The sequence below is a fragment of the Psittacula echo genome (assembly GCF_963264785.1).
Source record: "Psittacula echo genome assembly, chromosome: 4".
Lineage (NCBI taxonomy): Eukaryota > Metazoa > Chordata > Aves > Psittaciformes > Psittacidae > Psittacula > Psittacula echo.
The window spans coordinates 59,161,820-59,215,089 of NC_137738.1; the positions used below are offsets into that span (position 1 = coordinate 59,161,820).

Sequence of the window (53,270 nt, forward strand, 5' to 3'; positions counted from 1 at the left end):
TTTGCAAACTCAAACCAAAACCTTGCACCTTTCTAACACACAGGCACATACCAACATCTTCAGTTAGAAAGCAGAAATCCTATAGTGATCTATTTGCACCATAATTTCCTTTAAACTGTGAAATAAGAAAGTTCTCAGAAAGATGAGCTGTAACATGCAATTGTATTAGCAGCTATGCAGTCTGCATAACTAACTTAGCTGTGTTAGTGCCTCAGTAGTTGCGATCTGGACTTGATGATCTGTATGGGTCTCTTCCAACTTGAGATACTCTATTTTAAGATTCAGTAGGTAAGTGGCCAACTACATTTAGTAGTAATGCTATTGGTTCACTCTCAAAGTCAAAAAGCTATGTTTACTTTTAGGGAAGTTTGTTTTAAAATTCCCCTTCATTTCTGACATATGGTTGCTAAGGATCATCTTACTCAAAACACAGCATTATTTTTGACACCAGTGTGAAATGCAAGCGATGTTTATAAGGACTGTAGGACTGAGTTATAATTCTGCTATGGAACATGCTGTCATGTAAATCATCCCATTGAGCTCCCTGGAATTGAATTTACAAGAACAATTATTCATTACAGTTCACTACATGGTGCCCTATTATCCCTCCCACTTCAGTCAATAGCAGCGTAAGCCATGAATTAAACGAGGGCATGATTTCACAGTACTCTGTACTCTGAGGTAAAAACCTCAAAATTCAACTGTTTAAAAAAGGTTTGTTTTTTTTTTGTTGGGGTTGTTTTTTTTTTTTTTTTGAGGGGGGCTTTTCCCCCCATTTTTAATATTCAGGAGCGTGTTTGTTTAAAAGAGAGAACAGGGTTTGGTTTCATGACACTTAGACATAGGCATCTGCAAGTTCTGATCATGGAATGAACTAATATTTAATGATCTATTATTTGTTTGGAAGGCATAAATATCACAGCATTTCCTATCTCCACATGCATGTTCTCAAGTGTGTAGGAAACTGAACAGCAAATTGACAGAAGCCGTATTCTTCTGATGTTTTGATACTTTTTCCCGTTTCTGGAATTTAAATTTATTTCAGTCTGTTGTGTCTTGTTTTAGAAGAAGACATGTTTTATAAGCAAGCTACCGGCAGCTCAGACAACTTGAAGTTTTTAACTGGCCTGAATTTGTAAACCGAGATCAAGCACTGTATCCCATGTGAAAGCTTTACTTCAGTGCAAACCATTTAAGAAGCTGTAACATGGGATGGCTGCTTTCATAACTCACCTTCAAGAACTGGCCTATTCTGGCCAGTGAGACCTTCAAAAGAAGGCCCAGCGCTCTTCCGCAGTCTGATTGATAAGCTTTGGCTTCTGCTCAAATGGATGCAGAAACTCAGGAAGCAAAGGTGTGTGTGTATGTCTGCAGGTGTGGGTTGTCTGTCATGCATATGCCTTACAGCTTTGCATCAGTCTTCTCACTACACTGTCCCGCACAACATCCTTGTCTCTAAATTGGAGAGACATCAATTTGATAGGTGGACCACTCTGTGCATAAAGAACTGGCTGTGGATGGCCGCACACAAAGAGTTGTGGTCAATGGCTCAATGTCCAGCTGGAGACCAGTAATGAGTGGTGTCCCTCAGGGATCGGTGTTAGGACCAGTCTCGTTCAACATCTTTGTCGGTGACATGGACAGTGGGATTGAGTGCGCCCTCAGCAAGTTTGCCGATGACACCAGGCTGTGTGGTTCGGTTGATACGCTGGAGGGAAGGGATGCCATCCAGAGGGACCTTGCCATGCTTGTGAGGTGGGCTGATGCCAACCTTATGAAGTTTAACCATGCCAAGTGCAAGGTCCTACAGCTGGGTCGGAGCAATCCCAGGCAGAGCTACAGGTTGGGCAGAGAAGAGATTCAGAGCAGCCCTGCAGAGAAGGACTTGAGGGTGTTGGTTGATGAGAAACTTAACATGAGCTGGCTTCAGTGTGCACTCGCAGCCCAGAAAGCCAACCGTATCCTGGGCTGCATCAAGAGGAGCGTGACCAGCAGGTCGAAGGAGGTGATCCTGCCCCTCTACTCTGCTCTCGTCAGACCTCACTTGGAGTATTGTGTGCAGTTCTGGTGTCCTCAACAGAAAAAGGACATGGAACTGTTGGAACAAGTCCAAAGGAGGGCCATGAGGATGATCAGGGGACTGGAGCACCCCCTGTATGAAGAGAGGCTGAGAAAGTTGGGGCTGTTCAGCCTGGAGAAGAGAAGGCTGCTTGGAGACCTCATAGCAGCCTTCCAGTATCTGAAGGGGGCCTACAAGGATGCTGGAGGAGGACTCTTCATTAGGGACTGTAGTGATAGGACAAGGGGTAACAGGTTCAAACTTAAACAGGGGAAGTTTAGATTGGATATAAGGAGCAAGTTCTTTACTGTAAGGGTGGTGAGGCACTGGAATGGGTTGCCCAGGGAAGTTGTGAATGCTCCATCCTTGGTGGTGTTCAAGGCCAGGTTGGATGAGGCCTTGGGTGACATGGTTTAGTGTGAGGTGTCCCTGCCCATGGCAGGGGGGTTGGAACTAAATGATCTTAAGGTCCTTTCCAACCCTAACTATTCTATGATTCTACCCTAGAAAAAGATTATCTTAACTAACACATGGTGCTGCTTATGAACTTACAGTAACTGATGTGCCAGCAACTATGTATTCACACAAAATATATTTCACAGGTGATACCTGACTCCATTACACTGCACATGACAGCTAATCGAGCAAAATGGGTTGTGTGGGAAGATTTTGAAAATCAAATGGGTTTCTAATTTAGTCTTTGAGGTCCAATACTTTGCACATCATAAATCAGTGGTTTGGGGTTTTTTTCCCTAAATATATAAATCTTAAAATGTTGCTAAAAAAAATAAAAAATTAAACATCATTGCGAGTCAGACAATATTAGGTTACATATTGCAGATAATCTGATAGTTGTACCTGGACTCCTGTTTGTTGCAACTAAGAAGTTTCTCCAACTCTTCAAAGCAAGCAAAATACAGTACAGTGGGTAGAAGAGGAGGAAAGGAAGAAGTTGTACTTTTTCTATCCTGGATTGCATTTAAGACTGTAGAAGCCTATGAGCTGGTAAGTGAAATGATAACCAGTCACAGAACATGTTTCTCCCTGCTTAGCCTGTCTGGAAAGGATCCAGTTTGGCTTCTTGAGGCTGACTGGATTTTTTTTCTGAGTTTGAACTGAGCACCGGGAATCTCGCACTGGTACACTTCATTATTCCAGACTGACAAAGCAGTATTCTAGTGCATGCCTTCACATGGGCAGATGCCTTGTGTGGTACTTTGAAATCTTAGGATTTTAAGAAAAATTTATAAGGATAAACTGAGAGGATCAATATAACCTAGAAAAAGGTATGTGGAGAAAATAACAGTAATGCTATAAATTACATAAAGTAATTAGGTAAACCCTACACATTAGGAACTACATAATAGCAAAAATGTGGCTTGATGCTCTGGTTAATCCAGGATTGACAAATACCAATATATGGTTTGAATTTGCTCCTAAATGTGACTTCATGTATTGCACATGACTACATAGAGACCTCATAGCAGCCTTCTAGTATCTGAAGTGGGCCTACAAGGATGCTGGGGATGGACTATTCATCAGGGACTGTAGTGACAGGACAAGGGGTAACAGGTGAAAACTTAAACAGAGGAAGTTTAGATTGGATATAAGGAAGAAATTCTTTACTGTGAGTGTGGTGAGGCACAGGAATGGGTTGCCCAGGGAGGTTGTGAATGCTCCATCCTTGGCGGTGTTCAAGGCCAGGCTGGATGAGGCCTTGGGTGGCATGGTTTAGTGTGGGGTGTCCCTGCCCATGGGATGATCTTAAGGTCCTTTCCAACCCTAACGATTCTCTGATTCTATGATTTTATGATAGGTTTAAAATTAATAGCAGTTACCAAAAGCAGAACAAAGCATTTTATAAAGAATGTAAAATCTGTATCGCGATATAGCTCTCAGGCAGCTGCAGAAGCAACATTCTCTAGGGCCTGCTTTTTTTATTAAATATAACAGCAGCTCTAGTATAGTAAGTGCAGCACATAACAAAAAATAAAATTGAACAGTTAACTTGAAATTTGGCTAAACTTCATTTCCAGCCGTGCTTCTTTGTGGACATGGAGTATACTAACAGCAAACATTATACCCAATTTTTACCCTTATCTGGCCCAAATAGCAAAGGCCTGCCTGAACTGTAAGCAATATGCGAAATACCCCATGGACTGCAGCACCAGTAATTCAACAGACAAAGTTAAGCAGAAAGAAAAAGCACAAGTGTAACTTAACCTGAAATTAAACCTGTACTTGAAAGTCAAATGAACAAATTGCAAGGAAATGCCTGTCTCAGTAGCTTTCTAATGACAGCATTCTCTTTCAAGTGCTTGTCTGTAGGTACATTCACAGTGTGGCTGTACTAGCATTAAAAATGGGAGTACTCCTACTCTTGTGTTTAAGAACATGCACGTGATTCTCTTAATTCCTTTACACGTGAATCCTACTTGCTTAGCTACATGTAGCCCAGTCCAAGCAGTTCCTCAGTTCATTAACTTTTCTACTGAATTGTCATTACTGTGGTTGCACAGGAGCTTAACAGGGGCAGTGCTGGAGTAGCATATTCTTCTAGGCTTTGGCCACAGGCCCTGACAGGCTTCAGATGCTACATAATGTGTTTGGAAGCAGTTTTTCCCACCTCTAATGCAGTTTCAGCTGTACAGCTTGGGAGAACACCACACTCCTGGAGCAGCAGCGCAAGCCTTGTGCCTTTAGGTAGTGATGGCATTGCTTTAAACTATCACTAGGGAAAACTGTTTACAGCCTCCTAGCTGGGAAGCTTCAACATCTCTGTCAACACATAACCCCACACCACCAAAGCAGCAGTCAGACTGACAGCCAGCATGATCCTGGACTCACCCTGCACTCAGACAAGAGTACCAGAGCAGCTTAAATTTATCTCTTTGGCATTAATACATTCTAGTGGAGGGCTTAAGTTTTCACTGAGAGTCTCAAACTACACAAGTCTTAGATCACAGCAGCAGTTTGTGGAATGAGATGTGCTCCTTCTACAGGTGGCATAAAGTTAGAGACTGTTAAAGCTGGAGACCTCACAAACTCACAAGAGTGGAGGGCATTCATGTGACAGCAGCACATCTGTAGAAAGCACTTCCTACCTCTTTACAGCAGTTTTTATTTCATTGATTTATTTACAGAAACCAAGTGGAGATGTGGACTTGCAACCAGTTCCATCTCCTCCACTTGTTTATGAGAAATACTAACATCTGTCAGAGCTAATGACTACAGCAAGCCTTGCTTTCATGTTGCCATAATGGATAGAATTATGTGCATGCCATATTCTCATGTCAGTTATCAGCACCATTTATAGAAGAGAAGAATATTATTTAAGAGAAAAATATTACTGAAGAACACTCTTGAGGTAAAAAATGTGGAGATAAGTTCATAGGAAACCTGTAAACTCCAGGCAAAGCTAAAATAGAAAACCATTTAGACAAATCTTGAGTTTCTTGGCAGTCAGTCTAGAAAACAGTTCCTAAAGGGTAGGTTGCTGAGACTGTTAGACATGATCTCTTGATGCTACAAACTGGAATTACTTCTTTTCATAGAGGACTCAGTTGGGCATTTTCAAGAGTGTTACTTGAAATAAATAGGACTTAACTGTTTAATATCCAAAGTACAATTAGAGAAGTCTAGCATCACAAAATAGGTTCTGTTAAACTAATGAAACCTGTACCCAGACATGAGCAATTTAAAGGTATTAGGCCTTCAACAGCAACACAAGATTTCCATGTTTGTATGACACTGGGGATATCACCATTGCTAGAGCTTTGCAGAGATGGTTGAACTGCAGGTATTTTTCCTGCAAGACTGATCACATGGCACTGATAAAGTCTTGTTGGTTGCATTTGCTTAGCACTGACATTCCTAGCCACTAGCTTCTTGTCTACTGTCCAGATTAGATACTTGTGTCAACTTAATCTTAAGAGACAAACTTCACCTTGAACTCTCAAAGTCAGTCGAAACTTAAGTACCATACATATAGGCAAGAATTGTTACTTAAGACCAGTAGAAGAAAAGAGTTATTCTACTTAAGAATTTTAAGTGTTTAATATTGAAGAAAAAAATACAGGTTAGATGAAGACACCAAATCTCAAGTTTTTAGGTGTTCATTTAGGCAAACATTTTTAGCCTCAATAACAGCATCATTTTCATTTCGCTTCCTTTGACATCCTGTCTCATTTTAAACTACTGCTATGTTAACAGTTGAGATGCATCACCTACAAGGGCAAAGAAAATTTAAAGTAATTTAGGACAAGCACAAATTATTTCAGAATTAAACTATCTGGCAGCAAAAAAACACAAAGCGTGAAGAGTAGAATTGCTGGATCATCACTACAAACAATTTAAGCGAACTTTTATTGAAGCATTAAGTTGTGGTACAGATATTTTTAAATGATCAAAGTCTAACACCACAGAAATTATAAACACCATACTCCCCCCATCCTGATCACCCTATATAGTTCAATAATCCATTCAACAGCTTTCATTTTTATAGCTGAGGCTTATGCTTCTATCTGTAAATTGTGTACTTCAGTATTACTTGAAAAGGGATCTTCAGTCTTCTTAAAGGACCTCAAGCCAAAAAACACCAGGTCAGCTGGGACAACGTTAAAGAAAAACTAAACCCAAACAAAAAAACCCACTGAAATATTGGTCCTCAGTATTAACACCAAAAAGCATTAGTGCCATTTACAGCATGTAATGCATAACATTGGTAAAGAACATCAACAATAGATTTAAAAAAGAAAAAAAAAATCAAGCTGTTCCAACCACTTGATTTCTAACCAAGCAGACTTTAGTTTAGAAGCACTAGAAAAGGGCTTTATTTATAAATATGGAGGGGGGGAAAAAAAAAAACCAACCAACCCACCAAAACCCAAAAACCAACCATTGCGTCAAACCAGAAAGAGTCAAAACATCACTAGGACAAGAGGGGTAAAAAAATAATCTCAATTTTGTAGTTAACATGCTGGTCTCACAGCTGTTAAAATCCCAGTATTTGCAAACATAGCTGAAAGTGTGCCAGCTCTTTCAAGCCTGTATTTTAGTCAATACCATTAAAGTGACTTTGAATTACACTTATTCATGCTCTATGAATAGCATTCTACTTCACTTCTGTCCAGGTGTCCCAGACAGTTCTTGTTCTATGCCTTCACTTTAATGCCCTCAAGTCACCATAAGAGGAACCACCTTAGTAGTTAGGAGGAAAAAAACAGATGAAGTCACAACACTCAAATACAACGTAAGTCACATGCACAACAATGTCACAGGACTGTCACAAGACAGAGGCATTAGCTTTGCTTTGAACAACAAAATGAAGTGACACTGGACCAGTTTAGAAGCACTCTTTACAGTTAGAAGTAATAGGTCACAGGTTTTACCCAGAGTAATCCAAATCAATCAACACACCCAGACTGGCAAATCCCACTCCTTCATTAGATATACCCGCCAGCACCCAAGAGCACCAGCCTCTTAGTCTGACATAACTGGTGATTAGGAAAGAAAATGTCTGGTGCCAAAATGAGCTTGCACTTTGCAGAGCTGTCACACAACTACACCAAAGCACTTATGGCGTGACTCAGCATTTCCCCTATCAAGCCTTGGACCTTCTTCGAATTCTGCCATTGTGTAGTAGTGTGACACTCAGGGATGTGGACAGATAAAGAGGCATTAAGGTAAGATGAAATTTTACCAGCATTAGTACCGAGACCCAAGTTTCTAAAGGTAAAAGACCAATGCATTAGCCCAGTGTTCCAATACAGCTGAGCAAATTCCTTTAAGCTTTATTAGAGCATGAAAAGTCAGTCTGATTTAAAAATAAATCAGCCACCACTTGTAGTAGCAAAACTATTTGTAACTGTTTTAAGAACTTTTTCCAAACATGGACATGTTAGTGAGGAATCAGTTTCATTAGAAATCATAAAAGTTTGTCAAAAACTGTTTTAGACTGAAATCATAACATAAATGAAAAAGAGTGACGATTTAACAGAGAACTGTCCCCAGTGAGCAGGTGGAGGCTAAAGCCTAATGAGGACGAAAGCCTTGTCTGTGGGGAATTTTTGGTGATACCTGGAGAAAAACTATACTGTGTGCAATTCTACCTGAATCATTTTTACAAGTGTTGTAAAGTTTCATACAGTAAGATTTTTCTACATGCACTTCAATTTCACAGCAAGAGTGGCATAGAGTACCTAAACACAGAAGAGAGCATTCATGCAAGATATCTAACTCCTTGATATAATAATGCATACAATTCAAAATGGTTATACTATGATTACACCTAGGGCTTTCCACAGCTACAAGGTGGTGGGAGTGGAAAGCATGGCCCCCTGAATCATTAACTAGAAAGCAACCACCACCTTCTATATGGGATTTCTTTTTCCGCTTTTTCTTCATTCTTAATCAACTATGCTGTTGCTGGCGATTTTTTGTGAAACTGGTAAAAACAAAATTGTAATCACTGAATTGGGCAATCTGGTGATCAAGACGTTTAAACCCTTCAATCTTCTGAGCAGAAGAGAACACTGTACGACATTTAGAGCTCTAGAAAACAAAAGAGTGAAAAAGTCACTTTTGTAAACTTAGCATTTAGAGATAGCAAAGCTGTAAGAACCACATTTTACATGTGGTTCTCATGATACTCCAGGGAGATCTTACAGCAGCCTTCCAGTGCCTACAGAAAAGCCAGAGAGGGAATTTTTACAGAGGCATGTAGTGACAGGACAAAGGGGCAATGGTTTTAAAATGAAAGAGTGTAGATTTAGATTAGAGATAAGGAAGAAGTTCTTTACTGCATGGGTGCTGAGGCCCTGGAACAGGTTGCCCAGAGCAGCTGTGGTTGCCCATCCCTGGCAGTGATCAGGCCAGGCTGGACAGGGCTTTGAGCAAGCTGGTCTAGTGGAAGGTATCCCTGCTGATGGCAAGGGGTAGGAACTAAATGATCTTTAAGGTCTCTTCCAACCGTAACCAGCCTAGGATTCTGTGACTAGCTGGCAACATCACCATAGTACAACTGACAGCTGAAGCCAAATCCAGAAAAATATCAAAGCAAGAAATTATGCCTATACAGAACTGCACAGGAAGTCGTTAGAGTACTGAGATTGGGCTGCCCTATATTAATATTTTCTTAAGTTTCCTGGAGATCAGATTTAGTACATACCAAAGCAATACTGAAGAATATTTCTACTTTCCAAAGAAATTACCATGCAGAGATAAACTGTAAACTACTAATGCTCCAGTAAAACAAACAAACAAACAAACGCTACCCTTGCTTTGTTTGTATTTGTGCATTTCAGGGTCTGACCACCTAATGTAAAAAGCTCACCTGATTAACAAAGAGGGTTGTCACAAATTTTCCTGGCTTGAAAACCTCTACAACTTTTCTAATCAGATCATCATAAGAGGTCTGACTTATGTTTGTTTCAAAACTAACGTAAGAAAACTCTGGTTCCGGAGTGATGTGAATAGTCCAGTAAGTTCCCTGAAAAGAAAAAAAAAATATTACCAAATAGTAACTATTTATTTTAATATTAATTATCGCTAAGTGTGAAACTTACATCCGATTTCATCCCGTTCATTGAATACCCACAAGGATTGAACATTGTAGCATCAATAACAGAACCTGGTATCAGGTCACGAATTCCACTCATCTGAAATAGAAATTAAAATTACACCATTTAGTTTATCATACACCCTTACACTTGTCTAGATTTAAATCAAAGGCAGAATGAACAATTTAGGTAGCAGGACACCAGAATTCTCCCAGTAACAAGTCAGTTTGATAATGTGTACCACTGTAGATGAACTTGTTTTGCACCCTGTCACTTACCAAGTGACTGAGTGACAAGCTGCATGCAAGCTATCAGGTACACTGCCTCCTACTGAACCAAGCTGCATACCTCCAAGATGAGGGAACAGCTCAGGATTCTAAAATAGCATTGTTTAGTTGCTTCTTCAACTAAAACAGAAAATGGAGCTCCTGTTCAACCAGTATCCACAAAGTGAAGGCTGTTACCATTTACTCCAGAGTAACAATATATTTCTTTAGAATGAAGTACAATCCCAAGCACTTTGATTTTCCACATGGTAGCTGAACTACAACCAAATCTCAATAGCAAATACAGTATGAGAAACAAAGCCTAAGATGAAAAACCAGATCAAGTCAATGTACTTGTCAGAAAAACTTGTTTATGTCACAGGACCTTCCCATTGGAAAAACGAAGCAAAACCATCAAGTTACATTTAGACCTTAACCCTCCCTGGCCAAATGGCTCCAGGATTTAACCTTAACTCTGATACATAGATTCCCGTGGCATTCATTATCTTCAGTCTAAGTCTTACTCCTCCTAATCTCCATCCTTTAGCAGCAGTTACTCAATTGTGGTTTTATTTCTACTTCTCCGTTTTCCAGAAGACAAGCTTCCAATCATGCAAAGCACTGCAAACTGCTCAACAGATTAAAGCAGGGGCATTGAAAATGTGAAATTATACTCCTGAAAACATTCTAGATTTAAATCCCCAAAACAGCAATCTGACATTTTCTATGGCATCTCTTCTACCCCAAAATAAACCTTGTATTGAATGGTAAGTGAAATATTTTATTGCCACATTTCCCCCAGAATGCTTAGTTTTCAAGTGAACATACACGAGTGACATCATTTGCAGTAACACCATCTTTCATGTAGAACTGGTCCATAACTACTGGGTCAAGCTCACTCATCAGAATTTCCAGTGTCTGATCAGGCTGATTGGATATCCGACTCTCTGGGAAATCCAGGGTGTACAGGTACCTGCATAAAATACAGATCATGTATGTAATAAATACTAGCAGCACCAAGTTCTACTGTAAGGCCCAAAGATTTCAAAATCTCCACATACATACCAGCAATCAGAATTCATACGCCCCATGCAATAAGCTGCTCCATCTAGACAAGGAAAAAAAGTCTCCAGTTAATGCACAACAACTAATCCTTTATGGAAAAGGTTAGCTTAATTTCATATTTAAAGACAGAAATCTTCTGCAGAACACTTAACAGTGCATTGATACAGTCAGCCTTTCCATCAAATAACCAGGCATTTAACTTTAAGAATGTAAAGCCAATAATCAGGAAAACAGGCTCCCCTAGAAGGTGGCCTGGGCACCCTAGTTCAGAGTCTACTACCAGGAAATTCAGATGACAGCCTTGGCTTTGCATGGACAGAAGCCCTGGCACTCTTAAGCATCTATTTGATGAATTTATGATTACCATTTATTTTCAAAATAACTTGGGCAAGTACTATAGCATTCATGTTCCTTGAGAAAACTTCTCTGTCAGTTAAAATTCAGTGTTATTCTTGTAGGCTTTACATTGTATAAAATGTTTAAATTCAGTCTGACTTCCTACACTCCATTTGGAAGTCTTCAGACCTCAGTTAAGACAAGGCACTAACTGTCAAGTTTTGTAGGATTTACATTTTGATCTTGGCAAGTTAAGTGTCAGAAATGCAGAAAGTAAGTATTTACAGCTTTTTATTTTTATGCAGCCCAAGCTTGTGTTGGCTGCAGAACTGCAATGACTGAGGAGTGAATGGCCTGGCAGTCTGCATGTGTCACTTCCCACTTCACATCAACATTTCACACAAGCTGCACAATTTTGCTTAAGTTTCATGAACCTACTTGGGAAAATTTCATTAAGAAACTCTACTTCTTCCTGGAAATTCCTATGTGGGTACTCCTGGTGGGAAGGCTTCATGAAATTCTTACGTGAATAAAAGAAGCTCTGAAAAAAGAAGGGAAAAAAAAAAGTGCATCATCACAGCTACTGAACATACCCACCCACCTTGAATATAAAGATCTAGAAAAATGCAAGCACTTATCATAAGCTTTCACAGGTCCTAAGCTTTCATTGTCAAAACACTGCTACCGGTATTTCTATTTCAGAGGCATACGGTTATTCCTAGCTTAATTTCTAAGCCTCGGGAAACACCTCCAAATCTGTTTTCCACAAGAAAACATCCGTGACTTCAGCACTGACAATACAGACATGAAAGTCTTTCACCCTTAAGTAACCTTAACTCAGCACAATAGCACTTGTAAGTTAGCATCCTTTAAGAGGAAATAGAAGGCTGAATCCTACAGCAAAGTAAGCAATCTTAGATGTCAATTTTCCCATTATAGGAAGCATAAATGGCAAAGTAAGTTTCAGAATATTTAATAAAATCAGTGAATTTGGAATATTCATAAAAAGCTTTGCACATTCTAAGGAAGATGAAGCATTTTTGACACCTTACCTGAATTGAGTCAAACCCACTGTACTCCCTAGCAAGCTCCAACAGGGGAACCAGTGCTTGCAGTAAGAGGGTGGTACCACACGTCTTCAAAATGAAACGTCTCTTGGAGACAAACATGCTACTCTCACTGTAAAAAAAAGACGTGTTAAAAATATATTAAGTGCTCTACATAAAAGCCAGGAGACACTAGTTAGATCTTGCTTCTTATCCCAACCTGCATTACTGTAAGTGAACATTGAGCATACGGTACATAAACAAGCTTGGCAAATGGATCAAACCAAGACACTTCAGTTAACATCTGAGAGCTGTTCATGGTTTCCTGAAACAAATACCTGCAGCAAGTGTGATATTGCACAGCAACCACACTTCAAGAAGAGAGGTACTACATGTGTTACACATCCTCAGTCTATTCAAGGAATTACAGACATGCTGTGAAGCAGGTACACAACAGACATTCTATTTAATTTCTTAACCCAGACACAGAACAAACTTGAAATCTGACTTACTTGGATCAAATAAAGCCTATGAAAACATGAACTCAAAAAAGGCAAAAGCCTTTTCATAAACTGCCTGCACCTTCTCCCTCAAGGTGGTAAATCAGCACCTACCCACAAGAACAGGAAGCCTCATAATGAAAGTATAGCCATAGCTATAGGATATGCCTTATACGTAAGATTCAGAAGTTAACTATACATAAACCATAAGTCAGATACTTAACTACAGTCCCACTGAATTGGAGACAGGTATTGATACTACATCCAGAATATTTACATGTGTGTAACAAGTATCTTCTCACCAAATAACTGAACAATGGGAATACAAGTCCAGCTTAAACAGCATTCCAAAACTGAGTTTAAGAATTCGAAGGTTCTATTTCATCCAGCACACAGTTGCAAGGAGTTACATTTCAGAATTTTGTTTCAAATATCCAAAGCTTGCGGAACGCAGACTTCAGCACAGTTTCTTGGGCTAGCTTGCTTAGCCCAACCTTGCCCTCAAGACAGTCCTTCAGAGTATACAAAAGCTTCAGTTTTTGTAATCTGAAGTAAAGCAGAAAATGTCACTGTGTCTGTGAAGTTCATGTAGAAAAAGCATGAAAGTGCTTTGTAAGATGAAAAACACATGGCAAAAGTAGCATCCTTACAACTAAGTGCTGAACAGCACAAAAACTCCAGGATTTTGGAGAAGCTACATTTTCACAGATGTCCTTAGCTCAGCTGCAGGAGCTGTTCCCCTTGACTGTATTGTCTGGAGTTAAAGCCAATCCGCTGGTACAGTTTTTGCTGATCCAAAAGTGACACCTACATGCACTATTCTGCTGAAGTAATCCTAAACCTCTTAACTGGTGAGACTTATTTATCTCTGGACAAAATTCAGTGATCAGGTGCAGAAATACCATGGCTGTGTCCTTAATCTTTAGCTAAAGAAAAAAATACAAACAAAAAAAAGACAAAAACTTTGCTCACATGAGACCTCACTTGGAGGTCACACCATGTACAGTTCTGGTGTCCTCAACATAAGAAGGACATGGAGCTGTTTGAGCAAGTCCAGAGGAGGACCACAAGATTGATCAAGGGGCCTGAGCACTTCCTTTATGAAGACAGGCTGAGAAAGTTGGGGATGTTCAGCCTGGAGAAGAGAAGGCTGCATGGAGACCTCATAGCAGCCTTCCAGTATCTGAAGGGGGCCTACAAGGATGCTGGGGAGGGACTCTTCGTTAGGGAATGTAGTGACAGGACAAGGGGTAACAGGTTCAAACTTAAACAGGGGAAGTTTAGATTGGATATAAGGAAGAAATTCTTTACTGTGAGGGTGGTGAGGCACTTGAACAGGCTGCCCAGGGAAGTGGTAAATGCTCCATCCCTGGCAGTGTTCAAGGCCAGGTTGGACAGAGCCTTGGGTGACATGGTTTCGTGTGAGGTATCCCTACCCATGGCAGGGGGGCTTGGAACTAGATGATCTTAAGGTCCTTTCCAACCCTAACTATTCTATGATTATATGATAACTATGAAAACATTTCCACTACTGAACAGAAGCATGGCAGTACTATGCTTAGCAGACCCCTACAAACTGTAGTCACAAAGAGTGGGATCTTCGCCCAAGGCTGGATTCTCAGGCAAGTGGATCCCATACGATAGCTTGAACTTTTTACCTCTTGGAGACTGAAATAATAAACTAGTGGCTTACCTGAGTACATAAGCTTCCTGCTTGTCAGTTTTTGTCACACTTATGATCAAACAATGCACATTCTCCAGAAGTTTGTCCCACTCAATCCTGTAAAGAAATTATAGAAGAACACAAAAAACCCAGTTAAAACAAACTGAAGCTTTGTGGAACCCTGGGTAAAAAGTACAGCCCCAAACAAGACTGCAGCTCTTTTCTTGAGTTGCTGGATCTGAGAGCATGAAAGGCAAAGACTTTTTATACAGGAACTGTACCACAATACAGTAATATCCAATTCTTGGCTCAAGATCTGTTAGAGTAATCTGCTACACAAGGACAATTGTCCAACTGCAATCCCAAGCACCTAATTAGGCAAATCAGGATAACCTTAAATCCTGTATCCCATATGTACTAAGATAAAATTCATTGTTATAACTTAAGGCATGCTTTAGGTTGAATCTCCATGTACTTCAATCACAGTAGCCACTGGCAGCTACTACAGTAATAAACCAGCAAGTTAACATGTTTTATTTGCCCAGCTTGGAGTCAAGTTCATAGTTTTTTAGGGATGGTTTTCAATTAAATTGTCTCAATGACCTGAATTGATCTTTGATCAATCAGCACCACAGAATTCTTTCTCTGTAGAAAATATAGAAGACTTGTAGCAAATAGTTTGCAATATTACACTTACAGGGAAATAAACTGAACTGTTTTCATAGACTGCAAGTTGAAGCTACAATGCTAGATTTCAGTGTTGTGGTAGGAATTCAGTATTTCAATTCTTTACTGCAATTACTTGTTCTACAAGGAATTTTATTAAAAAAATAAATATCAAAATCAAAGGGCTCAAATTAAGCCCAAACACTTCCAAGTACTCATGAGGAATGACAGACTTGGGGGGGGGAATAAATTTGGTTGTCACTTCAGTCCTGTATCTACACCAGATCAGTAGAATCTAATATAGCAGAATTTGCTATAAAGCAGACAGGAACAGATACAACTTCCTCAAGCTGCAAAATTACAGACTGCCAACTGCTCTTCTTCTCCCATCCCTCCCTTCTCACAGCATACTCCACCCACAGGTTTGTGATGGCTCTTGTGCTCAGACCTGTCAAGAAATTTACTAACCCAGCTTAAAACAAAGCTGCCCATCAGGGCTGGAACAAACACAGGACCCACTGCAGCTGGTAGCACAAAACTGCTATTTCTTTCACCACCAAGCAAGCTATTAGATTAACTCAGCTGCCCATGTAACTATCAGCCTAATCCTTCCCTCAGAAGTTAGGTCTCTCTCCCTTTGACACTACAAAAGCACGGTAGCTGTATTTCAGGACAGAGCACTCACTGTTAATTCTATCAGCAGAGTTCCACCAGCAGCCACCATCTTTCCCCTTGGAAAACCAGTCAGTTTACAAAGTTCAAGTTTCAGATTCTGCTGTACATACAGGTAAAATATCCATATGTTCTTTGCTTCTCTAAACACCCCAACAAATGTCTTAATTTCTCCCTCACTTAAGAATGACTCTTGAAACTAAAATTCCGTACCTTCACTAATACTTAGGTCTTTTACCTTTGAAAGTGTATATTACACTAAATCAGGATATTTATACTGAAGGCAACCACAATATACTTAAATGAGACTTGCACTCTGGGCTCCTTTTACTCAAGACTGAAGCTATTAAAAATGTGTTTAAGAGAATCCTATACATCTCAAAATCCCTCAGGATTATGTGTCAACCTGAGCAAGTTTCTGAATTCAGGGATATAACTAGATACTTAAAATCAAAGTCAGGTTTTCCGTACCTCCCCAGTTAGTGAACCTTGATGAAATACTTTCCTCAACTACAAACATGGCAGCCCAGACCACTTGAACCTGCATGTCATTAAAAAATCCAAACAAAAAAACAACCCAAAAAACACACACACAACACCCCGGAAAACCGAAACCACAGCCTGTTTTTAATGCTCAGCTGAAGTCCCACACATTTATTCAGCCCTACACTTATGTCACTGACTTGGGTTCAGCTATGTTGCTGATACTCAAATTTACACAAAAATGCAAGTGTCTGCTCATCTCTGAAAAACCTGGAAAATGCAAAGAGTGAAATAGTTTACACTATACCTATTTTTTAAATGCTTCTAGGCAATCATGCTATTTTGCTGAGGACTGAAGGACGATCATTTTCTCTGTAAGCTACAGCACACCTGCAAAAGTTGGCCAGCCTTAGTATATTCCCTCTAACATCCTAATATACTCTTCCTATAAACTGAATTATGTAACATGCCAATTTGTTCAAATCATTCCAGCATCACTGCTGGCGATATTTCATCTGCTGTTAAAGAAGCACCAAGTGTCTGACATAGCACTTACGGAAGATGAGGCAGACTTCCCTTACACTGCCTGATGCTGAGCTGCAGTAACCCCATTTGTACATTACTACAAATCTGATTTTGTACTTGTATAAATCAATGGGTATGTAACTATCCAAGCTTTGCAAGAGCATACGTCTTGGCCTTCGCAAGCTTCTTACCTAGTCAGACAGTCAAAACCTTAACATTACGTAGACAACTGAGAATTTTCTTTAAGTATTACTGTAGTGCAGTTCCATCCAGATACCTCAGGAAAATGGCTCATTTAAGTTTCAGTCACATATTAGCAGAGAAAGATGTAAAAACTTTGGTGTGCAAGTAGTCCAGCAATGAGGGGTCAGTACAGCACATTAAGAACAATACAATATTGCATGTTAAGTCCAAAGCCTAAGAAAGTCCGTAGTTACACTTGTACTACAGCTGGCATTTAGATACTACAGCTGAAATTTGCAGTTGCCCAAGACTTTGTTCCTTAAAACTTTGCTCAATTCTCCACTATTTCACTACAGAAACCACAGCTAAGCGTATGCTACATCTTGTGTTGAACCTTTAAAGGAATAAAGGACAAGTTCATAATTTGATCTATTTAGGGAAAAAAGCCTGCAAGTTGAGGAACATAAAAGACACCAGGCTTGACCCAGCAGCAGACATGTAACAGACTAACAAAGGGCTGCAGCACCCAGGATGAGACGTGGGAGAAGTTTTGCAGTGATACTGTCCTGTCCCTTATGTATTTTAAGGTTAAACACAAAAAGTTACAAAAACACCATTAAAATGCTGGATTTGATTTCAATATAATCTATTTAAACAAGATGACCTTAGTATTTGACATTTTCCATTGTTTAAAGCAGATCTAACAAAGAACATCTGGGACTACTTTGTACCAAACAGACAGAGTTCACCAGAAGTCTAACTCTTGCATTTCTTCCTTTTCTTTAATCCGTGTAACTGTTACTAGAGACAAGCAATGTACATCCACACTTACTGTAGATACAAGAAAATCCACCTTAAAAACAGTAATTCAATAGTTATCAAGACATGTATTGCAGCTGATCCTATTTTATTTTAGCAAATGAAAAATATCCTAAAAGTTAGTAATTGGGAAATACTTGATAACTTTACTACTTATTTCATAACTGATTTTAAGTGGCAAGCAAAGCCTCTAACTGAAGAAAGAGAATCAAAGAGATTATTTCTCAATAAAATGCTATCATGACCTTCTGCTCTTCAAAATTCCCCTCTCAATGGTATTTGGACATAGTAATGGTATTGCTATGTCCAAATCACTTCCCATAACCAGACATCAGAACAATCTCAGACACTTTAGAAACTTTTCTCCTATACTCAAGCCAAGCATACTAGAAAATGATGCACAAATCACTTATAGCTAAGTAAGTTCTGTAGCAGAGCTGTATCCATTGGAACTCCAAACCAAAAATGCATTTGTGACCAACTCCTCGCTGTTAGGTAGGCGTATTTCACACTTTGTTCCAAAACTGTAAACTTCAAGTAACTGCCACCTACCAAAAGCCAAAATAGTTTCTCCAGCAGACAAAGCGTGCATCTGAAATGGTTGCACATGCTCAGAGAATGCCAAATGAAAATGGAATACCTCTACTCAACTGTGAAAAGCAGTCCATACTTGAATGGTAGAAAGCTGTTTCTTCTATACTTAACCATCAGAACATGTAAGAGAAAAACATATCAAGCTCAGCAATCTACTTTACACCTGTGTTGCAATATTTAGTGCCATACTGGCACAGCCTTGTTACCAGAACACAAATAACTTTCACACAAACTGCTACCCAAGTACGTCAGTACAGGAAACCTATCAGAACAGAGAAGCATTTTATTTACAGGAACTATGCCTTGAGCTTTTTATGAAATTAATAGTCAACAAACCCTCTCAACCAAGTTCAAAACCATCATGTTTGCTCCCTGTCCTGAGTTCAGCAGTAGCAGTCAGTTTTTCTCCTTCTTAGTAGCTGTTGCAGCACTGTGTTTTTGACTTTCAGCCTGGGAACAGAGCTGATAACACCGATGTTTAGACTGACCAAGGACTTTGTGCGTCTCATGCTCTGCCAGGGAGGAGGGGAAGCCGGGAGGAAGCAGGGACAGGACACCTGACCCAAACTAGCCAAAGAGGTATTCCATACCACAGCACGTCATGCCCAGGATGTAGAACTGAGAGTTCCCGGAAGGGCTAGATCACTGCGGGGTGGGGGCGAGGTACCGGTTGGTGAGCGGTTGTATTCTCTTCCCTTGTTATTTCCTTTATCATTATTATTATTGTTGGTAGCAGTAGTGATTTGTGTTATACCTTAGTTATTAAACTGTTCTTATCTCAACCCGTGGGAGCTGCATTCTTTTGATTCTCCTCCCTGTCCCTCCAGAAGCGGAGGGAAGAAAGGTGGGGGGGGAAGTGGACTGCGTGGTTCTAATTTACAGCCTGGGCTTAAACCACGACAGTTCGTTTTGGCGCCCAACGTGGGGCTTGAAGGGTTGAGATAACAACAGATCTGACCGAGGCACAATGCTGATTTATTGGCTCTCAAAGCTGTTTCTCTTGATGTCACAGTTTCAGTATGCTGTAGCTTACTTAGAGCCGGTATTTGCTGTGTTAGTGTTTATCAAGTGTGGGCCTTGGGCTAGGGTTCTTGTTTCATTGTACTTTATGGTAATGGCTTGTAATGCGGGGGGGCTCCGGCAGCAGGGCGGGATGGACGTGGCCGTGGACTTGTACCTGGCCGTCCCGCTGCTCTTCACCGTCCTGGCCCTCGTCCTCGCCTCCGTCTTTGTGAGGCTGCGGGGAGCTGAGGGGGAGCGGCCCCGGGAGCCGGCGGCGGCCGAAGCGGCCCGGGAGAGTGGCCCCGGGGAACAAGCGGCAGCGGGGCCGGAGGCCGGCAGGGAGGCGGCTGCCGAGGAGGGGAAGGAGGGAGCAGCCGAGCAGCGGGAGGAGGTGGAGGAGCTGAGCGCCGCGGCCGAGCCCAGCCCCGCGGCGGCAGAGAGCATTCCCCAGCAGCAGCCCACCGAGCCCCGCGAGGATGCAGGAGACCCTGCAGCACTTTCCAGCAAGGCAGAGGAGGAAGATCTGGACTCGGAAAAAGAGGAGCTGGTGGTGAGAGAGCCTTCAAGCACAGCAGCTGCACCAGCCCCAGTGACAAGTACAGCAGCATCATTTGAGAGTTCTGAAGGGTTTGAATGGCCTTTGGGTACCCTTGGGACCTGCCTGCTGATTGTGATGGGGATCACCATGTTGGCACACACACAGAGTGTGTTCTACCCATGACCATTTTGTCTGATCCCGAGAGTTAAGCAGAGTCAGGTTTGGGTCTTGTCTGGGTTTAGACAATACAGGGGGACCGAGAGGTTTTCCCCAAGGCTGGACAGTCATGAGTGTCATGGTGTGTGGGACAGGATGGGCGAGTATCTAATCCCCTGGGCCCCTCCAGTGCTTTGGAAGCGTCGGAGATGGAAGGCAGCTGTGTGGAGTCCCCGACAACAAGTTGCAGAGATTGCTGCAGGGGAGGGTGAATTATTTTTGGCCCGGTGGGCCCATGACACTTCAGGCCATCAGGGCAGAGATGCAACGTACAGATGGGCCCGTGATCGAGGGGTGGACTTAACAATGGACACTATTGCCCAGGTTATTCATGAGTGTGAAACATGTGCTGCAATTAAACAAGCCAAACGGTTAAAGCCTCTTTGGTATGGAGGACGATGGCTGAAGTATAAATATGGGGATGCCTGGCAGATTGATTATATCACACTCCCACCAACCCGCCAAGGCAAGCGCCATGTGCTTACCATGGTGGAAGCAACTACCGGATGGCTGGAAACATACGCTGTGCCCCATGCCACTGCCAGGAACACTATCCTGGGCCTTGAGAACCAGATTTTGTGGCGACATGGCACCCCAGAGAGAATTGAATCAGACAATGGGACTCATTTCCGGAATAACCTTATAGACACTTGGGCCAAAGAGCATGGCATTGAGTGGGTATATCACATCCCCTACCATGCACCAGCCTCTGGGAAAATCGAACGGTATAACAGGCTGTTAAAAACTACACTGAGAGCAATGGGTGGGGGAACTTTCAAGCATTGGGATATACACTTACCAAAGGCCACCTGGTTGGTCAACACCAGAGGATCTGCCAACAGGGCTGGCCCAGCCCAGTCAGAACTTTTACATATTGTAGAGGGGGACAAAGTTCCTGTGGTGCACATGAAGAATTTGCTGGGGAAGACAGTCTGGGTTATTCCTGCTTCAGGTAAAGGCAAACCCACTCGTGGGATTGCTTTTGCTCAGGGACCTGGATATACTTGGTGGGTAATGCGGGAAGATGGGGAAGTCCGATGCGTACCTCAAGGGGATTTGATTTTAGGGGAAAACAGACAATGAACTCAATTGTACGCTGTTGCCTGCTATAGCCATCAACTAGAAGTCTGCAGGGCACCAGTGACTGGCCCTGACTTCCCTCCGACCATCATCCCAACAGAGAATGAACTTTGATAGAACCGGATGAGTTCTACAGTAAAGGAATGATCAGCATCAGCAGGCAACGATCCAACACTGCACACAGCTTCTTCTGCCCTGAAAGACTGTTCCAAGAGATGGAGCCCAACATCATGAACCGAACGGACTCAGTAGCTTTATAGGAGTTGGTCCGTGCACTAAGATAACAGTGCACTGAGATGAGAGTGAGGGTATATGGAAAATGTGGGATCTGAGCATGACGTGAATGGTATGGAATAAGGGGTGGATACTGTCCTGGGTTCAGCAGTAGCAGTCAGTTTTTCTCCTTCTTAGTAGCTGTTGCAGCACTGTGTTTTTGACTTTCAGCCTGGGAACAGAGCTGATAACACCGATGTTTAGACTGACCAAGGACTTTGTAAGTCTCATGCTCTGCCAGGGAGGAGGAGAAGCCAGGAGGAAGCAGGGACAGGACACCTGACCCAAACTAGCCAAAGAGGTATTCCATATCACAGCACCACATGCCCGGGGATGTAGAACTGAGAGTTCCCGGAAGGGCTAGATCACAGCAGGGTGGGGGCGAGGTACCGGTTGGTGAGCGGTTGTATTCTTTTCCTTGTTATTTCCTTTATCATTATTACTATTGGTGGTAGCAGTAGTGATTTGTGTTATACCTTAGGTATTAAACTGTTCTTATCTCAACCCATGGGAGTTGCATTCTTTTGATTCTCCTCCCCGTCCCTCCAGAAGCGGAGGGAAGAAAGGTGAGGGGGGAAGTGGACTGCGTGGTTCTGATTTACGGCCTGGGCTTAAACCACGACACTCCCTTATTTCATATTTCTGAAAAATAAAGGATGAATAAGCCATGAATCAAGTCTCCCTTGCCAGATAAATGATACTTTTGAGTGGAAGTTACTGGCCTATTCTGAGCCTTTACCTTCAAGGGTAGAACAGGTTCTTAACACAGGAGTCTAGTATATCAAGCAGTAACACAAAATTGCTGCTTCAGACCAACTGGGAGGCAATAACAGCAATTTAACAAGATAAAGAACTACATCACTAAGTTCTTCCTATCAGCAATTAACAGCTTCTACAAGCATATCATCCCACCACCCCAGTAACAGTACCTTGCTAAGGCAGCCTGAACAGCAACGGGAAGAAAAGTTGCTTTGCAGTTGTGCATGAATTCTTAGGAAGTAAATCCTATGAAACTCTTGCAGACAGCTCAAGCTGCACACATACTCTAGCACAGCTTTTCATCAAGACAGCTGACAGGTCTATAGTAATCACAGCAAAGCATTTTCATCTTGTACTTTAGTGTAAGACCTTGTTTTAAAAGCAAGCATTCAACTGCAGAGCAAAGCAACTTTTTATTCCCTCATCTACTAAGTTTTTTAGGAGCCAGATATATCAGCTACTTCATTAGCAGGCTACAGTTCAGTAGGCAAATTCCTACCAATGCCACAGTCCAGAGCAGTCAAACTCAATGCCTTGCCTAAACTGACAATGCAGAGAAGATGTAGCCGAGGCATGTGGAAGCTGGCTAAGCATCAGTGTCGGCAGTTGCAGCGTTAGTTCCATGGATCCTGAAACAGGTAGATAACAGTACAGAGCAACTACAGAAAACCCACAAGCTCCTTAAAGCACCTCCTAGCAGCTCATGCATTTTGTGTAATTCACATGCAGAGAACTGCATGTGAATTATTTCCTGTAAGAATTATAACCGAGTTTATAAATTGCTGTTTAAGATGGATTATCTTTAACTATGTCCACACCCTGAGACACAAGGCACTGGCAACTTGATAATTTTACCTCAGCAGTATCTGTGGAGTGCACAAAACCCACACACCCTCTATGTGCTCTGAACATAGATACAGAGAAAGACTGCCTGCATCTCCCTTATCTTTAAATTAAGAAACCTTCCAGGGACACACACTTAATCTTGAATAAAGGACAGGCATCTGAATGTTAAATTGCATCCAAAATGCTCCTTAACTAGAAGGTCCTGAGCCAACTGCTAAGAAGTTCCCCAAAATTCTGAAATGACATCAAGATATTACAGCAGTGGCACAAAGATGGTCACAGATAGTCCTTTAGAATCAGCACACTTCTGTTGCAGGCCTTTTATTATTGCAGTTACAGCAGTATATATGGAATGGCAACTCCATGCTTTATATCCAAAAATATTTAATGGATATCCCTGACACTCAAAATGTTTAAGGAAGCATGAGCTCCAATAGGCACATCAGGGCTTCCACAAGACTTACAGGCAAGATTCAGGGCAAGTTTGAAAGTCATCTTTTCCACAAGGAACATACTGTAAGGCAGCAAGTATCTACCATAAGCCTCAAATCTTTCTGTTCTCCTGGCTGACTAAAACAGCCATTCGAAAATCCCTTTCAGGAACACACCAGTAGCTACATATTTTAATAAGATGCTTTATGGAGTCTCACTAAGGGACCAGATTTTTGACAAACTGACTAACCAAATTCCTTAGCAGTTTCAGTGGTAAGGTAGGAAAAAACTAAAAAGCCTTCAACAGAAGTCTTAACTTCCTGCAAGCAGTATCACAATCAGTAGAAACAGTAGTGAGTGTAAAAGGGCTTGCTTCCTTTGTGTGAAAGCATTCTTTAATTACAACTGAGTCACAACCATTTTACCTCTGATTTTGAACTTGTTCACTGAAATCTAGTTTATGAATATCAATTTTGATGAGGAGAAGCCTGAATTCTTACATTAAGTGCTCCAGACTACCTTTCATCTCCACATAAGAAAGTTTAGCATGCACAATGATAGAAGCCCTTATCCTGGCACAACCCTGCCATCTTCCCAGGCTCCACACAGAGCAGGGCTACACTGTTTTGTTCCAAAGCACTCAGGATTAAGAGCAGAGTAGGGCTCATGGCCCAGCCTCCTTATGAATTCACTGTTTGAGACAGGCAAATAACACTGCTGTTATTTGGACTGGGGGAAGGGGTAGAGGTGCAGCGGCACTGCAGCACTGAGTTGACTCAGGCTACAGGGTGCAGTACAAAGCAAGTATTTACAGGACTTATCAGATGCTTGACTGTATTGGTGCTTGCAAGTTTTCATGTAGCACAGGATGAGAAACTCATGTCACTGTCACTTCCTTTTGCCCATCACCACACTTTTTTCTCAAGTTTTCTGCATGTCTACATAATTTAGACAAATAGAAAGCACACTAAAAGTCCATAAACAAGCTTAATTTCAGAGTATTCTTCAGGGTTGAATGCTTTAGATATAAACTTTTAACACTTGCATCACTAACTTATGTTTTAAACTTCTGTAGGCTCCAGATACACCTTGAGATGGGAAATACATAGTTGCACACCATCTCAAGGAATAAACGTATTATTTTACTGCAGGGATAGTAGAATGCACTACTGACTCATCACAGAATTCCAGGGCTTGTGGCACAATAGTTTTAATTTTTTTTTTTTTTAATTTTAGCAGCTTTTTTTATATATAGTTCAAGGTTATTATTTAAAATAAACATGCTTTACAAGCACAGTTGATAACAAGTGCTGAAGGAAAAGCAAATTATTTTGACACCACCAAAACTATTAACTCCATTCCACGTCTGTGCACAAGCAGGGTAGGCATCTTCAGTGCTTGCCATTATTTCAACCACAAGAACTTTCCACAGAACTGATTAGCAAATGATACCCTCACCCGAATAGCAAAGCCCATGTTCAATGCTTTTTAAGTTTATAGTTGAGAACTTTACTGAGTGTATTAAAACAGTATAGATCTCTTCTGAAACACTTGACACCTACCCCAACTCTTCTCTAGCAAGCAAGCTTGCCCATAGGAGGAGGAAAAAACCCAAACAAGCGAAAAAAACCACTTAACTGCATCAGTTCTTGAGCTTTCTTCCCCTTTTTTTTTTTTTGGCTGGTGATATCCAGCCAAGACTTTAACATACCCAATTCCTAGCAAGCACAGGCAACATAGTTTATTTTTTAGATTTGAACACCAGCTTAGTCATTCAGTAGATGAATGGCTCACATTTCACTACTAAGCAGGTATTACAATACAAAAGGCAAGCTCAACTGGTTTGGAACTCGATTCTAATTTAGCTATTGTTCTACAGTTTCAGCTTTGATTTCAAGTTCAACAGAACCAGTTTATTCAATCACCTGTACAGAATTAGCAGAGGGTTATGTTGCAAGTCAGATTTTTTTTTTTTCATTTGCATCTATCAACTGTAATAACTTAATTCTGACAGTGTTTCAAAGGAGAACGTTCATGCTAGCAGCACAGAATCACTGATCATTGCTCCTGGACACAGGTTAACAGCTATTTTCAGACCTGTCACAGCTTCCTACCAAGAAAGCACACAGCTTCAATTAACATCTTGTACTAAGAACCAGTTAACACAGAGGCCTCCAAAGCTTGTTCACCACTCAAACCGTGTTAAAGACCACATTTCACAGCTAACAGTTTGTATCTACTCTATTAAAGCTTCACAGCCATATCTAAACCATACAAAAACTGTCACAGTACCTGCCTTGCAATTACATTTAATGCTCTTGAGCAGTTTTAGAAGTCCAAAGTTCCATAAAGATGAGCCTGAGCTCACAAGCAGAACACCAGAAAGCATGAATGTGTCAATGAGGAAGGCATCTGCAGAATGCCACCTCTAAACTGGGTCTGTATATTCAAACTCCAGCATATTAACACAAAGTCAACTGAGTATTTTTGGAATCTTCCACATTTCAAGTAAAACAAAATGAATCCTGAAGCGCCTACACAACTCAAATGAGCATATATTTCAGCTAGGATTTGCAACAGTCTTCCAGGATTGCCTGATCATTGACTACACAAGCTGTTACCCTGTGATTATCTGCTACACCACTAAATCTCAAAAGAATTGTATAATCACATCTAATTATTCCCACCTTAAGCACATTATTCAGAAAGGTCTAAATTCATAAATCTGAAAGTTACATGAAAAAACTACTTCAGTACACCAACAGGTCAGTGCCAAATGTATTCTTCAGAGCTCCTGGCATAGCAGATATGAAGCCTCCGCTACCCATGAGCTAGTGGTGTGTGTGTATACATACACACACACACACACAACATGGGGGAAAGGCAGTTACCTGCCTACTGGGAATTCAGATCTTTGGATAGTTAACTCTATACATATGTAAACACAGAAAAATTGCTGAGAAACACCAAAGGAAAAGACAAATAGCGTACACTAAGCATCTCCTTTCAAAGGCACACTATCATTAACATGTTCCAAACACTGAGTACATCACAGCAAGGCCACCTTCAAGCTACCTGACCAAACCAGTGAGTAACAGTAACACACAAGCAGATCTGGATACACTGAAAACATTCTCCAGCTACTATCTGAATCTGAAAAGCTGAGCACTTTACTGATAGTTAGCTACTGAGGTAAGTATAACCTTCAAATTTGCCCTGCACAAGACAAGCCTACTTCTTTCTTTTCAATTATGTTAGTTAATGACATTTACATACTAATCCTGTCACCCCTGCAAACCAGTACATAGTTCTGGGTCTGTTCCAGGCTATATAAGCCAACTTTGCTTTGTAGCTCGCAGCTACCATCTTCTTACACTTTTTGGACACTTACGCCAGAACATAACTTTCTGGAGCTCTACACTTGGACTCTAAAGTGTCCTAGGCAGGTTGGATAGCGCTCTGGTCTAGTGGAAGGTGTCCCTGCCCCCGGCGGGAGGAGGGGGTTAGTACTAGATGACCTTTAAGGTCCCTTCCAACGCAAACCATTCTGTAATTACTGCAAGTGTTTCCAGACGGCCCCCGACTTCTAAAACACCGTACTGGTGATGGCGTACAGCAAGGACACCTCAGGCCGGTGTGGCCAGGCAGCGTCCCGAAGAGGAGCCGCCTGCCGGCAGGTGCCTACGCGGCAGTGCGCTCGCAGTGCCGCTGAGGCACAGTTCCGCCGCGGGAGGAGTGCCCCTGCCCGCGCGGGCCGATCGCGGAACACGTGTGCCGTGCGGGCCGCGGACCTGCCCCCGCCCCCCCGAGCGGCGGTGTAAGAAGCGCCAGCGCATTCTTCACATGCCCATTGGGTGACGGGCGCGGGCCCACCCCCTCGCGGCGCCCCGCTCCCATTGGCCCGGCCTTCTCAATGGGGGAACAGGCATCGCGAGCCGGGAGCGGAACCAAGACACTCACGTGTAAACCGCGGCTCCAGCCGCGATTCCCGGAAAGGGGGGGGATCCCCCCGCCGCCTGCCACGCCACGGGGAGACACGAGAAGGGCTCCCGCTTATCGCCCTCTTCCCCCTCCCTACGTGACAGCCGCTGTATGAACCTGTCCAGCTACACAGCGCCGAGAGCGGCTGCGAAACCGGCCATGTGAGGGAACCATCAATCCTCGTCGCGACAGCAAGAGGGATCTCCCTTTTCCCCTTCCAGCTTTCATGAACTGAGAATGAGATTCTTATCCCCCACTCCCCGCAGTACCGCACAGCCGGTCTCAACGGGCAGCGATTTTCCAAGCCTTCCCATCCCAAAGCCAGCCGGGGCGAGAGGCCCCATCGTGAAAAGACCCGCAGCTCAGCCACTACCAGCCGGCTGCCCGGAGCCGCAGCGAGCGCGGGGGCTTAGTGCAGAGGGATGGGCGCCGCTGCGATGACCCCGGCCGCCAGCAGCACTGCGACACTCTGCCACCCGCCCACCCCCCCCGAAGGCACTCCTGCCCGGCGCGGCACACGCCCGGCTCTCTTCTTCCCGCCGCCACATGTTGCCAGCAGGCACTGCACGGGGCTGCATGAGGTGGCGGCACGGAATGGCTTCCACGCCGTCCCCGGCACTGCCATTTACCCCTCCCAGCCCCGCCGCGGCCCCCCCTGCCGGGACTAAGGGAAGCTCCCTGCCTCTGCGGGAGGAAGGGGGGGGTCTCTGGAGGGCAGCGGAAGGTGACCCCCTGCCCTCCAGCGGCTGCGGCGACCTTGCACCGGCGGACAGGAGAGGCCGGGGCTGTCACTGAGGGAGGGGGGAAGGAGGCCGGCAGCCGCGCAGGGGCCGAACACGCCGCGCGCGCGCGGCCGCCGCCGCCACCACCAACGGCTGTGCCGAGCCACCCCGGAACCATCCTCCCGTCAGTGCTGCCGCCAGCCCGCGCACGGCCGCTACCCCCAGCCCCGCCATCTCCTCTCACACGCTCTCGCCCGCCGCCTCCACACCCAGCTCCGCACCGCTGCCGCCGCCACGCCCGGGCCGGGCCCCGCGTGCGCCGGCCATTCAACGGCCCCTCCCGCCCGCCGGCTGCTAAGGGCAGCGCTTCTACTCCCCCCTCCCGCTCCGGCCGTTAACGGACCTGGGTATGGTGCGAAGATCGCCGGACCCCTTGCTCTGGTGCGGCTCCTGCTGCGCGGGCTGCTGCCGGGCGAACCACACCTCCAACAGCTTCTCGGTCCCTTCGAAGAAGTGTGCACCGTTCTCCTTCATGGTGAGACAACTCGGCAACCAACAACCACAGAAAATAACGACAACCAAACTACCGCCCCCGGCCGCTACCGTTTGCCGCTGCTGCACGAGCTGCGCTGCCGCCGCCGGGTCCCAGTCCGTCCCGGGCAGGTTTCACCTTCCAGCGGATTTGCTTAATATTAATAATAAAAAACAAATAACAATAAGCAGGATTATTTTTTTTAACCAGCGAGAACCACCCGAGTGCGCGGCGGCGGGTGCGGCGTGAGCGTATGTGAGAGGGTTACAGTCCGAGCGGGGGTGCGGGCGGGCAGGCGATGCGGTTCGGTTCCTTGTAGTCCGTGTGTTCCCCTGTTACAGAGAAGAGCGTTGAGCGAGCGCTAGCTAATGTCGCCGGCCATACTGTGTAAGCGAGGAACTAAGTGCGCATGTAGCCCGCTTTATAGTCCGCAGGTAACCGCATCACGTAGGATCACGCTTGCCCATTGGGCTGCCGCCGCTCGGGCCCGCCGTGCCCCGCTTCCCATTGGAGAACCTTGATGCCTGTCGAGGCATGTGCCGGTTTATCTGGCCCCGCCCACTGCAGCCCGCCTGCCCGCCCGCAGGGAGCGGGAGCGGGCGCGGGCGCGGGAGCGGGAGCGGGAGCGGGAGCGCGGGCGCGGGCGCGGGCGCGGGCGGCAGCAGCAGCAGCAGCAGCAGCAGCAGCAGCAGCAGCAGCAGCAGCAGCGTTGAGGCAGCGCCGAGGCAGCGCCCAGGCAGCGCCCGCGGCCGCCGTGTGGCAGGCGCCCCGGGGAAGGGTCGCCTCCGGGGTGCGGGGCTGGGGGGTGCGATGCGCGGACTATGGTCGGCAGTGAGCGGTCCGTGGGGGTGCGAGGGGGAGCAGGGCTGAACATGGCCGAGAGATGACATGGGAGCAAACCCCGGAACAAGTACCGCGTAGCGAAGAGCAAGCCCGAGAATAAAGCCTCTTCTCGGGCCGAAGCTGTAACGCTCCCTCTGCACCTACCGGCTCTTGCTTTTGCGCTATCTCTGTTGCTAGCTAGTGAAGGGGAGGCTTAACTGAGCACCCAGTCGGAATTCTCATTCCCCTCTTCCCTTCCAGGAGCTCTGTGTGTGACCGAAAGTAAGAAGTTATAATTTATATGCGTGTAGAAATGCCCGGGAAGGGCATGTGGAGCTCTGTGCCACACGGAAGAGGCAGCGTCTGCCGAGTGGAGCGGGTGTGTGTGCGGGTGCAAAGATTTAACTACCGGCAGTATTAGTATTTCTTGTATCTAGATCACATTGTTGCAAACAGCTTTACGGTCGTTTAAAACTTTTTTTTTTTTTCATCTATGTATATATATACATCAATATGCATCAATACTTTATAGTTCAGAATTGCAATACTTCATCGTCCAAGTGAGGAACACAAAGTACTATCTGCCCCAACGAGCTTACAGTATAAAGCACGGGACAAGCAGCAGCAGATGGCTGAGGACAAATGAATGAGTCCCTGCTAGGAGACAGTGAGATAGTATCAGAGAACATAATAGGCAGTGGGCTCTGTCCACTCTGACTCACTGAGTCCCTGAGTCATTCTCAAGGCAGCTGGACGTGAATCATTCCCTAGGTGGCTAGTCGCCACTATATGCACCCGGAACACAGCCTTACAGCTGGCAGAGGAACATGTCCTCCAGTCCTGTGGTTTCGCTGGCTTTCATTAACTTGTTACTGCCATAAAAAAGGTCTTCCGTTTATTTCTGCCTGCATGCTGCCTCCTTCTTTGTGCCGATACAAGCACTTGCGAGCTATGTAGTGGACTGCATCAGGTTTAATGGAAACTACTTAGTTTTAAGCATGGTTAATAGTTTTTAATTGTGATCGGATTAATGTGCATCAGTTTCCCAAGCTGATTCACATCCCAGCTACATAAATGCTCACGTTGGTATAAATAAGAAGTTATGCTTTGACATGCACAAGAAATTATGCATGAGGAGTGCAGGACCGCTTGTTTCAGTAGCCATGATGAATTATAATTGGCTTAAAGTTCTTACGGAACTACAGTTAAGAGTTTGTGGACTCTGTCCAGCCATATTTCCCCTTTTTTTAAATATCAGTCCCTCCATCCTTGTTCTTGGATCTGTAACACTTGTTCCTAAGTCCTGTGTCCTGCTGGTTTAATGTTAGTCTCTGGTTTTCACTCAGGTACTCAATCCTGCTTTCTGCTTGCAAGTGATCTGACACTGCCAGATGTCTTTTTCTTGTCTTGGATCCTGTCTTGTATGGAGTCTCTGACTTCCTGATCTTTGACTATAGTGTGGTCTCACCATGTGTCTTGGACTATGTGCACACAAACTTCAGCATTTCCTGAAGTCTGACTGTGCTCATCTGCCCCATTTAACTACTGCTTTCCCTGACTTTTCCAATTCAGGGCTTCAACCTCTTCTCACCTGCTACCAGACGCCAGCCGGAGCGGGCCTCACCTACTAGCTGTCACTGTTGTCTTGTGGTTTTAAGGCACACCAATCATGTTTCTAAGACATTTCAGACAAGGGCAAGACTCAAAAAAAAGAAGTCAGTTCTTTTTTATCTCTAGGAAGCGTCTTGGTGTGAAGGAAAACCTATGGAATAGCGCGAAGTACTCATCTGAAAGTTTGACAAGGGACAATATAGCCCAGTATCATCAGCTGACATGAGCAGGGAAATTATCTCAATGTTGAGTAAGATGGAACAGTGAAAGAGTTTGAAAGCAAAGACAAGTACTTTGTCTGATGTGATAGAAAAGTAGCAGGGTGATGTAGTGTATTTGGAGCCAGAGAGTATGGCTATGAACACCTAAAAAGAGATTTATATTAATGCTGAAGGCTGCAGGCCTTCCTTCATGAGACGCTGGGTTGCTGACTGATACACACAAAACAGGTGGAGGAGGGAAACACTGAAAGCTCTTTTTTGAACTTGACTGACAACTAGACATGAACGAAGTATTGTCTGAGAGACAGGCTGAGGTTTCAGGAAGGACAGAAGGAGATTGTTGTGGATTAGAGTGAGGTTCTGTGAGTCATCGTTGGAAAGATGGTCGCTGAATTCATTTTTACAGCTGAGATTACCCAGGGATAAAGGGCAGAACAGGAGCTAAAGGACTAGCAGGTTTGAAACTGTCCATTCAAAGGGACTGCACTAATATAACTAGAACAGTTTTAAAACTGATTTAATAACATTAATCAGACATTTGAATCTGGAGGAAGGAAGGTTTGGGAGGACAGGAAGGCTCAGATATCCTCATATGATTGTGAGACACAGGGCCAAAAATTGTTTATGATCTAGTTCCTTTGTAGTAAATCTCTGGCACAACAGGTACATTGCCCTATGCGCAGGAGGAAATTCCACATAGTAAAAAACTGTTGTAACTACATCAACTCTGTTTGGCATTTTTTTATATTAGGTGTGTGACCAAGCTTAACAGTTGGAGCAGTTCGGGGTTCCTGCATGCCAAAACAAAGCTTTGGGACAGTCAGAAGTGGGATGCAAGCCTGTATGCTGCCAAAGCTGCTCCCCATTTTCATTGGTAAACGAGCTGCGGAGCACAGAGCTCATGGAGTTAGCATGAAGCAATGTTTGTTCTTATCCATATTCTTGAACAGGGCAAGCTTGGTGTCAATAAATAATCAAATCCAGAAAGAAAGATGGGAAAGTATGAATGTTTTATGGTACTGAAAAGACAATGATGAATTCTGTATTCTTATCCAGTCTCTTTACACTTTCCGAGTAGCACAAAGGGGCCATAGAGTTCTTGAAATTTCTCCCTGGAGATTACTCCTTCTGTAGAGGTTTCCTCACTTTGAACAGCTATTTTGAGCTGCTGTGATGGTCCATAGGGGGCTGTGGCAGCAAAGTAATCTAGAGCTGCCAACTCACATGAGAGGCATTGCCAAGAAAAATGAAGATTCAAATATGGAATAAAGCCACCTTTACCAACCCTCCACCCAATGGGCAGCAAAGAGTCGTGCTTGTTCTTTGTGAAGGGAAACATTTGTTGTTAATATTTATGTGAAGGTTCTGTTACGCTAATTCTATGCAACCCCAGCGTGTGATAGTGAGATGCAGAAACTGCAGTGTGCTGCGAGGAGGAGCACTTTTGCTGTCTTCCTCAGTTGTTTTGATGGTTGCTACAAAAAGAACAGAAAAGCAAGTTGCTACAGAGCCAGCGTAGGCACAGAGAATGCATGACTTTCAAGGCATTTTTTTCTCTTCTCTCAAACCCAAAAGCACTCATCTCTAATATTGCCAACCTGGCACTGCTCCTCCATTCCCATTCTGATTTACTTGCCCCACTTCTCAGATTTCTGCTTACGAAGAGGACAGCAACCGCAGCCAACTTCACCGTTCGGAGTCAAAAGTTGTGAAACAGAATTTCTCAGCAAATCTGGGCTGTTCTTCTACATGATAGAAATCCTAAATTGTGTCATAGTAACAAGCAGCAATGACCTCAAGCTATTTTTAGTTCAAAATAGTCACTGCTGGCACCTCATATGATTATTTCGTACCAAATAAATGAACTTATTGTCTACAACCAGCCAACATCCTTCTAAATTAAATGAGGAAAGTAAATACAAAAGTTGTCCTTTTCTGAAAGTCTTTTCAGGATGCCATTATCTGAAGTTTTCTCTGCAGTTAGTTCAGATTTGACTGATATTTTTAAGTGTAGTACTGCCACACAATTTATCTCCTGATAAATGACAATTGCTGACAAAAAAATTGACAAGTAAGTCCTATAAAATTCTGTGTAAGTTAAATCATGACAGTAGAAGTAGCATACATTTCATACTTGGACATTTATATTATGTTTTATTGGAAGCATGAAATCACCAAAGCTTCTCAAAGTTTAGCTCTCATATCCAGCAACAAATATTTGGCAAGTAGAATAATCACTCAATTATATCAGGAAAAGGTGAGTGAAATAAAAAGGCTAGGAATTTCAATTTTTGCCTAAACTGTAATTGCTATTAGTTCATGTATGTTCTGCAGGCCTGGGTGTCGCAGTGATGGGCTATAAAAACACCATTGCTGGAATGAACTGAATTTTTGGTGATAGGTGTGAAATTTGCTCCTCTCCATTCATCTGGCAGCAGACCCGTGAGCTCATGTGCTAATTCCTTTCAGGAATGGGGTGGGGAGGATGTGGTCTTTTGGACAGGCTGCATTCATGCTCTTGAGTTCTGCTCTACCTTTGTTCTGAATGATGCTTTTCTGCACACTCCTGCCATTATCTAAACTGTCTCTTCTCCCATGTACAGTCATTGTACTCATTAAAAAACATGGCAAAGTATTTGTTACAGATCAACAGGGAAGTGCAGTTTATGTTTTGCCAGGATTATCTTCCATCTGTCTTGATTTCATATTTCATAGCACTACAGTCCTTTCTTTTAATGTCTTCTGTTTATAGGGATGAAGAATCTTTTTTGTTGTTTACTTTTCATATTTTTTTGGAAGTCTACCTCAGTTTGACTTTTGGCAATTTTCGCTTTATCCTTCCTTTTCTTGATCCCTTAGAGAGCATTTTCTTTGTGCTTAATCATTTTTGCCATTTTGTAAATGTTCTGGGTTTTGCTTGTGGTTATTTATTCAACTAGCTCTCTTTGGTAGAACTTTTCCTGCTTTCTCGAGACACAAAGTCTGCATACTTTTATTCCTTTCACTTAATTATATTATCCACAACATTTGAATTCCTCAGTCCCTGACTTCACAAGTGAGTTCCTTTGTTTATTAAAGCTTGTCCTTTTGAAACTGAGAATATTGTGTGCTTTTGGAGTAGAAGATCTTACTATGTTTACCTAAAACAGTTTTGACCTAATCAAATTGTTTTATATCTGTTGTAGCTCTCTTCTGTCATTACTGTTAACTTCTCTATAACATGATAACATGACTATCATGCCTATACACTTTTTCATATGCATTTGATTAATTAATACAGTGCACTGAATGCAATAATGAATGTAATTCATAATGTAAGGATTACAACATAAATGTTTTGTCTTTTATCTGTGAAGATTACTTATAAATGCTTTTAGTTCAGCTGCAGTTACCTTCACTTTCTATTTGTACCTGATTCAACCATATTCAAAATAAGCTACAGGTGATCTTCAAAGAGGAACTTTCATCTTTTTTCAAGGAAAGAGAATTGGGTAATCCTGATTGTTTTCTCACTGATGTTATTTTTTCAGTGTTCTAAAAACTTGTGTCAATCTCTGCATTTGGATAATTAACAAGTACATGGAAACTGCTACTTGAGATGTTTTGCAGTTGTGTTCCTAAAAAGACCCACTTAAACTTCCCTTATTCTTTGCTATGGCATCCATTGCATTTTTGGAGCAATATTGATTTGCAGTCACTAATACAAACAAAGAAAATTATCATTTTTGGTCCTAAAAGTATCAAAGATGGCCTTACTAAATGAGGCAAACCAACTGCTTTCCTGTAGCAGTGTTCCTGTGGCACTTGAAAACAAAGCTGTCAGTAAATAGAAAGCAAACCTCATGCTTTCTCCCCTTCCACAGTCTCCAAATGCCCCTGGTAATCTAGGTCATTTTAGTCCAATCTAAAAGAAGTCAATACACAAACAAAGGCCTTGCTCCTGCAAAGATTTACATGTTTAACTTTTAAACTAGTTTTGAAGCTGATCGAAGAGCACAAAATCTATGAAGCTATTCATATACAGAAGTATTAGTATGCATGATGGAATGAGAAACGCAGATTCCTCTCAGCTCCTTTGAGAGGAAGAAAAAGTAGTTTACAGTATTATACATTGTCATCTGTCACCAGGATATGGGATGATCAGAACTGTCTTTTGGAGAGGGGTTCCAGGGAGGAAAACGAACCGTGCCTTTGGTTTTTATTTATGATTTTTTTTGTCAAAACACAATGTTATTCTCCCTATTTTTACAATAGGAATTCAGGTTCTGTCCACTCTACCCTCTCCCCTCCGTCCACCCCTGGTGAGAGAGCAAAGGAAACATCACAAAAAAATTAGATATTTGGTTAAATTACTTCATTGCATTGGCATGTACTGTGGTTAAATACTGAAGCAACACGAAAGAGATCATTAATAAAGTTTCTGTGTCTCATTGCTTTGATGTAGATTGTTAAGAATTCATGTCTGAGACCTCTCCACTATCTTCTGATCAGCAGCTAAACCAAGAAAGGTGCATTAGGCAAAGGGAAGACATATTATTTGTTTCAGAAAAATAATGCAAAAATTTTTTTATACTTTAAGGAAAAGACAAAACTCCATCTTTTCAAACACCCAAACTGGACTGTATAGAAAACTTGATTTGAAGGAACTGACCTGGGAGGGATGTGATATCAACTACATGGAGGAGTTTTATGTACATAGAGTAAACAAGGTGCATCCCTTTTTTTTATGACCCCATATAGAAGGCCAATGGTCAAAGCTAAAAGGATTCTCAGGGAGACAACACTGTTATGCTAAAAGCCATGTTTCTCCCAAGAGTGCATAAGTATATCCAAAGTTCAGTTTAAAATTATATTCTTTTTTATTTCATTTGGAATGTCTGGGAGGTAAAGCGTGTTCTTTCCTTATTGACTTGATTGAAGAAAGCCAGGCTGTCTCTCCTTTATACTAGTTGCTTCTGCAGGGACTGATTGTGATTGATTTACAATCAACCTTCCACAGGGAAAATTTCATCTTCTTTATCACAAAAGTAATGAAAAAATATTTGTATAGCTTGTAATTACTTACATTGTTTCTAATTGCTCATTTATACAAAGGAAGGATTTACACTGGTTATATTATTATAAATTTTAATAAGCCTAAGAGTAAAAAATCACCAGTTAGGTCTTAAACTAATGAGATTTGTTAGAAAATAATGAGATTTCACACATTAATAAATCAAGATTTGACCTCTGGGGTATTTGTCAATGTGTACATTCAAAGTTTTAAAGCTCTGAAGCTGAAACCAAAAGAAAACATGAGGCTATCACATGGATAGAAGTACAAATCTTAAAATGAGACACTGGGAGATACTGATACGATAAAACCAAAATGGCTATTCACATGGCTTTATGAATACTGCTGTGTTTCATCCATAGCAGGAAAAACCTTTCTTATAACAAAGAGGAGTAGATACAAGATTTAACGTATAATTAGCTGGTCTACAATTGAAATAATTTATTCTACACTACCGTGACAGCGTCATTTAAGTCTCTCTGTAGTAGTGTTCCCTGTTGACAATGATACAGCTGAGCTGGTGTCAGCATTTCAAAAAGAAAACCTTTAAGCAAAGGTTGTGACTCATTTCTGAAGGTTGCTCTGGGACAAACTGTGAGAGAAGGCATAGTTTGGGGTGATACAAAACAAAATCTAGCTCTTCTGGAGACTGGAAGGCAAAGCTTTTACACAGAGTTCTACATAACATCCATACATCTGATCATAACATCCAACAAGGCGCTGGCAAAAAAAATACCAGTTTTTCATGGTTGCACTCCTTTTTAGTTTTCTATGGACAACATTAAACCAGAGCATAGTTTATGCCCTCACTTTTCATGCGTATTTCCTTAGTAGTTTAATACTACCCCTGCCTCTATGTTTTCAAAATACTTGCTAAGGTCTAAATTGCACAACTATCTTTGATTGCAGCTTTGAATTTGTGCACCAGCTAGGCCAACTGTGGTAGAAATCACACACTGAACTTTTATATGCTTACTACTAACTGCAAGTGCAGGAGACAGACATTTGATCAACAAAGTATCTTTTACCATTGGTTTCATTCTGTGTGCAATCATAGACTATATGCTGCCTGGTTATGAAAAAAAGGCAGATCTTAAGCAATATATCCAGTTTAATCACAATAATTTGATTTTATTTTTTTTTTAAAACTCACTACATGAAACATATAACATATTGATTGTATATTTGAAATAAATAATAGCTTTTCTTCTCCTACCTATCATCTCTCTGGTCTCTTTAATCTCTATTTCAGCGAGGTATTCAAGGCTTTTCATCTGAAGAATTGTTCTTAACTTATACTCTATCCACACTTGCCTCCAACAAGAAAGCTCAGTCCTTATAGCAAGAGTGACATACATAAACAACAGTAGGAGATAGTACTGATTTTCTTGGTTCATAGTCACCCAACATAGTTGGCGTACAAGAGGTTAATAACTTCAAAGTAGTTCTTCAAATTATAAAGCAACCTGTACAAACATTACTTTAGATTTCTGTTATTTACAGCAAGAAGTTAATTTAGAAAATCTCTTCAATCTCTTAGTTTTACAAGGGAAATGGCAAGATTTAGACAAGTAACCTAAGAATTTATTTATCTTTCTTTGTATCCAGGTCTGTTTTCCTCAGGAAAATAATGTAAATTGGCATTCAAACACTATGTAATTTGAGATAACTACTAGACTGATAAATTTTACTGTTTTCTCAGTTTAATTTTCTAGCCTAGAACAAGATGTATTTCAGTTTGAGGAACCTTCCATATGAAATTTTACGCTGAAAACTGGAAAATTCGCTTTATATAGACCCTCAGTCAGTTCTCTCCAGGTTTTGCCTGTTTCCTCTGCCTCAGATTATCTGCTCCAGATCTCTGCACCTTTCCCTGCTGATGTGTGCTTCTCAACCATGTCTGTGTGCATTTACTTTGTGGGTAGTTTTAAGACATTAATCATTCCATGGCAAAAAGATTAATGAAAAGGCTGATCAGTATTTTCCTTTGGTCAAAGAACTTTCAAGTCCCTGCTTGGCTTTCAAAAACCATATATTTGAGCTCTTTGGAAGGTGTCAGATATTTCATTTTTGTCTATGAAAAATGCCTGAAGTAATTACAGACACCACCAGAGAAATTAATCTCATTTAACTTTTACATACGCAATGCAGATGTCGATAACTAAGATGTGTCATGCAGGGCTTCCCTTGGTGGTCAATGCAGAAGAACAGGTAGGTTTAGAGCATGAATCACCTGACTTATTTTAGACAGGGATTCATTAAATTTTCTAGGTACACCAAAGAGTCTACTTGTTTTACTGGAAGAGTAGGCATAAGGGTGGCAGTGAAACTGTATGGCCTATCTGGGAAGAGTGAGCAGAGAACTGAAATGCCTGTGCAGCAACACTAAGAGCTTCATTACACATTTCCAGAACACTACAAACTATGTTATAATAAATAATAACCTATGAAACAATTTGTTTTATTAATATAATTAAACTGCTAGGAATTTTGCATGAAGGCTCCTTGAAACGACTGCATAAAAGCATGCCTTTCTGTTTCAGGGATTGAAAGACTGATGCATCTTTACTGCAGAGAAAATATTAATAAGTTTCTTAGAAAAAAATCAAAGAATGGCACAAATCCCCCTGCTGAACACTGATCTAAGAGCATCTGCCTTCCATCTTCACAGCATCAGCGCTGGAATTTGTATTATCTCACTGTAGGTGTCTGCAATACCGATGTCTGTGTCTGAGCTAGTTCTCCAGACTTCGAGTCAAAGCAGAGTTAACTGACAACCCCAAGGTTTCAAGATATGACTACATGAGAAAGTATGTTGTCAGCTTACAACTGCTGACACTGCAACATCAGAGTACATTCGTACATAGCTGCTCATCCCGACACAGCCCAGCTTCTCCAAGTGTGGTTGTACTGGGTGGAGCCACATCAAAATCTGAGGAGGTCTCCCTGTGCTAACTTACACTGCATTCCTCTGTGCCGAATTGTTCCAATGCCAAGATATGGGAATCAGTTTCCCACAATTCTCCATTGCAAAGTATTTTCTAAGGTACAATTTTTCTTTCTTGTTTTCTTATATTTATTTTTAATAAAAATCCATACTTAGCAATTTTCTCTGTGCCATCAGTATGCATCTGCTGTCTGTAAAAGGTAATGTACCTTAAATTTCTGGTTTGCATATCTTTCATATATGTGGAACTTGAGCAACACCTTCTAAAATGGTGATTAGTGATGGGACAATGATGACATTTTGGGGAGGAGGAAAAAATAACTTCACACTATGGAATAATGTTTCTAGGCCTAAAAAACACAGCAGAAGGTGAAATTGCGTGTTGCAGGTTTGGGATGACTAGCAAAGGATGAGGTAATTCAGAGTGAAGAAAGCCACATAAATGAAATTGTATGCTGAAGAGGTACTGGCCCCAACCTTCATCAAAGAGACACCAGAGTGAGAGGCACTTTGATGACAGATAAGCAAATAGTATTCATGCTGTAGAAGTTAGCAATGCCAGCCTGCTAACCAGATAGTGGGCAGTCAATGGGGCTGGAAAATCCCCAGTGAAAACAGTTGTTGTGCAGGTCTGCAAGATCATCAAGCATCTCCTACTTTCTTGAGATTATGAATCAGGGTGGTGCCTGGGGAACAGAAGAATCTGAAGCGGGGAATAGCAAGTTTGTGGTAGGGAAATAAGTTGGATGCATCCTGAGTCTTCATCCTCTGATGACAAATGGGCATGTTTGGTTTGTCCATGATGTAAACCTTGGTTGATCAAGGAAGATACACAGTACTTACAGGAAACATTTTTCTTTGACTGTTTTTTATTGAAGCGTGGGTAGTGAAACTTAGCCTTTGCTTCCCAAATGCAGAAAAACAAAAAGAAGAGATTCAACATTTGTTCCAGCAAATGCAAGATGAATTTGGATTACTTACTTAAAATTCACAAGTAACACATTATATTAAGTGTAATCTGAGTGAAATAAGCATGCTGGTTGTAATTGTTGTGTACTTTCAAGTCAGGTTTTGTGAAGCCTGCTTTAAGCAATAGAAAAGCATGGCGGTAGATTGGCAGGTTGAGTAGGCAAGCAGCTGGTTAGTTACTATGGCATTGTTTGCCTAAAGGAAACATTAGAGGGTCCTTGTGGAGCTGTGTTCTCAGAAGCGCTGTTCACTCATGGTCAGTTTTCCCATTATTGACTTTAGAAATAATAATCAGTTTCAAATTAACTACATTCATTACTGAAGTCTGCTCAGTTTAAGGTCAGAGTCCAGAGGCTGAGGAAAGGTTTGGAAATGTCCAGGAGCACCAGAACACACTCAGGAAGCAAAGAGAACATTCAACACCAGTGCAGGGTACTTTTGGAGGGTCCTCCTCTCTCTGACCCACACAGGATGCACACCTCTAGGCATGGATCTGCAGAACAAGATCTTCCACACCAAAATACTGATGTGGTTGCACTCTGTATATGGCCAGAACATTCTCCCCGAGGCTCCCTTTGCTCTCTCCAAGCCTCCAGGAGTTCATCACTTCAGGCTCCACTCTCCTTGCGACAACTGCCAGGGGAGCATTGTGCCGGAGTGGCCAGTGGCAGGAACCATTTTACCTGCAATAAGTCAAGAAGGACAAATAAAAGGCAAGACAGATTGGGCTGCCTGGAATTAGAGCCAAGGTGTTTGAGGATGGAGTCAGGAGCCAGAACTGAGGGCCTTAGGCACCAGGATGTTGTACAAGGACTTGTGTGCAAGCTTTAAACGCGAGTGTTGTTATAGAAACTTCTGCTATGCAGTCAGCATTGTTGTTACAAAGAGAAACCTATTTTTTTTTTTTTTTGCTAAGGAAGCTGCTGGGATTTGATTGCTTTTAATATTGGTAGACAAGCACTCAGTGTAGTGGTAATGTACTCTGCAGTTTTCCATTCTCAGGGAGAAAAGCTGAATTGGTACTGTAGACTACTTCACAGGGAGTTAATTTTGTACTTCAAATATTCATACTGAAAGTAAACAAAAAAACAGTGATTGAGTACATGTGCGATCAGGAATTGATCAACACTTTGTTGGATTGTTGGATTAATGGATTAAACCTGTTGGTGTGCTACTAAGGCAACTGTGTCTTTTCTCAGCTAGCCAGGATAGTTTCAGTACAGGTAATCAATTTTTTTCCTGGTTCCCCTGGCTGGGTGGTCAGGCTGGTAAGGAGGTTGGCAATAGCTGCTGTTTGCAGCTCTGCAACCATGGATGTTTGAGAAATTCCAAGGAGGAATTTGAGCCTGAGGGAAAACTTGTTTCTTTTGCTCCTAAACTTGTTGTCTAGAGAGCTGATTGATAACAGATGCACCTATCTGCCTTTCTGTTTTTCTTGAAGCATGTTGTTTTCAGCAACAGGATTTTCCCTGTGATCTCTCCAGGATATTTCTCCCTGTACTATGTATGCTCCGAGTCAGGTCAGCACTCTATGTGGAATAAAGAGGCTCTGAAAGTGTATTATCCTTTGTTTAACGTGTTTTTCCCCTTAATATGCATCAGTCCTTCAGCAGTTAGGGAGGCTGTGTTTTTCTAGGACCCTCTGTTAAAGAAGAGATTGTCAGATTTGCTTGGTAACAGGAAGGAGAAGGAATTTGGAAACTCCTGAGACTTCTTTCCCTGCAGGAAGGTCTGTGTCCTTCCAGACAGCTTGCTCTGGGTAAAGACATTGCTGCAGGGATGAGAAATTGCTGGGGATTGCATATGAGTCCTATGAAAGGGGGAACTGATACGGAGAATCTTAATGCATGAGTACTGGAACAGTGTAGTCAACATAAAGCTTAGTACAAGCAGTAGTGGTTATGACCACCAAAATGTCCCCAGCAGTGACAAAGGCTCAGCAGGTACACACTGTTGCAGGTTCCCAACCATATGTCTTGGGAAGATCCAAGAGCATATCTTCTTGCAGTGAAGATAAGAAAAGCATGGGAACCTGAGAAAATTATGTGGAAGAATCAGAAGGGATCCAGGAAGATTAAAAGGCCATTTTTCTATAGATAAAATATATATTCTGAGGAAATCAGAAGTCTTCCCTTGTCTGGAAACCAAAGAAAAGCAAGCCACCATTAAAAGCCTGTTCCTTTGTTATGCTAAGCTGCAGAGGAAAAGTATGTTCCTTTGAAGAGAAAGAAGTCAAGTTCAAGCATTGCCACAAAGAAAAAAGCAGACCTTTTACAGTAAAATGCAGTAGGACATCCTTGAGCTTCTGCCCCCTTTCCTTACTGTACTCATTTTGACTCATTGGGAATTGGTCTCTAATCCCACCCCATTTCAAAGAATCTCTGGCTCTCCACACTGGTGCCTGCCCTGCCTTAACACTCTGCTCTCTGCTGGCTCTTCAGAGGTAGGGGTTTTGTTCCATTTCAAGTGTGTGCATTCCTGGGGAATTATATTATTCAGGCAATACAAAAGCTTAGTTTTTCACTTCAGTTTGGTGGTGGAAATATGGATAAATATGACACAAGTTAGCATTTTAATTGTGGTACAGTATGCACATTTTCATTACAGATCCAAGAGAATAAATAAAAAGCAACTCAGTGCTGTGGCATCACTATGGAGGTCAACCAGCAAAGCATTCTCTCTGTAATCTTCTCTCATATGCTTTTCATTATGATGTACTAATTAAAAGCAAATAGATTTATGATCAATAGCCTGTCTGTAGGTCATAGAAAAGTAAATGGTAGTCACTTCTAAGACCTGCTGTAGCAGAGAAATAAGAGGCACAAAATATTCCTAAACCTGAACAGGGTCCTTGGCTTCTAGAATTACATCCAGCTTTAATAGAAACTGCAGCTATTAATGGGCTGTCACGTAATACAACAGAATTACTTGAGCAGGATTGTTTATTCCCAATCCTACCAAGAGCTCCTTGTGAGCCCAGTTTAGTCAGGCGTTAAATATGATTAACTGCAGTGGCTTTGGGTGGCTTAACATTTTATTTCCAATACCTAGATTCTTACAGTGCTGCAATACATGAGGTAATCTGAAGATAATACAGCTATTGATTTTTTAAAAGGACACGAATGCATGAAAACACCAGTATAAGAAAAGCGAGAGTATTTATGATTATTGTCAGTATATAAGATAATGTAACACAAAAGTAGCATTCTTGGTACAAGACTAAAGTGGTTAATTTTGCCATATAATTGCAACTGATCATAGGGGGACTATATACAAAGGTTCAAACAATTCTGAAAACCTGCCCACACACAGCTTAGGTGTTATATTGTATCAAAAATCAATAGACACAACAAATTCCTTATTCTCTGATTTCATGCTAATTTTCTGGAAGTCACAACTGGCTCCCCTACAACACCTTAAGCCTATCAGTTGAATGACAGACTACCTTCCTGTCAAACCCTACCTCCAGTGGGACTCCTTTGAAGGAATGGCAAAGCTTGTGGATAAATTTGGTGCTCTGACATTGGGTTTGTTTAGCCTTCTGGGGTGTGTTGCTCCTTGTACTGATTTAACACAGTCTGTGAGACTTTATGCAAACAGCTATCAGGTATTTATGTGTCTCAGGGACACACCCTGGACCAGCTGCTGAGCGTTCCCGCATTTTCTGCATAAATGCCATTGCAGCAGCAGATAGGTATCTCACTGGGATAATGTGAAGGCTCAGGGTCTGCGGTCCCTGGTACAGAACAGCCACATGTTGATCTACTTGAACTCTGGGCAGTGAGAAACACACGTCAAGCATGCTAGGAGTTGAGATCATCTGTTTTGAAATAAAGGGATATACCACTCCCTTATTTTCTATCAACAAGTGTGATGGTACAGAGTGGCCTCTACAAATCAAGAGTGCAGCAATGATGGAAGCTGCTGCAGCTGCTGCAGCCTACAAACTCAGAGTACCAAATGGTCTGGTTGTTTTGAACTGCTGAGCAATTTGGAGTCACATTCTGTCAAACCTTTTCTGACGCAGTGTGTGAGCCAGGTTTAATTTTTGTCTTTACTTTGAATTGGAAGTACAATTTTTTTGCTTCAGGGGTAGTTCATCTTCAGAGTCCTTATTATGGGTTTCTGATTCCCAAGATGGGAAGACATGTACATTTTCCATCAAACTCTCCCTGACAGACTTCATGCAAACAGATACCAGGGAAAAACAAGGAAGGGTAGTGGTAATCTCATTAACTCCAGCAGGATTAAGTAACTATTATGCCTGTCAGTGTGCAGACCCAGGATTTACCTCTACTCTGGGATACCCTTACACAATGCACCATCATTATCAGGATGTCAGCTTCTGACACCTCTTTTTGGTACCTGTCTGTTAAAATGTTTTTATTCCAGGAAACTGAATCTTGGCTAGAAAAAATAGATAGATTCATGTCTTAAGACATAAGAAAGATCATACATTATCTAAATTGTTTTAATGCTGTATCTAAATAATTGAAATGAAGAAATTAAGCTTCTTGCCTGCATATGCTGGGCTTGCTATTTTTTGTATTAGCAGGCTTTTTGGTTTTTGTATTAATTATAGTGGAGCTTTCAGAATGACTTAAGCTTCAAATCTTCTGACTAATAAAGATATCAGAGTTTGCTGTTTTCATGCAGAAATTGCCCCACAGGATAAAATGATTGGATTTAGATTTGTTATAAGATTACAAAGAAGGAACTTCCTACCAGGATCAGAGTGTTGCAAAATATTTGCATTCCCAAGATATGTAGAGTGCCTAGGTGGAGCTTTTACTAAGTATTAAGTTTGAAGTCTCTAACTCTTCTTCAGTAATGCTGCCTTTGGGAAGACTGTCACTCAGTTCTTAACTCTGTTAAGGATTTGGGTGTCTGATGGTCACAGTATGAAATTACTTGCCCACCATGTGGCCACAGGCATTGGCAAGTACTTGAATGTGCACTACTTGTCTACAAGTATTGGTTCTCCAGGTCTGCTATACATGTATATAGCTTTGTAACTCACCCCACTCAGCAGACAGTTAAGTTCTGAGGAATTCATGATTCAGGTGAACTGAAAGGGAAGGGCAGACCCTTACAATGATATAGAAACACACAGAAGGCATGGTGCTAAACTGCACCTGAAGGTCACACTTCAAGCAATAATTCACCAGTTATAAAGCTTATAACACACAATGCTGCTATAAAGCACACCCACAAAGTAAATGTACAGGTAGACGAATAAGTTAAGCAGCCTTACCATATTAAAGCAATCTTATGATTAGAAAAATGTAATAATTTTACATGCTATGTATTTATGCATATAGTAATGACTTCTGGGAGGTTTCTCAAGGCAGATTTTTTTTAAATAAGGAGCATAATTTAGAAATATATTGTGTAATAATTACAATGTTGGGACTGAAGGATTTTAATGTCAGAAGTTGTCCACTTAGTCTGCTGGTTTACTTGGTTTCAAGTTGTATCCTTTCAAGTGCCACAAAAAAGCATTCAGAAGTCCTGGCTACAGCTGAAGCCATCAGCACCCTTCAGTGTGGCACACTCCGGGCCACTTAGCACGGGAACAATATGATAATTTACAGCCTGTCCCTCCCCGCTCTGCTGCAGCTTCATTTGGCCCTGCTCAGTAGGTTTTTTGGTGTTTTCTCCATTAAGCTAATAAAGGCCTCCTAGAACCACTTAAAAATTGCGCTACTTTACATTACAGTATAATTAGATAAGATGAAATTAAAATGGGCTTGTGAGAATGACGAAGAAAAGATGTAGATAAAGATCTAATCTTCTTTTGTGCTTATATATTGGCTCAGGATGCAGCACAACTTCCTGCTGTAGATTATGATAAAGTAGCTATTGTATTAGAGATAACTTTATATGAATATCACATCAGTTAAAACAAACCCTTTAGAATGCTATAAATATGTTTGTACAAGGGGGTTTCCAGGTTAGCAGGATTTTCAAATCCATATAGCAAGAACAGTACACAAGGCTGTGTGCAATCAAGGTTTTAGCATGGTTCAGATCTGTTTATACAGGTTTAGCAATGAACAGGGCAGCAGACTGCAGTTTCTGTCCCAACATTGCTGGAACAGATGAAGATTCAATGTCTCACTATTTGTCACCATCCAGCAGCAGGTTACTGTACCTATGCCTTTTTTGTATGTGCCCTTTGGACGCTTCACTGAGGTCACTCACCAGCCTCACTGGTACTGAGGGACCTGTCTGAGCACAGGCTGGCAGAACTGTGGGTGGAAGCGGCTTTTTGAAAAAAGTCATTGATGAACGGCTGGCTGGGGAGTAGTAACGACTTTGAATGAAGCAACAGTTTGCAAGCTTAATTCATGCTTATGGTCTAAATGTATTGTCATAAACCTGACAGATAAAAATAGTTTTAAGTCAATATGAGAGACCACACAAAAAATGTGAGCTAATTTAGTTAATATTGCTTGAATTAAGTCCATATAGCTTCTGTATGTAGGAAATACGAGATCTGGCCTGCTGAAATCTCTGCAGTGGTCACAGCTCTGCTTCTTATATGAACAGTTTGACCTGGGAAATAAAATTCCCCAAATTCTGTGGCTTTCCTCCATCTTTTATCCTCATTTTCAATATTGTTTCTCATATAGATGTGCAAAATTTCTCCATTAGCTCCTTTCTCTGAAAGTACATTATGTGTCCTGCTGCCTGACCAATACAAGCTATAGTCTCTGCACTACTGTTACATCAGTAACTGAGCAGATTTAGTCCTTGATTTTCAGTGTATCCGGAATTGGTATAGCCACTAGATTGCTTTCAGGCATTAAGCTCTTCTTAAACCTCTTTTTGACACTAGATGGCTTTTCCTAACATTTCAGTGACCTGACTTAGTCTCAATGAAATCTGAATTATTGACAGATAAAAATAAGTTCATTTGTAATGTCACTCAGTTCAGTTCATATCTTTGTCTTCATTCCATCAAAGTAAAATGAAGGTCAATTTGACATCTGCCTTCGCCCCCAACTCCCTTTAATGTGTTCTGGGAGGGATAATGATGACATGTGGTATCAATATTTAAGTGATATAAAGAAAAAGAGATTACACATAAAAGAAAGCATGCAATTTCATCAGACTTTAAAACAGGTATCATGTTACCAGCACTGTGCCAAACCCAGTTCAGTAGTTTTTTGTACCTGAATTTAAGTCCAATGAAGTCTAGGATGTTGGAAATGCTAAGAAAGAATGCACTTAATGTGAGGCAGAAAATCAACTCATACATACACAACCATATGATTCTTATCTGCGGATGTTCAGGTAGAAGATCTTTCATATGCAGGAAGTCCAAAAGGCAGTGAAAATTCTGCATTCAGTAGAGTTGTATGGTATGGACCTATGAATACTTTTTTTTTTATTTTATTTTTAAATGTCCCCTCTCCCTTTAGGCTCTGACAGCAATTTTATATGTTTGGGAGATGATGCCTAGCTGCTGGAGAAGAAACACTGAAAGACTCATGCCTGTCTGCCAGACTCTACTAATTAATGTATTAATCCAAACAATTCAAAACTACTGTATTTTTTTCTGCTGTGCTGCCACTAAATGGCTTTGGAGATCTCTCTTGAATGTTGTAAATGGTATGGAAGCTCCCAAGACCGATACTTTGCATATTGGCCTGACCTTTCATCCTCAAACCTTATTCATGAACTACTGGGAATTGTCTCTATAAGCCTCAGGAAACAGGGTTTAGGTGATATGCTGTTTGCCTACCTATCTTATCAGACACCCTTTAATAACTTTTGAATCCATGAGTTCATTTCAGTTACATTTGATGCAGAAATAGAAAACTTCAGGTTATGAAGTTCCTCCAAGTTTCATGAAACCTAAGAGCTCAGTAAAGGAAAGACTATTTCCTTCAGATTGTTACTGTGACTGAAAGGCTGTTGCTGGAGCTCTAAGGTTATTTATGATTTTTAGTTTGCTGGCAGCCAGTACATACCTAACTCAAAAGCAACCACATCTCCTTGTTTCTCGCCTGCCTGGTAGCAGGGAGGCAGGAGGAGGGAGCTGTGAACACTGGAGGAAAAGAAGACTCATGATGGACAGGGAGCTGGAGCTGTGGTCACTGGGAAAGGAGGAAGAATGGAAACCAGGGCTTCATTTCTGCCACCTCTTAAGAACACAACTTGTTCTCTACCTGGGAATGACTTGAGTCAAAAGTGACACATCAAAATTAAGCAGACTGAAATGAAATCAGCACCCAAAATGCATTCTTAATCTAACCAGCACAACAGTCACCATTTAAACAAACTTTCTTTATATTTGTTTATCTTCTTTTCCATAAGCATCCAGTTCACTACATACAGCATTCAGGATTTCACTCCTGAGAACAATTTGGTAATCTGATTATAGTCTACTGCTATTGTTTCGGTTGCCATTGATATCATAATTATTTCTATTTCAAGTATGTTTGCTTCTAAACCAAGCATACTAAAGTTACAGCTCCTCGTGTTTTGTGTTATACAAAGACTCCATTGCAAGTGATAGAATCAATAGGTTATATGAAGAAAGTTTTGTTTGTGCTAGCAACTATCATTTTACAATAATAAAGTAATAGCAATAAAATAATGGTTAATAATCAGAGTATCCAAAGTTACCAAATAGATTTGAGATAATCCATTAAGGATATCTAAATGTTATTACTCCTACTTTATGGACCCAAGAATTGAAACACATATGATGTAATTTTTCCAGTGGTAACAATGAGGTTTTCAACAGACTCTGGGATAAACATTGCTCAATTAAGTTACTATTGAAGCTCCATTTGATTTAAAGAGCATATGGATTTCACTCCTTAAAATATAAGTCTCCTTACTATGAAATAGCAAAGAAAAAACCCATGTCTTTCACTTTCACATAATCCTGAAAAACTCATGCATCTGTAGAATCCAAATTCCTACAGTTTCTCAGAAGTCACAGGGTTACTGGAAGAGCCTCTTTTGCCTTAGGTTTACCCAATGGTGAGAAAACTTCAGTCAGAGAAAGATTTTGATTTGGCTCTCATGATATCAAACTGTGGCTGTGCAGTATCAAATACAACAGTTTCAGACTGAGGAAGAAGAGAGATTAACAGTCAAGTTCATGTGACATCTTGTCACACTAAGGAGAGAGCAAACTCTGTAAAATGACATTACAGGATGCTGGTAAGCATTCTGCTGGAGGGTGGAACTGGGTCCAACGTGAAAGGTAACATTGGCTTCAGCAATGTTCATTTTTTCTGACAGCTGGACATACAGAATGTGCAGGAACTTCTGTACTTGCACTGCCTGCTCTTTGTCGTACGGTGTAGCTCTTGCAGACGCCACACACAAGCTTCATGGGTTGCCTATGCCTGCATTAGAGGTTGGAAGAAGCAGCACATTTTCTTTGGTTTGTGCACATAAAAGGAAGTTAATCCTTTTCTAATCCATACTGTCTTTTTCCTGACACTAGTAGATGGGAAAGAGAAAATGACCTGTGACTTCTTCTACCCAGTCCTAATAAAATGGATTTGGTAGTTTCCACATACAGAGTAGAAGATGAGAGGCATGGCAATTAGCCTAGTAAGATGCATCCCATCTCATTCTTACCTTAGAGCTTTCCTATAGGTGGTGGGTTGACCCTGGCCAACAGCTAAACAACCACGTAGATGCTCACTTACTGCCCCCAAAGTGGGATGTGGGAGAGACTCCAAAGGGCAAAAGCAAGAAAAATGCATGGGTTGAGAAGAAATAAGTGATGGAAAGGCACTCACTCGCCACCTCCCACCAGCAGACTGATACCCAGCCAGTCTGCAAGCAATGGCAACTCTGCAAAAACTCCCCCCCTGCCCCAGTTTTATCACTGAGCATGATATTATATAGCATGCAGTATCTCACTGGTCAGCTCGTGTCAGCCTGCTTGCTGCGGGGACAGGATGAGAAACAGAGGCGGCCTTGATGCTGTGCAACCACTGCTCAGCAATAGCTAAAACACTGGTGTGTTATCAACGCTGTTTAGGTCACAAATCTAAAACACAACACCATACAGGTTGCTATGAAGAAAACTAACCTCATCCCAACCAGACACAATATACTATCAGAGGCTACAGGGAACCAAGGGCACTTTATCCTTCAAAAAAACATTAACATGGCAGTTGAAAGTACTTCAGCTTAGAATTAAAATTTAATAGTTTTGATTGCCTCAATTTTGCTGTGTAAAATTGGAGTGAGGAAAAGACACAAACTAGTGACAAGAAGTCTTACTCAGCAGCAAGGGCACTCGTTCTGTAGTAAGAGCAGCTAGAGATTTTCTATGTGTGCATCATCCCCATATTTCCCTTCCATCAACCCTTGTTTCTGCACCTTCTGCGAGGCCAAAGTCACAGTCACCTTTTCCATGGTATTTTATCCAGCCAGAAGCACTGTAGGGGTTTGACAATAAATTTTTTGATGTCTGTGTAAGGGTGTAAAGTATTTTTTGCTTCAACAGTCAGTGCTTAGTCTTTTCTATATATGGCATTAGCACTAGGTATTTCTCTCAGGATAATCTCTTTTTTTCCCAAGTTGTACTGGCAAGATCATAGCCTGAAGTATAAAAAGATTTTGATCAGTTCTTTTTTTCAGGCTGAAATTTGGCTGACTGCAGATTTTTTACTGGTCAGTGGACATAGCTAGTAAAGCTAACTGATATTTTCAGTAATACTTTAATCCAGAAGTTTTCCTAAGGATGCAGAAACATTGTGTCTTACCTTACATATAGAAAACCTGGTCCTCAAAGAAATAAAACCATGTAGGACAATGGAACTCCTGTTCCTCCTCTCATTAAACCATCTGGCTTTCCTTTAAAATTCAGAGTTGCTCAACTTCTTCAGCATTGTGAGCCAACATCCAATGCTGTCATTTCCTATTTGGCTGTAAATACAGTTCTGGAATCTAGATAATGTAGGATTTTGCCACTGAGGCAAGGATGGATTTAGGCTTTTAGCCTCAATATTTTCCTAGGTTTTCTTGAATCTAATTCTGCCATAGTTTCACAAAGCACAAAATCATTCACAGGCAGGAGGCATTCAGCTCTTGGATCACTCATTTCTTCTGTTAGCATATCTATCTCCTCAGACTCTAACAAACTGTGTTCTGGTGAATTCCTGATCTGGAAGTTTCTTCTGGTACATAATAGCCACAAATGACACAGTATTAATTAAATATGCTTTTTGGCTCAATTTTTTTTTAAATAATTTATCACCCCCCCAATAATTTATTTTCCCAGCTAACAAATCCAAATGTATTTAACCTCTTCTTGTAGGATCACAAGAATGGCTGTAGTAGATGAGACCAGCGGCCCCTCTAGTACATGATGAAAGAGTATACAAAAAGGGCAAGCAGACAGCAATAATCTCTTCTGTGTGCCTTCCCAGCTTCCACTAATGTGAATCCTTCAGAAGTGCTGAAACAGAGACAGTATTTTGTATTTAAAAGCTGCTAACGTATTTGTATCCCATCATTTTGCCATTTAATATTTTTGAGTTTTAGTTATCTGAATGTTACTAATCCTAATTATGGATTCTGAGATGAGGTGACTAGAACTGAAAGCAATATGCAAGCAGTGCACCACAGTTGTATGTAGTACTGTGTTTTATGTTTCCTTCCTTATCCTTTTTCTAAAAAAGTTTACCTTTCTTGTACTATTAACCACCTCTGAGAACTGAACCTTTTTTCATACAACTGCTCACAGTGACTTTAAGAGTTCTAATGACTGACACTAGCTTTTAGAGGTCATCATCATATCTGTATGTTTTTCCTCCATGTGTATTACACTGCACTCTGAAACACTGCTTTTCAACTATCACTACTCACACAGTGCTGTGGAAGCCTGTGTATTTTCCATCAGCTTTAGATCTGAATTATCAGACATGTTCTTCAAATATTGTCACGTCATCGTTCATTCCTTTTCCCAGTTCACTTACAAACTGTAAACAGCTCAGCTTTAAGTACAAATCCTTGTGGGATAATCCTTCTGTCACAAAACCTCATGGTTCACTTCTATCTTTTGAGTTTTGTCTTTTAACTGATTAGTCCATGAAATGAGGCTTCTTATGTCATATACAATAACAGGCTTATAGAAAAATAGGGCTGGAAAGAAAACCAAGAAATCTAATTTCTAGCTACTCTCCTCATCATGGTAATGCTACCTTGCCTACAAAACTTCTAAAATAAGTTTAGCTAACTTTTTCTTAAAAATATCTATTTTAGTCTTAGTCTAATGATTACACATTATCTCCAGACAATTTCATTATATAACTGTCTTTATCACTCAAAGATTTTCCTATATATAAATTGCACTTGGCATAATTGAAGTTTGTTATTTCTTGTACAAAGACAATTTATTAAAGTGCTTTTGAATGTTTGCTGTTGAGAACACTTGTAATAAGACATCACTATTTGGCTAGGAGCAGCACTAAAGTATAATAGTTCTCTCTATATAAATTATGTATCTTCTATAGACTTGTCATGAAATACTTTTCTATAGCCATAGCTTGTCTTTAGGATGAATTTTGCTGATAAAATGATATAAAACTTATTATATCCAGTGGAAAAAGTTGAAAGCCTAACAGTAGAACTTGATACCATTTGGGTTATCTGTTTAGCACAGTTCTGTTTCTTCTGTGGGAATGGATTTAACTTCAGAAAGCTATTAGACAGTGCAGTTTTGCTGTATCCTCCTTTATATGCCTCAAGTGAACCACATCCTAGGCTGCATCAAAAGAATAATGACCGACAGGCCAAGGGAGGTGATTCTCTCCCTCTACTCTGCTCTCTACTCTGCAGTACTG

The 53,270-nt window shown here is 41.5% G+C and overlaps 1 protein-coding gene across 1 annotated transcript; it reads right to left on the reverse strand.

Moving 5' to 3' along the window:
- Positions 1-6,186: 6,186 nt before the first annotated feature.
- On the reverse strand, positions 6,187-28,821 carry AMD1 (adenosylmethionine decarboxylase 1). The gene is made up of 9 exons (XM_080616130.1): positions 28,689-28,821; positions 14,525-14,611; positions 12,338-12,464; positions 11,724-11,826; positions 10,950-10,992; positions 10,713-10,857; positions 9,625-9,717; positions 9,393-9,548; positions 6,187-8,611 (listed from the first exon to the last, which is right to left on the reverse strand). Exons 1-9 carry the CDS (start codon positions 28,817-28,819, stop codon positions 8,471-8,473), a joined length of 1,026 nt encoding a protein of 341 aa, XP_080472256.1. The 5' UTR covers positions 28,820-28,821; the 3' UTR covers positions 6,187-8,470.
- Between the last annotated feature and the right edge of the window lie 24,449 nt (positions 28,822-53,270).

Excerpts from the sequence above, each read along its gene's own strand:
- AMD1 (XM_080616130.1), bottom strand. The coding sequence starts at position 28,819 with ATGAAGGAGAACGGTGCACACTTCTTCGAAGGGACCGAGAAGCTGTTG. Across the intron at positions 10,993-11,723 it reads TCTTAATGAAATTTTCCCAA|ATGGAGCAGCTTATTGCATG; the intron begins GTAGGTTCATGA and ends TTCCTTGTCTAG. Across the intron at positions 8,612-9,392 it reads CAACCCTCTTTGTTAATCAG|AGCTCTAAATGTCGTACAGT; the intron begins GTGAGCTTTTTA and ends TTTGTTTTCTAG.